The sequence below is a fragment of the Natator depressus genome, chromosome 3 (genome assembly GCF_965152275.1).
Source record: "Natator depressus isolate rNatDep1 chromosome 3, rNatDep2.hap1, whole genome shotgun sequence".
Classification (NCBI taxonomy): Eukaryota; Metazoa; Chordata; order Testudines; family Cheloniidae; genus Natator; species Natator depressus.
The window spans coordinates 154,761,303-154,822,250 of NC_134236.1; the positions used below are offsets into that span (position 1 = coordinate 154,761,303).

General features: G+C 43.6%; 2 protein-coding genes across 2 annotated transcripts; one reads left to right on the top strand and one right to left on the bottom strand.

Moving 5' to 3' along the window:
* Nucleotides 1-6,875: 6,875 nt before the first annotated feature.
* SUPT7L (SPT7 like, STAGA complex subunit gamma) lies at nt 6,876-27,080 on the bottom strand. The gene is made up of 5 exons (XM_074949123.1): nt 26,945-27,080; nt 25,657-26,248; nt 16,962-17,286; nt 14,048-14,285; nt 6,876-7,475 (listed from the first exon to the last, which is right to left on the bottom strand). The coding sequence occupies exons 2-5, from the start codon at nt 26,067-26,069 to the stop codon at nt 7,213-7,215; spliced, it is 1,239 nt and encodes a 412-aa protein (XP_074805224.1). The 5' UTR covers nt 26,070-26,248; nt 26,945-27,080; the 3' UTR covers nt 6,876-7,212.
* A 171-nt stretch (nt 27,081-27,251) lies between these two features.
* SLC4A1AP (solute carrier family 4 member 1 adaptor protein) lies at nt 27,252-48,824 on the top strand. The gene is made up of 14 exons (XM_074949122.1): nt 27,252-27,815; nt 30,805-30,997; nt 31,768-31,890; nt 32,899-32,959; nt 33,861-34,000; nt 34,282-34,442; nt 35,646-35,715; nt 40,446-40,635; nt 41,079-41,190; nt 41,615-41,837; nt 42,719-42,808; nt 44,076-44,146; nt 47,093-47,165; nt 48,373-48,824. The coding sequence occupies exons 1-14, from the start codon at nt 27,267-27,269 to the stop codon at nt 48,420-48,422; spliced, it is 2,106 nt and encodes a 701-aa protein (XP_074805223.1). The 5' UTR covers nt 27,252-27,266; the 3' UTR covers nt 48,423-48,824.
* The last annotated feature ends 12,124 nt before the right edge of the window (nt 48,825-60,948 follow it).

A 60,948-nucleotide genomic window follows, 5' to 3' on the forward strand; every position in this document is an offset into this window, starting at 1 on the left:
GCCCAGCTGTATGCCTGGTGGGATGTGATCTGCAGAGCAGACCAGGAGGGAAGTCGGCAAATGAATGGTAGAAGTTCAAAACTCACCTAAGATACAATCTCCACGTGCCCCTCAGCTGAACATAAGTCATCAGCATTTGATCTACACAGATTTAAATGTAAATTAAAGGGAACAGCCAGACCATCCCCTGGGTGGAAAAAACCCACACTGGGTCCTGAAAACTCCATGAGTTCCCCCCACGAGACACTGCTCCACCCAAAGCCCTCTTATAAGAGGAGTCCCATGTAAAGAAGGGACAAACTGACCCAATGGCACTGATCAAATTCCCCTAAATGAAGTGGGGCAGCACTACCATCGTCATAAACCTTAGCCCGTCTATATGGCGTCTTTCATTCAAGGGTTTCAAAGCACCTCCAAATTTCAGTTGTTTGACATTTAAGAAAAGTTTTTTTAAAATGACATTTTTAAAAATTTGTCCATTTTTTCACTAGAAAAAAAATTGCTTACCAGCCAGGTCTGAGAGAGGAAAAAGGCAGCAGGGTTTAGTGAGACGCTGAATATGGGGGGAAAGAAGAGTCAAACAGGACCCCAAAACTGAGGTGAGAAGGAAAATGGACTTCTAAACAGTGATGAAAAAAGAGGAAACGGAGGAGGACTACAGGAAAGGAGGGGTAGTTCAGGGTTGGAAATGTTGAGCTGAAGGAGGTCGGTCATTCAGGAGGAGAGGGCAGAAAGAGCCAGGGATGTAAGAGAGGTCAAGGGTGGAAAGATAGATTTGAGAATCATTGGCACGGTGGTCGGAGCGAAGGAAGAAAAAGTTGAGGGATAAATGGACAGGCTGAAAACCTAAAGGACACCAACAAAAGGAGAAGGCCCTTTAGAATATCAGATCCTCTCTCTCCCCTCCCCTCCCCCACAGCTGGGCAGGTTCTAGCCCCAGATAGCAGGCATCTTGCTTATTTCACCAACACTGCAACTCTGCAAAAACAATCTATCATCAGCCTTGGCACAGAAGTGACTCAAAGCCAGGCTGCTCCCGCAGATGATTTTGCATCAGAAGAGTGGCTCTGTGAACAGAAGTTGTCTGCAGTCCAGTGAATCTGTGTATCCTCCAAAAAGGAGAGGACTGAGATAAATGAGAACAAAGCGCTTGCACCAAGGGATCATATCACACACAGCTGGGCCCAGAGACTATCAACGCTCAAAGGGGTGACTTTCCAGCAGAGGGTCAGCCCCTTCACCCCAGATCCACCAATACCAGTAACAGGAACACAGCACCGAGCACACCCGAGGAGATTTCATCAGTGTGAATAATAATAAGGTAGTTTTCTTTCTCTTGGGTGTTTCCATAGCAACAAATGGAGGTGATTCTAATCTCCAGTTTAAAACCCCCATTGAAAATGACAGAGTTTTGGTTTTTTTAAACAAATTCCTGCACTGAAATGTGCCTCCTGTCTATAGGCTTGTCCTAATTCACACGTGCAGCCAGTGCCACCATGTGGCCAAAGGGGAAAATTTCACCCCAGCTCCAAAAATGTAAAACTCAAGTGCTTCTAACATGAGGTTTTAGGATCACAGTAAAGAGATGGAGAAGACTTAGGGGAGCATTGAGTCCACACTCCTGCATGGCAGAGTGTAGTCCCACCACAGAGTTCTCATCAGATATTAAATGCCCTACTTTCTAGCAGGTTGAATAGTTGAGGCCACCACATATTCTAAAAGGCAGCAGAATCCTGCACTGCAAGGATCCCAGCCACAGATCTGATGCCAGTTTTAGAATTAAAGCACTTGCCTCTAGGATTCTGACCTAGAGTTGCGTGTAAAGGCCACTATCTTGATGTTAGCCAGGAACTTCATTTACCTTTGGCTCCCTATTACAACCCAAGGCTGGTCCCAGTTCAGCCATTGGTATCCCCAAGGGCAGCATGGGGGGAAACGTTCAGTAGGGGGAAACTGAGATCTCAGCATGTACATAATGGGAATGTCTCTTTGCTCCCACTCCACCATTCCCAGTCAAGCATCCCACAGACATGAGGCCCAAAGTCAAAAGCAAAACTACTATTGACTTCAAAGGGAGCACAACTGGGTCCTTGTTTTCATCCATTTTTCCCCATTGAGAGGGTATTAGGTTTAACCTGAGGGTAGATTGCTATAAATAGCCCAGCATTCAGGGCCTTAGCTGTTGGAGTAGAAGAGAGTTAAATCAGGATATGAGTTAGCTCCTGCTTCGGTGCCACTGCCCAATATAGGGCCTTCATCTGGTCTGGTGATTATTTTCTTCTTCCCAGGACAGGGTGAGGAGATTGCAAGGCTGGCCCATGAGTTGCTGAGTCAATACAGTGCTACAGTCCCAAGTTTAGGCTTGCGCTGACTGCAGGTTTAGCATGATTGACTTGCTTTATGTGTCTGAGGAATGTTTCCCCCCTTGTGGTTGGTCCACAGAGCAGATATGGGACCTATTACTACTGTTAGCTAAAGGAGACTTTCTTTAGGCCAAGTGACAGAGCCCCTCACTTTTGTAACCTCCCTGCTTTGCTCCACATTCTATTTTTAACTGTCTGGTGAGGTCACGAAGTCTGAGCAATAACGCTTCCATCCCTCCATTACTGAGGGATCATCCTCCCCTTCAGTCACTGCAATCCAAGCACTACTTACCCCACGATGGGAACAGAACGTGCTCTCTTCTCTCTCTCAACAGGCAGCACTAGCAGGCTAGCACGTGAGACAGGTGGCAGCCATGCCTGTCTAAGGCTCCTTGGTGCTAATACAATAAAGAATAATAATGCTTCTGAGGCATTGAATTGCTTCTGCTGCAGAAGCAACAGAGCCCCAGTACAACATCTTGGGCTCACAGGGACTAATTCTTCTGGCACTAATGTAAATTGGCTGGTACCCCATGGAAATACTCTGGAGTAACATTCCCAGCCCTCACTCCCTTTTCCTATGGTGTTTCTAATGCCCACAGCGCCTGGGTAACCTACTCAGCTCTCAAACAGACAAGTGCTACAAACCACTGGGGTGCTCTCTGTGCTACAGCACTAGTACTACAGCTTGCCCAAGTTCAAAATCTGGAGGGACGCTTACAGGGAAGCTTTCATTTTAACCCAATCCTCATTTCACACACACCCCATTCTGAAAATTTCACCTTTGGGACTGAAATTTCCAGAGATGGAATTTTTATTTTCTTGGGAACTCCCTTCAATAGAGTAAAAAGAAAAGGATTTGCATTGCAAGCCACCTTTTGCTCCCAGGTAACACAGCCTGCGTTGCATATTTCACTTTTATACATTTTTAAAAAAAACAAACATTTTAACTACACTACCCTTCATCACCCACTAGACACATGCCTTAAGCCTCAGCAGTGAGCCTCTAATCAGATTGGCCCCTCCTACCTCTCAGTTTTGTTACCCATTCTCTTTGCAACTTTTAAGTTCTTCCAGGTGGGGAAATCTCGATCTTTCTGTAAAGCATCAGGCACATCTAAGGCAGCAAGTCTGGTCTTGAAATTAAGGCTCAAGCTACAGAGGGATTCTGAGCTGCATGCAAAGGCTCCTGTGTAGGTTTGCAGGGAACCTTATATTGCAAACCCCCGTCTGACATTGGTATCCAGATGGGAGGATAGGGAGAGCTTTCAAGAGAGAGAAGATTTGAGACCTCAACATTATATATAAAGGGACCCCACCTGAACTGCCCTTCCTCCACCCCTAATCAAAACACCCTACAAATATAGTATGGAGCAGGCTTGCCATTGACTCAGACAGCGGGGCAGATCCTGCCGAGACCAGAGCTTTGTCAATATTCTGCACTTTGACTGGCCATCCACACTATCACTCGCAGCCAGAAACAAGAGAGGAAGAACAGGCAGCCAATGAAACTGAAGGATTCTGAAAAGGCTAGTTCAGCGCAGCTCCTTCCCAAGAGTCGACAAAAATAAACAGTGGGAGAGCTCCTTTTCATGATCAAGCTGTTAATGCACCAATTCTAACTCCTACAATAATCTCTATACCCATGGGTCTATGGACTCCTCAGAGGCAGCGCTAGCTGCTATGAGCCCCAGCAAGCATTAATGCATAGTAAAATCGTGTTTGATACCTCAAAAGAGCACATTGTCCATATTATCATTTGCCAAGTGAGGCTTGAAATGTTACTATTTTGTGCATGATAAATGTCTTTGTAAATCTATGGACTGTTCTAGGGGAATTACTTGCCCAGAATTTAAAGCTTCCATCTGTAAAAGAGAAAGAAGCACCAAGCAGACAAATGTCAGAAGCAACACTTAGTATACATGGGGGAGTGGGGAGGAGAGAGAGAGAAAGTAAAGATTTTACTCTGCCATCATTTTAAAATGTACAAGCTACGCTGGTGCATTTCTAATCTCTGCATAAACAACCCTCAAAAAAGAATCAATAGCACATCTCTGCCACTGCAGCTACACTGCAGAATCAATACAGGGTGAATTTCCACTGTATTTAAATACATATTTGAAGCATGCAGGCCTGGCTTGTTACAGAGTGTATTATGGGGGAAATGGGGGTGGAAGGGAAGCAGTACAAAAACATGATTAAAAATGAGAGAAGCATGTGTACCTGGGCAATCTAAAAAAAGCACTTAAGACTAAGGCTTAAGAGATTCTTCTAAAGCTCCAGAGAGTGGCAGATACACTATTCTTTCATCCTTAGCCAGTTAAAAGTCCTGAAAACGTTCAGTGGCCAGGGCTCTCCTTCCCCATTCCATCCTGCAACAATTCCACCCAGTTATACTAGTTCCCATAGCACGTTTCATCAGAGGATCTCGACATGCTCTATGGATATTAATTAAGCCTCACACCACCACTGGAAGGCAGGTATTACTTGTGATGTTGCACTCCATATTATTTATGGAAATATGCTTATAAATATGATGTAACTGGAATATGCTTTATGCAAAAGGTTTCTTGTAAGGTATGATAAAGGTTATAACCTACTAAATACATTCCTCCTATTTGTATGTATGTATGTATCATTCTTGTATCTGAAGCTAGAAATATGAAATATAACTCTGAGGTCCTATTGTAATTATGCAAAGCGTGGGCCATTAATGGTGCTTTAGAATCTTGATGGCTCCTATTGACTAGGACAAATGGTTGTAAATGGTTTATTTACCTGCAAGCCTTCCCGTGTACCTGTGGGCCAACCCAGGAAGAATGGAGACTAAGGGTCTTACAGTGACATGAGGCCATGTCACATGATACTGGAATCCATCTTAAATCTGGTACTTTTCCATTTAGGAGAGGCGGGAACCCAGAGAGACAAAAGATTCCTGCCTTGTGCCAAAGTTATAAAAGGGGGTGGAGCAGGACAAAGGGGGCTGCCAGTCATGAGAAAGCCCCTGCTTACCACCTGAGATGTCTGCTGGAACTAACAAGGAGTGTACCAGGGGAAAGGATTGGGCCCAGACCAGGAAGGAATCTAGTCTGTGAAAGAAGCTTATTGGAACATCTCTGAGGGTGAGATACTACCTGTAATCAGTCTCTTAATGTATTAGGCTTAGACTTGCGTGTTTTGCTTTACGTGCTTTGTGACTTACTTTGTTCTGTTATTACTTGAAACTTAAATCCTACTTTTTATACTTAATAAAATCACTTTTGTTTATTAATAAACCCAGAGTAAGTGATTAATACCTGGGGGAGCAAACAGCTGTGCATATCTCTCTATCAGTGTTATAGACGGCGGACAATTCGTGAGTTTACCCTGTATAAGCTTTACACAGAGTAAAACATATTTATTTGAGGTTTGGATCCCATTGGGAGCTGAGTGTCTGGGTGCTGGAGATAGGTAACCTGCTGAGCTGTTTTCAGTTAAGTCTGCAGCTTTTGGTGCGTGGACCAGACCCTGGTCTGTGTTGCAGCAGGCTAGTGTGTCTGGCTCAACAAGACAGGGTTCTGGAAGTCCCAAGCTGGCAAGGAAAACAGGCTCAGAGGTAATTTCAGCACATCAGGTGACAGTCCCAAGGGGATCTCTATGACCGAACCCATCACATTACTTTTCCCTTTTTACAAGTAAGGAAACAAAATCAGGAGGGTTGCATCTTTCCTAGGTTACATGAGTCACTGACAGAGCCAGGAACAGAACAAAACAAAGATCTCCCGTTTCCCAAGTCCTCTGTTTAACCAACCATGCTTTAAATATTTGGATAGTTCTTTAACCACTAGACAGTACCTTTAACACTGAGACAACAGTTTTTAACACTGATGTCCATGAAACCCTATTGCCACTGAGTCTTATTAGACACGCAGGAGAGTTTTATTTGTTTGGCTTCTATTTCTGTACAATGAACATGAAATACAATCAAGAAAGAGAATTAGGACCATAACTGTTATATGAACAAACAAAAACAATGTGCCTGGAGCTTGTTCTTTCAGAAGATTAATGTGCAACTGTAAGGACAAATATGAGGCTCAGTAAACCTCCCTTGAACCTCCCAATGGGTTATAGCTATAGAGCTGGTTTAAGCCATTGTTCCTACTTGACTCATGATCATTCCAGCTTTCGTTAAGAGAGACACTTAATGAATCAAATTAAAGGCTCGGAGTTGAACATCATCTGTGGATCCACAATACAAAAATAATTATTGCCATCAATCAGCTACGCCATTTTAAAAAAAACAGGAACCAAAACAGAAGCTATTTCAAATTGTCAAGATAGCAGCTTCAAACAGGGCAACTCAGCTGGGTTGAAATTGCCACATACAATCCAACAAAATAAAGGAAGCTGTTTATTACCAGGGCCAGCGCTAGGTAAGGCTAATTGCTCCTGGTTCCACTTTGAGAAGCTCACTGTCAAGATGCAGCCTTGACCCCCGCCCCCCCGGCTCAGTGAGTATAAACAGCCGCTGTCAACAAGACTACTAGCCTGCTTTCTCCCCCGCACTCCCATCCCGCCAGAGATCTGGTGACACTGCCATGTCTGTAGGATGGGGATGGGTCCCATTTTGAGTTCTCCTGCAATCTCGTGGATGGGGATACAGAGCAGAGCCCAAGGAAGAGGAGTCATGGGCAGAATGAAGATGGGTGGGTTGACGTGCACTGCAGATCGAACCTCACATGATAATTTCACAGACTGTCCCCCAAAACTCAGGGCCGGCCCTGTTTATTATAGTCCACGTGGTACCAAGGGCCTGTTGGCTCATTTCAAGCCATGAGCAGGATTCGAAAAAAAAAAGCCCTCTTCCCTTTCACATCTTCTTCATCTTCTTCTTGCAGCGTTGGTTGAAGACAGGTGAGGATCCCATCAGGCTATCAGGGGAATGAGAACCATAACTGCTCTCGGAGCCATGGGGGCTCTGTGGCATCCCAGCTTCGCTCATGCCTGACATGGGCTCCTCAAAGACGTCACTGCCTAGGACCCCATGCCCATGAACATTGCTCTCCTCACTTTCCTGAGGCTCCATTTTCACCTGAGCCAAGTTCCAGAGAGGGGAAGCATTGACCTCGGCACCTGGAGAGAGAGAGAGAGTACTCATTAGTCACCTAGTAAAGAGTGCATGGGAACAGATGTACGGGTGCAAAGGACAGCCCGATCAGTGGAGAAAGAGCAAGAGCAGGCTAACCCCTAAGGCTGGGCTCACGAGGCTGGAGATAGAACAGCTGTGAAACAAAAAGACAAAGCATATAAAAGCAGTATTTACTTTGATCACCTTCCGCATAGAGCAGGGGCTGACTAAGCCCCTTGCCTCTTTTTCAGTGCAGCCATCCGTGGAATTTCTGAAGAGAATGAAGAAAAGGAGTACTTGTGGCATCTTAGAGACTAAGAAATGTATTTGAGCCTAAGCTTTCGTGAGCTACAGCCCACTTCATCGGATGCATGCAGTGGAAAATACAGTGGGGAGATTTATATACACAGAGAACATGAAACAATGGGTGTTACCATACACACTGTAACGAGAGTGATCAGGTAAGGTGAGCTATTACCAGCAGGAGAGAAAACAAACCTTTTGTAGTAATAATCAAGGTGGGCCATTTCCAGCAGCTGACAAGAATGTGTGAGGAACAGTGGGAGTGGGGGGAATAAACACAGGGAAATAGTTTTACTTTGTGTAATGACACATCCACTCCCAGTCTTTACTCAAGCCTAAGTTAATTGTATCCAGTTTGCAAATTAATTCCAATTCAGCAGTCTCTCGTTGGAGTCTGTTTCTGAAGTTTTTTTGTTGAAGAATTGCCACTTTTAGGTCTGTAATCGAGTGACCAAAGAGACTGAAGTGTTCTCCGACTGGTTATTGAATGTTATAATTCTTGATGTCTGATTTGTGTCCATTTATTCTTTTACGTAGAGACTGTCCAGTTTGGCCAATGTACATGGCAGAGGGGCATTGCTTGCACGTGATGGCATATAACACATTGGTAGATGTGCAGGTGAACGAGCCTCTGATAGTGTGGCTATTGAATGAGTCAGTTTTAGAAGGGCCAGGCATCCTCCAAGAACTCAGCAGCATCAGCTAGTGCCAGGAGCACAGGGCTCTACCCAAGATGCCCAGGCCCTCCATGGAGCCTGGCCTTGGAGGACACAGCAGTATCACCATGGGGTGATGCCTTGATGGCCTCAGGAGGCCCGAAAGTGCCAGCAGTGCCGGACTCCAAGCTGTTCTGTGAAGAGATGGGAAATGGGGGAATCCTCGACTCAGTGATTCCCTGAGGCCTGCTGAGCAGATGCTCTATGGTGGGAGGCACTGTTTGAGGGAGCTGTGGGTATAGTTTGTATTTATTTTAAAGGAACTGATCATTCTAGGTAGGTGCCAATTAGGGATAGTCTGTTTAGAAAGAAAAACAAACAAACTAGGCAGCGAGCCCTAAGATGACGTAGGAAGGAGGAAGAACAGTTGTTAAGGAGACCAGGAGTTCATAAGGAATTTTAAGAGTGATTGGTTTAAATAAATGTTATAAACATTCTTCATTATTATTGGTCATGCACATTGTTCACCCATGCCACTGTCTGATGTTCTTAAAGTCACCTTCATCTTCTCTCCCACCCTTCCCTCTTATTGTTTGTTACACTCATTTTCTTGCATCTTCTCTTCAGTTACACTGAGTGCTTCAGGTTAGGGACCGTGACGTCCTAGGTGTTTGTATAGCACCTAGCACAATGGGGTCCAGAGTCTACTTGGGACTCTTGGGCGTTACCACAATGCAAAATAAAAAGGTGGTAATAATTTCTTCCCAAAACTTCAACCAAGAAGTCCTTTAGGAGGTCAGTGAAAGCTGGGTTAATGGACCACCAAACCTTTGCCCATTTTTCATTTTTATGATGGCCTTTTGTGTAAGATTATATCCAAGTTGGGTTTTTTTCCAACACAGTGATGGGTGGATTTTGTTTTATTTTAATTTTGTCCTTAAGAGGGATAATTATAGATTTTGTTATTTCTGCAAATTTATTTTGAAAGGAAAAAAAGACAAAATCCCCACTACCGCAACTGATACTAATTGGGCCCTTTGTTGAGAGTCTTAGCATAACAACCAAGGACTGAAGGGAGACTGAAATCCTGTCTCGCTCCTCACATGTGGTCCCTGGAGGTCAGGGTTAAATTCACATGAAAAATAAAATGTAGATGCAAACTAAGAAGCCAGCTTGGGATATTTCCAAACCTAGTTTGCAGACTCAAAAGGCTTACCTCAAGTTTGAATAAGCATCTAAGCTTCTGGGTGCTGAGCCAAACATTTTGAACTTCCCCTGTTACTAGCAGTTATACAAAGAGAATCCTTCCATTAACATCACAATGGTGTTTGCATTGTAAACCTTCCACAACTGCTTAGCCCAAACCAGGGCTGAGGGAGACCCTATGTGGTGGGCAGCAGGCAGCACAGGTTGTGCTGGTCTAGGACAGGGGTGGCCAACCTGAGCCTGAGAAGGAGACAGAATTTACCAATGTACATTGCCAAAGAGCCACAGTAATAAGTCAGCAGCTCCCCAGCCCCGCTCCTAGCCCCTCCCGCACACTGGCAGCCCTGCTGATCAGCACCTCCCCCTCCTTCCCCACACCTCCCAATCAGCTGTTTTGTGGCATGCAGGAGGCTCTGGGGGGAGGAGCGAGGGCATGGCAGGCTCAGGGGTAGAGTGGGGGCAGAGCCTGTGGCAGAGCCAGGGACTGAGCAGTGAGCACCCCCCGGCACATTGGAAAGTTGGTGCCTGTAGCTCCAGCTCCGGAGTCGGTGCCTATACAAGGAGCCACATATTCACTTCTGAAGAGCCACATGTGGCTCCGGAGCCACAGGTTGGCCACCCCTGGTCTATGAGCTAGACAGCCAGGAAGAACTACAGGGCCTATTGGTGTCCAGAAGCTTCACTAAAAATCCCCATTATGTTCATTTCAAGTGAATCTACCCTCTTCTCAACCACGAGGATACATCATTAACATGCTCTCAGGTTTAAGGCTACAGTTCCAGTCTAAGCAATAATCGGCGGGTTTCCTTCTTTCACCAATGTTGATTCACCATTAAGGCCTATTCCCTTTAGCTCCCTTTGTCACTGAGTGTTGTCACCAATGAGTAAAACTACTTAACGTTTACACAGGACATTTCATCTTCAGAGCACTTTAACATCAAAGCACATAACAAATTAACGGATTAATCCTCACAACACTCTCACAACATGACAAGGAAATAGTATTCCAATGTTTGTCTCCATTCCCCCATCTGCAAAGAGATGAAGTGATTTGCCCATGACCACAACAAAGGGCATACTCAGAGGCAGGATTAGAACTCAGGAGCCTCCGGCTCCTAGTTTTGTGCTCAAACCACTGGACATTGCTGCCTTCCTAATAAGCTCATTCCCATTTTGAAGATGCCGATATCCTAATTCCAGTAGTTTCCTTTCCCTCCATCTGATGTTATGCACTCAACATTGCCCAGCTCCACAGTGGGACTCCTTTAGAGAGATGTGGTTTCCAGCACACAGAGGCCCTTGTGCAGTGAACAGGGATTTTCAGAAAGGAATAGAACACTTATATTCATAATTAGAGAACATCAATCTGATATCAGAGGAGCACAGGGCATTTAATATACAGCTAGTATGTTATCCTCTGGGTCTCAAGTGGTAGATGCTAATACCGAGCTTTTCAGATGAATCAGTCATAATCCATTACGGCACCAGAGTAGTTCACCATTCCCTCTCACACAAAATAAGAGCACTTCACATTTCAGAGGCACTGCAGAAAACAATACAAGTTCCCAGCAAAACATCTGAGGGATTTATGTTTTTTAAAACTCAACAGTGTGTTATTCTTTAAACAACCAGTAGACTCTGACGTCTCCCCTCAGTGCACACGTAACTTGGATTAAGGTTAATAGAAGAGACCTCATCACTTTTATCTGGGTTTCTGAGTGTAACACTTATTTCTGCGGGGAATGGCTGAGTTCAGGTGGTTGTATATACAAATCAAAACACAGGTTCTTTGAGTGTGGGGGTTCTTCAGAATTTTCCAGAGAACGCAGAGTCGGTGCATGGTGCTGGACTGACAGCCATAGAGACTGAAACTTGTATGTAGATTCCGAACAGGTACAAACACAGGCTGAAGTGGTACAAGATTCTCCCACACGGCCAATCAACGTGCCTCAATTCTGACCTGGAGCGATGACTTCTAGGAGCAAGAGGGGAGTTCAGTCTCCATGGCCCCATCAGGCCTCGCTATCATTGCTGAAGCTGCTAACTGTAGTGGTGGTTTTGTGATGTGAACACTCATCTACTAGAATGGAACAGAGTGCTGCCAGCCCATTTCACGTAAATGATCAAATGTGGACACAAGAACAAATGGATATAAACCGGCCATCGGGAAGTTTAGACTTGAAATTAGACGAAGATTTCTAATCATCAGAGGAGTGAAGTTCTGGAATAGCCTTCCAAGGGAAGCAGCGGGGGCAAAAGACCTATCTGGCTTTAAAATTAAACTCAGTAAGTTTATGGACGAGATGTTATGATGGGATAACATGATTTTGACAATTAATTGATCTTTAAATATGGATGGTAAATAGGCCCAATGGCCTGTGATGGGATGTTAGATGGGGTGGGATCTGAGTTACTACAGAGAATTCTTTCCTGGGTACCTGGTTGGTGAATCTTGCCCATTTGCTCAGGGTTCAGCTGATCGCCATATTTGGGGTCAGGAAGGAATTTTCCTCCAGGGCAGATTGGAAGAGGCCCTGGGGGTTTTTCGCCTTCCTCTGTAGCATGGGGCACAGGTCACTTGCTGGAGGATTCTCTGCACCTTGAAGTCTTTAAACCATGATTTGAGTACTTCAATAGCTCAGACATAGGTGAGAGGTTTATCGCAGGAGTGGGTGGGTGAGATTCTGTGGCCTGCATTGTGCAGGAGGTCAGACTAGATGATCATAATGGTCCCTTCTGACCTTAATATCTATGAATCTAAACAGCAGTCAGAAGGTGATGATCAATCACTACCAACTTGGGACAAATGAGCTGTAAGTCCCATTAACAATTTTTGACTCAACCAGTCCCCCCTTCCCTCATTATTTGTGTTCTTGTTCTTATTCCTGGATCAAAGAATGTGAACCACAATTTTCTGATAACATGAAGTTCTGGCCTTGAGTCATGAGCTACCTGGCAAGTTTGATTAGTGTGTTCAGTACTGTAAAACTTCACAGAATACTAATAAAGTAGAAGCTCCCCACAGCAGTCAGCTGGCAGAACTAAACAAGCCCCAAATAATCCAGCAACAGGCATCCTCAGGCAAGCTCCTCATTGCAAGTGAAACTATTCCTGTGCTGTTCGTTTCAGGAAGTAGTAAACTCCTGGCACCACCTCAGAAAAGGAAAATCAACTGAATCCTTTTTGTAACTGTTTATTCATTAGGAATTAGAATAAAAAGCAGCTTTTTTTTTGTTGCTTCATATGCAAAAGGGAAGTCTGTTGGCCCTCCTCTTATACACATTTTACAAGTGTTCAAAAGTATTTTCCCTTCGTTATACTGGATTGGCAGAAGGTTACCCTTATTCAAACATATACTACCATAATTCTACGATAGTAGCAGCAAACACTTGAGTAATATCATTGTAAGTTGCAGTGCTTGAACCATTACTGTAGAACAGGGGTGAGCAAACTACGGCCTGTGGGCTGCATCCAGCCCATCAGACCTTTTAATCCAGCCCTCGAGCTCCAGGTGGGGAGCAGGGTTAGGGGCTTGCCTGGCTCTGCGCGGCTCCCGGAAGCAGTGGTATGTCCCTCCTCCAGCTCCTACATGTAGGGGCAGCCAGGGGGCTCCACATCCTGCCCCCACCCCAAGTGCTGGCTCTGCAGCTCCCATTGGCCAGGAACTGTGGCCAATGGAAGCTGCCGAGCCAGCACCTGCAGATGGGGCAGCACGCAGAGCCGCCTGGCCGGCGCCACGCCTCCACGTAGGAGCCAGAGTGGGGACATGCCGCTGCTTCCGGGAGCTGCTTGAAGTAAGCGCCACCCTGAGCCTGAACCCCTAACCACCTCCTGTGCCCCAATCCGGAGCCCCCTCCTGCACCCTGAACTCCTCATTTCTTGCCCAATCCAAGAGCCCACACCCCCTCCTGCACCCCAACCCCCAATTTCATGAGCATTCATGGCCCATCATACAATTTTCATACCCAGATGTGGGCCTCAGGCCAAAAAGTTTGCCCACCCCTCCTGTAGAATATAACACCATAAGGGCTCACATGCTTCCATTGACTGTAGCCATTGCTGTAGAATATTTTCTACTGTATACTTTTTATGCTGGAACAATGGCTGCTATCATTAGAGTAACATTAGTGCAAACTCTGCATCTTGCAGTATTACTGCAGAATACTCCTATCTATTTTTGTGGGGTAAATCTCTAGCACTTCATTAACTACATTACATTTTGCTCCCTGTTTTGTACCTTGTATTTGTGCAAGGTTTTAAACAAATCTCACTGCTGCTTTTTAATTTAAAACGGAACCCTCCTCCCACATGACCAAAAACAACTCCCATCAGCTGTAGCTTTGCTGAAGTAAAATACATGAGGCCATTTGGAAAAGCTGAGGGAGTGTTTACAACAGAAGGCTGCCCCTTACCTGTAGCCTGCGGGGACGCCTCTACTTCCAGATTGGCAGAAAAACGCTCACTCTGAGCTCCAAGGACTCCCACAGGCAAAGACTGGTCGCCAGATGCCAGATCTCCCTCCAGCTCCTCATTTATGGGAAAGGTGATATCACTGACTGGCTCCTCCTTAATCTTCACAGGTTTTGTATCTTCTGCTGCCTTTTCAGGGTTGACAATCTTCTCGTACTCTTCGGAGAGCTGCTTGCTAACCTGCCAGTGATCATTGGAGACACAAAGGCTGGAGTTTTCAGACAAAGCAGTGAAAGCAACTGTGTTACAGTGTTCCCTCTCCCCAAAAGATCGCTGGTTTCTAATCAAAGGAAACAGGTACTCGAGCAGATATAAATTATACACATTAATAATAATTATGATGGTTTGTCCTTTCAGAACTTCTTCCATCTGACGATTTCAAAGGACTTCAACGGGGTTAATTTACTAAGGCTCCAATAAGTTATTCACACCTGTCTGGTGAATAAGTATCAGCAGCCTTATTTCACAGATGGGGAAACGGGGGCCCAGAAATTAACACACACACACACAATCACATAGCAAGTCTGGGACACAACAAGAAATAGAACCCATGTGTGTCCTGAGTCCCACTCCTAAACTTTAACTACTTAACTTCTGAGCTGTCTGTCACCATTTTTAATCACAACCTACAGAACCTGGCTATCTTCTGTTCAATCAACAACAGAAATGCAATGAACATTTTCTCCCGCCATTTCAGTGAAATGAATATAGGGATGAAATTCAGCAGCAACCCTTCACCTCTAGAAACTTAGGTTTTTATCAACCATACACCATCAATTAAGTGAATTTTGCAGTCTAAGTCTAGCTACTACTAGTACTTGTCTGTATCACACATTTCTGTAATGTTCAACAGCCTTTTGCTCCAGATAGGCCCAGGTTGGAATTACGGTGACTGTTACAGGTCTACACTGAGGTGCAGTGGTACTGCTGTTTTAAAACAAAACCTACTTCCTCATCTACACACACCCTGAAGTAGCAGAGGTTACTGCAAGTCAAGAGTGAGATGTAGTGAATCATAGAATCTCAGGGTTGGAAGGGACCTCAGGAGGTCATCTAGTCCAACCCCCTGCTCAAAGCAGGACCAATCCCTAATTTTTGCCCCAGATCCCTAAATGGCCCCCTCAAGGATTGAACTCACAACCCCAGGTTTAGCAGGCCAATGCTCAAACCACTGAGCTATCCCTTCCCCCCTCCCTGGGTTACAGCTATGCAGGAAACCCAAACCTCAAAACAGCAGGGAGTGCTGTAGGTGGGGACTGATATTACTAGCTAAAGTCCATCTGTTTTATAAACATTTACATTGAACTAAAAGGTATTCATAATGCAAAAAGAGTCTTTTAACAAATACAATCAGCATTTTTGAATCAAAAAAATCTTTTAGTGAAGAGGAATCCAGATGATGTAGCTTTTTTGATAAACATCAGAACCACTAACAATTTATATGCCACTGACATTTGCAGGTCTCTGATTTATGCAAACTCTGCGCAAGTCACAGGGTGCCATGCAGGAAGAGTGTGGGAGTGCAACTGAGCTGCTCCAGAAGTCTCTCAAATACCAAGGTAGGGAGCACAGAATAAATCCCTAGGAAGCTCAGACCAGGCAGATTTTGCCTCAGGTCATGTACTCTACAGAGGGTACAATTCTCCTCTCAATGATCCTCAATATTATTCTCCTTCACATTCATAGCATTTACATGAGTTCATGAAGGGGAGAATATCTTTATGTCTATGTCACTAAAACAATATGCCAGCGTTTAACTCTGGAAAAACTAGTTCAAAAGAAACCAGCTCCCTGCAGGGGTAACAGAAATTTATATTGCATTTTTCACTCCAGAGAGCTTTAGTCACCGAAAAATGCAGCCACTGCTGGGAATAGGAGGCAGCAGATGTTTAACAGCTCACAGAAAAACTACATGGCAGCGTATTCTCAGCATATGAACTTTCTGTACAGTTTCAACAAACCACCTCATTTCACGAGCTATACGTTAAAATGAGGTTGGTTTGTGTGCTCACTGCTTTACATTACTAAAATACAGCTAAACATCCCATTGACCCACAGAAATAGAAATCAAGTTGATAAATCAGTACTGACTTTTTTCTTCTTCTGAATTTTGTTTTCCTTACATGGAAACTGTTTCATGTCAAGCTGAACACTGTTTAATGCACTCCGTCATTCTGATAAATACCAGGGGCTTTCTAGTACTATGCATATCTCCTCACTCACTGCATGATTACCATTCTATTCAACTAGACTCTAGAGAACCTGAGGAAATCAAAGTATCCTGTTTCTGTTGTTGGATGGTTTACACAAATCCATGGAAGATCAGATAAATTATGGATCCAGTATTTGATGTAATTTAATCACAAATTCTCTTGAATAGGCTCTCTCTGTAGAAGAATTTACTTGTTTGATCATCTATTTTCAAACAATAGATCTCTTCAATATTAAACAAGTTGTGGGAGCTTCTGGTGGAGAAAAGAAGATGGGGAAGATCCCAACAATTTTCCTTCCTTATCTCCTTCATTGAGCTGACTCACTTTTCTGAAACACAGCTTCCTCCCAGGCCAACTACCCGCATACTTCTAGATCAGCAAAAGGGTGGACAACTAAGCGGCTTCCTCCCTTAGAGGGCAGGCATGCTACTACCACAACGCTCCTAGCCCCCTAGCAGCCCACGTGGGGAGGTTATTGCCTTCTGGTTGTTTACTAAAACCCTCCCTGACCCCCCCCCCCCCCCAAAGTAAGAGATCTAGTTGGACGTTAACTCACTGATCCAGACAGTTCTCTATATAGCAACAAGAGATTGCACTGGGAGTGTCTTTCATTAAGCAGCATTTTTTACATCTCTATCCTCACCTGCAGCATGTAGCTGTGATAATCCTTAATGCGATGCTGCCAGAACTTCTGCAGAGAGAGCACGCTGCCAATGCCCACTTCGTGGAACACCTGTTCCATTACGTCCGGGAAAGGCGTCTGCCCAAGCCGAGCTTCTCGGTCCACAGTGAAGCGCAGCAGCTTGGTGAACTTCAAGCAGTACTCATGAGCAATGTCTGTCAGGGTCTCCAGGACGCTCTCATTGGCACACTCGAACCCCGCATGGGCCAGGATGGTGGCCATGGACTGGTAGAGAAGCTGCCGGCAGGAGGTCCAACTCAGCTCAGTTACTGGTTCCCCTTTCCCTCTAAAAGCAGAGAGGACAACATGAGCAGGCCTTCGCCCACCTCAGGAAAATGGGGAAGAGGAAAAAACTGTTGACTGTTAAAAGGTCTGTGCCATTAATTTAGCAGAGGTGACCTGACCTGCAAAGGAAATGCAGTTGGGTTTGGGTCCTTTATGGCATCTTATGTATGGAGGAGGCCTGGAAGGTTTATGGCTGCTTTTTTTTTTCCTTACAAATATCAAAAATGTCAAGTCTCATCTTTCTTTTTTATGCTAGAAGACTCCTTGGGTGACTCAAATGCGGACTGAGCTTTCTCAGCCCTTAATTAAACCAAGAGCTTTTATCCCAGAGGTCTGAATTAAACAGGTGCTAAACACACAAAAAAGGAGTTTTAACAACATGAATGCAAATCTCTTCCCCTCTTAATCAGGTTTCACTTCTTTGTTATCTCTAATGTCACAGGCCTATTAGCTCTCCAGTCATCCACAGAGGCTTCCAAGACAGACAAGATGTAAATTTGTAATGTACAAAAACCAAGCAGAGCACACACACTTTGTTAAATCAAAGTATACACAAAAAGGTACAAGCCCATTTTTTCCATGTCACCTCTAAGCAATGCACTTGGTGCTATGGAAGAAGCAGGAAGAGAGAGACAGTACAATTTGCAATGTAACACAAAGCATGCTGGAAGATCCAGAGGAAGGTGCTGTCTTAAAACAAGGGTTCACAGCTTGGGGGTTGTGACCACTCTGCCCTTCCTCATATTGTTAAATGGGAGAGCGGGGTCCTGGCTACATCCCAGCTAGATGGGAGGCAGAAGGTAGGAGAGGTCCCAGTATGGGAGAGGCTGAGAACCACTAGCTTACAACATTTACAATATTCTTGTAATCAGTGGGTGAGAATTTTTTACTGAGGTGGGTTAGTATTTGAGAGTTTCACAGGGGAAAGAAAAGCTTTGAAGAATTTGAAAGACAAAAGAGCATGTGTCTGGCCTAACAGACTTTAAAATTCATAGTTTCTGTTCACTTGGTATGGTTTTTGTTTGCTTTTTAATACTTCACTCAGTTCCAGTGGTTAAAGTAGACCAGTCAATTTCACGTTTAGTTTCTGATCAGTTTCCTTTTCTGATCTCCTTACAAACCCAACTTCCTAATTCCTCACCTCCTCCACAAACACTTGCACCACCCAGCGTTTCCAATGACTTGCCACCAGTTGATACCTTACAGATATCATCTGCTAACTGCTTAGTGGCTTACTTAAGATGAGAGATTGGTCTCACTGCAGTGCCTAGCACGCAGGTGTCTACACCATAGAACATCCATCACAACTGGCACCTTTCAGTCTCAGAAAAAACGCATGGACCTCAGAGCTTCAGCTCCCCTCTGATCCTTAAAAAGGGCCCCTGCAAAACAGGGCTGAGCCATGGTATGTGTGTGTCAGGTAGTGAGAGGGAAGCTTGCACTATTGCTATCAGTACCAAAACCCTTCTGTGGATAACTAGAGGGCTTCATCATTTGCCAGGTTCACAACTCCACATTTTTCACTAGTATGAAATGCTTTTAAATAATGAAGTTAAAGAAAACAATTAATAGTACAGGAAAAGCCTCAGTTCAAGGTATTACCTAGGGAATAAGAATAGCTGTGTGGACCTCAGGTCATTAACTCCTAGTTATTAATCTCTGTGAAGTGACTCATCTGAATTTTTATTTAATTATGTCATTTGCCTTAGAATGGAGAAAGCAGACCCTCTGATACACCAACTGAAAGATCATCTAGTTTCTCTGTAGCCCAAACATCATCCATGCTGTTTTGTACCCTTTTTGTATTGCCATACTCTTCAGTAGCTCACGGAGAGCCCTAGGCCTCTTACAACATCAACACAGGGGCCTAGTTCTCCATTTTCTTCCACAGCGGGAGAGAACCACTGTCAAAGCCAGGGACTGGTCCTTTCTTTTTAGGTGGGTAGAGGGGTATGGTTAAATATAATTACTAGCTGTCAAATGAGGCACTTTGCAAGCTTAAACTAATACACTAGAGACATAATTCAGTTAGCCCATTTGGGATACACCACCACCACCTCCAGCTACTGTTTAACAATGCACAGCAATATTTAGCAACAAAGAAGAATGCTGGAAAAGAACCTAGTTATCCAATTAGTATGTGGCCAGAACACTGAGGTCAAAGAATACAGTCAATCTAAAATCTAACCCATTTAGAGAGAGAGAAAGAGACAGAAACAGACAGTTTCCGGGTACTGTGCCTCTCTCTGTGTATCCATCCCAATTTTTGTAGTTTTATGAACACAGTTTCCTGGTTGCATTTTTTGTTTGTTTTTGTTTTGGTGGGTTTTCTCCCTCACAGGAACAACAGGAGAAGATGATTAATGAATTAGTTATACAGGGGAAACAGTGAAACTTCCTATAAACAAAGTGCTGTCCAATGTAAACAGACTGGGGGGCTGGGGGCGGGGAGAGAGAAAATTCCCCCACTCAACTCCTTTGAGTTATACTCATATTTGACCATGCTTGTATCAACAGGAAAACATTTTCAGGCAGAAGAGCGAGTTTTAAATTGAACATGTCCCTGTACCAACAAACCTCTGCAAAAAAGGCCGTAAGATTTTTTATTTTATTTTTTCACATGGCCATAACTAGTAAGAACCTTGGCTTTACACCTCATTCAAAGTTTGGCATCTCCAGAAACACAGCACTCCTAAACACTTATCTCTACTGACTTTGACAGCAGAATGCCACTTCCTACAGCTTCTAATGTTTTCTAAGAAGTCTCCCATCCAGCTACCAACCAAACCTGAGCCTGCTTAACACTTAATCAGTGTCACATAGCTGTGAATAAACGGAAGAATCTTTACCCCTAAGATTTAGTCACTGTGGGTTGGCAAGTACCAGACTTGCAAGTGTGCAATTGGAAAGCTTAGAATGTGATCATCTCTGCAGAAGAGGATCTAGGCTATTTTCAGTTACTATAAATACTATGAGATACTGGCCCATTTGACAATAATAAATCCTCACTTACATCAGAGATCTACATAAAGATCTAGGAACACCTCTACGTTTTTATGGACCACCACTGCAGGAGACAATACGGAGGAAAAACCATCTACCCAAACCAAGAATATATAAACTGAAGTGCTGTTTTTTCCCCATCCCCGTCAATGGGCCCGTAATGTACAGAATATCACTTTAGAGCAGATTGACAAATCTGCCAACTCAGATCAATCAAACTTAACTTTCAGAGTGAATGAGGTTGCCAGCCTCATAAAATGACACATTTTCTGTGGCAGTCTCTTAACATGACAGCATGCCATCTACTGCCCCCAAATGAAGTAATCAGAAGCATTCTTGTGTCCAAGCCACTCTCTAGCAAGGCCATTTCCTTTAAAGGAAGGAAAATCTGGTGGGCCCTTTCCTGTTTAACTAGCGTGTTAAAGTGAAAGTAATTGGGCCAATTCAATATGTGGAGCAACAACTGAGGTTTACTCATGTAAAATAATGGAAGGAAGTCATAGGCTGTCAAAGGTGAGCACTGAGCTAGCAGCAGGTCTAGGGAAAGAAAAGACTGCTTTCTCATGAGCACTTCAATTTTATGAAACATTACACTGCTAAGCTGATTTCTACCAAATGACGTGCAAAAATTCCCATCACTTGAGAACCATTTTCCCCCCATGCAAAAGAGCAAAAGATGATGCTGGAAAAACAAGGTTAAATTAGTTACAAAGTGTGCTGGAGCAGTGGTTCACAACCAGGGGTACATATATCCTTGGGGGTACAAAGAGGTTTTCAAGGGGGGTTCATCAGCTTATCTAAATATTTGCCTAATTTTACACCAGGCTACATAAAAAGCACTAGCAAAGTCAGTACAAACTAAAATTTCATATGACTTGTTTATACTGCTCTATATACTATACGCTGAAATGGGAGTACAATATTTATATTCCAATTGATTTATTTTATAATTTTATGGTAAAAATGAAAAAGTAAGCAATTTTCAGTAATAGTGTGCTGTGACACTTTTGTATTTTTAATGTCTGATTCTGTAAGCAAGTAGTTTTTAAATGAGGTGAAACTTGGGGGTACACAAAACAAATCAGATGCCGGAAAAGGGTACAGTAGTCTGGAAAGGTTGAGAGCCTGTGTGCTGGAGAACAATGATTACAATAAGGAGAGCTTTGCTGGGGTAGGGGACTCTTTTCCCTTTCTGAATACACCTCTTTTTTAGTGTCTCCATTGTCTTTCACCTGCCTGCGCCCAGTTGTCTAGGGATATCCAGCAACTGGTATAATTAGTGCTGATTTCACCCTTGGAAAACTGACTAGTTCCCAGGTGGGTTATATACCTAAACTCGCTAGGTTTTGGGGATAAACTGGGGTACTAGTCCAGAGAAAGAGGGCTGATCTGCTCTGCATCCCCCAGTCGCTACTATCAGAAATCCTAATCCTCAGCACATTCTCCCCATTGAAGTTGCCACCCCATTGTAAAAAAATCAATTCCTAACCATTAGTGGATACTTCCTGCCTGCTGCCACTCCCCAACCCGCAAGGGGTGTGGAGCCTGCACCTCAACCAGAAGGTCAGGGAGGCAACTAACAGAGTCAGAGAGAACAGCAACAGAGGCCAGCTAAGAAACCATCTACTGACAAGTGAGAAAAGGCATCTGAGATGCTTTGTGGGGAGAGGGTGAGGGAGTAGGTTGTGTCTCTTTTGAAGATGGTTCCATGGCAGTTGGAGGCAGACAGAGAGAAAACTAGCAGTCATGTTATGGTAGAAGTCTCCAGCTCAGACAGTAATTATAAGTCTGCTTGTGGTGGGGCAGCAGCCCCACCCCTATGAGAGATTGGGCTAGAGCAGGCCAGAGCAGCTGTGCAGACTGGCAGCCAATCAGGGAGGGCCTCTGGGAGAGCCAATCAGGGCTGAGCAGGAGGTGGCCAACCAGGGCCAGGGCTCAGCCCTATATAAAGGCTGCCCAGGAGAGGTCTAGGCAGTCTCTCCCAGACCTTTAAGGGAGAAGGTCTGTCTCCTTAGGAAAGAAGACCTGGACAGTGCAACGTAGGCTTGGGGGAGCTGAGGAGAGCTCCAGCCCAATACCTGCCAGGTTGCAGGCCCTGACTGGAAGGGCCTAGAGGGTGCGAAGGGAATTAGCTCAGGGAGGATAGATGAGCAAGAGACAAGAAGGAGGGCAGGAGGCTGCTGCTAGAGGGTCCCTGGTCCAGGACCCAGAGTAGCGGGCGGGCCTGGGTCTCCCCCCAACCCCTTTCCCCTCACATTGTGTGCACCTGGCTGACTGCAATGTGCCCCACACATTAGAGGCTAGACTTTGGGTTGTGGTTGGCCAATGCAGCAGGAGCGAGCAGAAAGACTGTTGTTAAAAGCCCCCCACCCCTGGAAGGGTGTGAGGATGGACTAAGGGGCACTGTCGGAGGGCAGTGACCAGAAGCGGACATTGCTGAGCAAGAAGCAATGCAGGTCCGGATACCAATAGGAGAGCAAATGATGGATGGGATACCACCAGCAGAGGGCACCCTGCAGAGGACAGAGCTAATTCCCAGATGTGCCAGCGGGAGGCGCTGTGGTGGTGAGTCCCAACCCTGTCACACTGCTATACATTAAACTTTCAATGCTGAGAACTTAACCCTCTGTTTTCAGTTCCTACACCAATGAAAACCTTCTAGTCTTTCTTTTTGTAAGTGTATATACACACTCCGTTTCCTCTAGAATGAGTGTTCCAGTGGATAAAGGAACTGGAATAGTTCAGTCAACCGATTAGTCTGATACTACGTCTCTGGCAGTGGAACACAATGGATGTTTCAGAGGAAAACATAAAAGCCAATTGTATCATAAGGAGGAAAAGACTTCCCTCTCTGTTTATGATCATCTTACACATTGAAGAGGAATGAGGGCTGACACCCTTTGTACTTTTATTCTAGCTAGTGTAACTGCAGCTGCTATTTTTATTCACATAAAATGTCTATACAACAGATTTTCTCTGTTCTAGCCTAGAACAGAATAAAAGCATACACTACATGGACCTTCAAGTTCCTGTTCTGCAAGAGTTTAAAACAGTTTAATCTGTGAGGCACACAATTAAACCATGTTTTGCATTAAACTCCAAATTCACCGCATCCCATTAAAAACTCCCTCTTTATAATCCACAAAACATGTCACTCCCAAGTTGCACTGCACCAATTTTTCACAATTCTGTCCTTAAGCTTTCCCAGGTGTCTAACTGCTATAAATATTGTTTCCCTCTACCATGCTCAATGACTGTAGTAGACAAGGACAGGGTTGGGGTTCTGTTTTTATCAATAACTATCTTAATTACTCTAAACATGAAAGGGATTTACATTTGTCTAAACCAAAGTGAAATCTGATCAAAAATATTTTGAACCTTTACAATGAAAGCTCAACTAAAAAAAAAAAGCTTAACTCATCTGTGAAATGAAACAAGTTAGAATGAGTTAGCTATGCAAACTGCATGCAAAATCAAACAAGATCCAAGTAAGCCTCCCTTGACTTCTCATCTTAGGTACCTGAGGAGCTCTGAAAAAGGAAGTCAGTAGGGCAAATGCATTAATTGCATCTAATGGTTAAACTACGAGTCATGATCTAGGCTCTGTTGAGAACATGAGGTTTTTTTGAGTGACCTTGGACAAGCCACTTCACCCATATGCCTCTGTTCCCCATTTGTAAAACAGGGATGATGCCTGTTTTTGCAAGAGTACTGCAAGACTTGATTCACTGATATTTATAAACTACGAGGACATAAGGCACCATACTGAGTACACATTACTATTACTATTTTTTTAACTTGATATAAACAACTAAACTATTTTCTGATGTAGTTCGCTTTCCCAGTCTTATCTTTATTCAGCTGACCTTTTCTTTACAAGATCATCATCTTTCAAAGCAATTACTGAAACAGTGCCCCAACGTAGTGTATGGGGGGCACTGCATTACTACAGCTAGGACTTTCCAGTTCACTGGCAATTTTAAAAAATTGTTTTGGGTTGAACCAAAAATTGTTTAATTTTCAGCAAATCCAAACAAACATCTGTTAGGAGCCAAATTGTTTAGTTTCAGCAAAATCAAAATATTTTGTTTTGATTTAGACCATTTAACATTTGACTTTTTAATTGTTTCAAATAAAAAAACACAATATTGTTCCGAAGATGTCAAAACATTGATTTTTTTTCTCATTTTTTGTTTTTTTTTAAACCAAACAATTTGGCAAAATCTATACAAATTGGAAAAATATTTTGGTGTTGTTAAATCTGCATTTCTCACTGGAAAAAAGTTTTGGCTGAAAATTGTCACCCAGCTCCACTTTCAAGTAAGACAAAGTAGAATTCTTAGCCATTTGTGGTCATTAAAGATCCCACAGCAGGAGTAGGAAGGGTGTTAAACCTGGGGTCCTATCTGAACCCAATTGGTTAATCACTTTCTGTTGACCTAAACTTCCCCTATTTCAATAGAAGTTGTTGTTCTCTCCTACAACATGTATGGAGTGGCTGCTAACTTATTCCACCTAAGAACATACTGTATTATAATGGTGAGAGAGTGATCTCTGTAAATAAAACTCTACAGTCTGTAAAGCATCTCAGCATCCTGTAGAAAAAGCACTTTCTCTTGTTAATGTAGTGCTGGCAAAATAAAGATTGCTGTTGGGAAAACCCCAGAGATTGGACCCCTGTTATTTACCCCAAAAGAACAGGTAGAGCAGAGGCAATATAAGTTTCCTACAAACTGTCCCACTTTCCCTCTGTTGGAAAAGCCAGTTTTAGGGAGAAGGGAATTCAGTGTCCATGACCATACAATTCTCAACTTCTCTGCTGAGATTATGAAGAACAATGCCAACTGTGGTGCAGGGAAGTTTGTTGTGTAGCCATTAGGAACTGGAGGGATACCATCAACTACTTTCATCATTACAGGCCACTGAACAGCCAAATGCTCACATGTAAGGCTTATAGACTTTCAGCCATTACGAAACTAAACTGGATTTGAATCGGCAACTGGATTTAAATGAGGAATCTAAAGATGAAAGACTATCTCCCGTGACAACCCATAATTGAACTTCTACAGCTCCTTCCATCAGATGTCAAAACACATTTATAAACACTAAGCCGCACCCTGCTGAGACACAAATCAAAGAATTGCTAACCGCATTTTACAGATAGGAAATGAATACACAGACGAGAGTAGAATTCAGGATTTCTGACCTTAGTCTCCTTCTCTAATCACTATACCTTACTCTCCCTCCCTCCTTAATGATCCTCTGAGATAGCCACTCCCCAAAAAGGATCCATCTGACTGACTCTGTACATATAAATTTGCCTGACTTCACTGCAGCAGAGACTTAATCCAATGTGACACCAACACACCTATAAAAGTCGCTCTCTGGGTCACTGTGCCTTAGCTGAAATGGCATTTTGGGGGTTTTGCTATCCAGAGGAAGCAGGTCATCAGGGAGGGGTGGGGAGGCAGGACAGGATGGCAGAGGCTCGCTCTCATCCGTCTTTATGCCCTCCACTTGTTGCTGGTTCTGGGCCTGAGCCATGGCGATGAGGCTGCGCAGCCGTCTGTTGTGCTGGATGAGCTGAATGGTGTGAATGGTGAGGCTACAGGGCTCTGAGGGGATGTCCAGCATGGTGGGTGGCCTGGGCTTGTTTGCAGAGGGCTGATGTAATGGAGGATCCTGGACTTCCACGGTGCGAAACTCTCGCTGAAGCAAATCAAAGGAGCTACGGTTGGCCTGACTGGTTGACACTGGAATCTCACCCCAATATCGCAGCATTTTGTCACAAATAAGGTATAGTACCTAAAGTAACAGACTTTTGAGAAGACAGTGGGCTTTTGATAGAAGAAACAAAGGAGTTAGGAAACTCCAAGCACCCTTCCAGTTATCAACAGTAACAACTTCTCATTCAAGGACATGCTGAGAAGTATGGTCTTCAGAACACTTGCAAGATGGTGCTGTTAAGAAAAAGAGAGACAAATGTAAGGTGGTTTCATATTTATAATGCAGACTTTTTTTTCTCCCTGACCTAAAGGAAGAATTCACAGGAGACCTGACAACCCAATCTGCCCTGTCTAAGGGGAAACTTCAGAAGTTTACAAGTTCAGTGGGTCCCAAATCCACTGTGTGTGTATGGAATTAGCTTCTAGGGTGTTCGGTGATCAGTCATCTGAGCACGCCACATCGATCTTTCTTCGGTACACCAGAGCACTAAGACCTCGGAACAAACCATATGACTTACTGCCTTAGTTTACTCCCCCCCGCCCAGCCGGTGGGGCTGGTCTAACCCCCCCCCCCCCCCCGGGAGACGGAGCCCCAGGCTGGCTGCAGAGGCACGAAGTATTCTTCCCAGCAGCGCCTTGCACTTGTGCAGCGCTTTCGCCCGCAGGCTCCCACGGGCTTTCCAGACCTTAGGGAAATCCGGGCCCCGCACGCGGCTGCACCGTGCTGGGGGCGGCAGCCCCCACTGGCCGAGAGGGGCCGGACCAGGACCGCGCAACGAGTCAGTGGCGAAGCCCGGGAGCAGCCCCCGGAGCTCTGAGCGCTGCGGCCCGGCTGGAGGGGAGCCAGGGAGCGGGGCCCGTAGGTCAGGCTGAGCCCTGCGCGGAGCACAGGGGGAGGGGCCGGGGCAGAGGATCCCGCCCCGCCCTTACCGAGCCCCGGCCCGCAACAGACGCCGGCCGCCTCCCGCTGTGGAGACCTCGCAACCGACCGACTCCGACTTGCCCCTGAGCCGCTGACCCGGATGCAAACGATGTTCCGCTGGCGGAAATGGCCCCCCGGAGTCCCGCGCTGCCCGGAGGGTGGGGGTGTTCGCCGCGCTCTTCCTCCCCCTGCTTGTTTGGTTCCGGGGCTCTGAGCCCTTGCGGCGCTGAGACGCGGGCGCAACCCGAGCTGCCGTGGAGCAGGTTTCCGGGGGGGGCTGGTGTCGGGGGGGGGGACCCGCTCGGCTGGTGGCGGCCGAGCCCAAGAGGGATGGAGCCGGTGGCCGAGGGACCCGACTTCGGGGCCTTCAAGAGACCGGCGGTCCCGCTCCGCGGCAAGGAGGTGGGCGCCGCTCCCCGGGACGCCGAGGGGGAAGCAGCGGGTGAGGAGCCGCCGGCGGAGAGCCCGCCCCAGCCCCGGGAGCAGAGCTCGGCCCCGGGCCCCCTCCCCGCCGCGGCCCCGCGGCCCCGCTACCAGGAGCCGCCGTGGGGCGCCTGCCCCCCGGCCGAGGCCGGCTACGGCCTGGAGACCCTGAAGGGCGGCGTCATCGTGGGCACCTTGCGCTTGGAGGGCAGGAGCTGGTTCCTGGTGGGGCGGCTGCCGGGCTGCGCCCTGGCCCTGGAGCACCCGTCCGTGTCGCGGCACCACGCCGTGCTGCAGTACCGCGGCCAGGCCCAGCCCGGCTTCTACGTCTACGACCTGGACAGCACCCACGGCACCTTCCTCAACAAGGCCCGGCTCCCGCCCCACACCTACTGCCGGGTGCGCGTGGGGCACGCGCTGCGTTTCGGGGGCAGCTCCCGCCTCTTCGTGCTGCAGGTGGGTGCGGAGCGGGGGCGCTGAGAGCCATTGACCCAAACGGGTAAATCCTGTATAGGATGGGAACCACTTCAAGCCAGGGAGTGCAGCGGCGCCTCTAGTTCCAGCACCTGTGGTACGGTGGGGGGGGGGGTTGTCTGTGAGCTGTAAGCCCCCAAAACTGTCCCTAGGCAACACCAAAAATGCCTCTGAAAGTGGGGCTGCACTTGCAGTGATGCGCAGAGTACAGACTGCGTGCCCAGTTAGCACCGGGGTTAATTAACAGCAGCACTGCTTTAGGGAATAGAGCAAAGTTCCATATGTACCTGAACCTAGGTATGTGGCCTGCAGGGCTCTACCCACCCAAACCATGCCCTTCGAGTCTACGCTGCTATTGTTAGCTCTGTAGCATCCTACTGCCACCCTTGTAGCTACACACCATCGGACAAGTATGGCTGGAACCTGCCTTTCCCTGTAGTGGGTACTCATTCATATGGTTCCTGTGCTCTACATGCTGCCCTGAGTGTACAGAGTCTGACTCTCACTCTTTGCAGTTACAGCTGTGTCAAACCCATGTGTTCAGAAATCATGAGTTAAAATTCATGACTCTTGAAAAAATATTTCAGAGTCTCTTTCCTAGTCTTCTGGCTTCTCAGCATTTAGTGTGCACTTGGGTTACATTTTCAGGCTTGGCTTTGCAACCATGAAGGCAAGAAACTCACTTTTTAAAAAAGTTGAGAGTCTCTCACGTTCACGTGATTCCAGGAACTGGAGCATTAAGAATGCACTAGACATTGTAAAAACATAAGAACGGCCTTACTGGGTCAGACCAAAGGTCCATCTAGCCCAGTACCTTTTCTTCCGACAGTGGCCGAGGGAATGAACGGAAAAGGTAATCATCAAGTGATCCATCCCCTGTCGCCCATTCCTAGCTTCTGGCAACAGAGGCTAGGGACACCATCCCTGCCCATCCTGGATAATAATCATTGATGAACCTATCCTCCATGAACTTATCTAGTTCTTATTGGAACCTCATTATAGTCTTGGCCTTCACAACATTCTCTGGCAAAGAATTCACAGGTTGGCTATGCATTGTGTGAAGAAATACTTTTTTGTTTGTTTAAATCTGCTGCCTATTAATTTCATTTGGTGACCTCTAGTTCTTGTGCAGGGGTTCTCAAACTGAGGTTTGTGAGCTGTCAGCCTCCACCCCAAACCCCGCTTTGCATCCAGCATTTATAATGGTGTTATAAATTAAAAATGCTTTTTTATATATTTAAGGGGGGGGTCACATTCAGAAGCTTGCTATGTGAAAGGGGTCACGAGTACACAAGTTTGAGAACTACTGTTCTTGTGTTATGAGAAGGAGTAAATAACACTTCCTTAATTACTGTCTCCACCCAAGTCATGATTTTATAGACCTCTATCATATCCCCCTTAGTCGTCTCTTTTCCAAGCTGAAAAGTCCTAAGCTTATTAATAGCTCCTCATGTAGTAGCTGGGCCATGCCCCTAATTATTTTTGTTGCCCTTTTCTGAATCTTTTCTAATTCTAATATATCCTTTTTTGAGATGGGGTGACCACATCTGCATGCAGTATTCAAGATGTGGGCGTACCAAGGATTTATATAGAGGCAATATAATATTTTCTGTCTTATCTATCCCTTTCTTAATGATTCCCAACATTCTGTTCACTTTTTTGACTGCTGTTGCGCATTGACTGGATGCTTTCAGAGAACTATCCAAGATCTCTTTCTTGAGTGGTAACAACTACGTTAGACCCCATCATTTATATGTATAGTTGGGATTATGTTTTCCAATGTACATTACTTTTCATTTATCACCTTTCAGTTTCATCTACCATTTTGTTGCCGAGTCACCCAGTTTTGTGAGATCCTTTTGTAGCTCTTCACAGTCTGTTTGGGACTTAACTATCTTGAGTAGTTTTGTATTGTCTGCAGATTTTGCCATCTCAGTGTTTACCCCTTGTAAAAGCTATAATAAAGTTGCAAGAATTGGCAACCCTGAAACTGACCAGCTTTCAAACTGACAGCATCCTTTTAAGGACACTATTGCATGTAGCTTAACTTCCTTATTCAGCAGCTTAAGAAAATAGGTTAGACTTGTGGGAAATGGGAAGGAATTTGATTCACCACCTGTAAAAATGCTCTCTAATTGGCTTGGTTGATCATTAACTGGAAAAAAGAATGTACCCATCACTGCTCAGAAACGGAGCATAAACTAGATGGAACATTTTTGTTGTTGTTTTATTATTTTCTCCAAAGTGACAAGTTAGCTATATGGTCCTGTAGTGTAGATTGCATGAGGAGTGCCTTTGTTGTCTTCATTGTATGTTTAGTTCTTGCAGCAAGATATGTAGTGAAAGAATTGGCTGCATATCTTGGAAAGTTGCATTTTTGAAGAAAAGCTTGCATGTGCTGCTTTGGCAAATGCAGACTTTATGAAACTAATCTAAATTAAAAAATCAAATTTAAGAGTTAAAATCTGTTTTTGTTTGGGGGGGGGGGTTGTGTTAAAAGAAAAAGGAACTAAAGCAATCAGTTTCATTTTCTAGTTTAGCAGTATGATATTTCTAGGAGTTAAAACACTAATGCCTAACAGTCCAGGAAAATTTTTATTAAAAGTAGTGATAACAGGCTCTTTTGAGGCCCTCAAAGGGCTTCATAAGCATTAGTTACTTATACTTAAACACACCCTTGTGAATTAAAGGATATGTAGGGGTCACCTGTCCTACCATTAAAATGCAGCCACATCTTGAATCGAACGCTGCATCTGTAATGCTGCTCGTCTGTAGACAGGAAATTAAATCTACTGTGTCCGGTAGCAGGGGATTTAGGGTTGTGGAGTACAATAGGTAAACTGAACTTTTTATTAAAAAAAAAATGTAAAGAGAGATTGACAGTATCCTAGAATAATTTGCTTTTCTGTTACAAAATGGTATCTTTTCCAGATGCACTCTTTAAAGATATTGTCTGTGTCTTGTGCTGCAGGGACCTGAGGAGGATCAGGAGTCTGAGTCCGAACTAACTGTGACTCAGCTGAAGGCTCTGCACAAGCAGCAACAGGCAAAGCTAGAGAAGACAATGTTAGGCGAGGACTCAGATGAAGATGAACAAGAAGAAAAGGAAGAGAAAAGAAATGAGAGCAGTCAGAGTAATGATATGAGTTGCTCATGGGGAATGGGTAAGAGATATTGTACCCCTGAATGAAGTTGCTAAAATAAGAGCTAAAGTCTTTTGAGCAAAAACTAGAGAGATGAAAACTAAGCATTGAATTCCAGCTGCAGTGGTGTATTATTATGAGAGTTTTTTGAAGACAAAAATAATTTCCTTTTTATAAAAAGGATTGTTGGTGTAAGTAAGTTTGTGTGGAAGAGACAGAAGGAGATCTATGCCCAAACAAAAAACACAACTTTAAGGGTCTGACTTCAAACCAAAAAGGCAAGAAACTAAGAATTGAAGTTTATGCTCTGTCCTTAACTTCTGCTATGTTGTGTATATTATTGCAGCAAATGTAATGTATACAATTGCTGGAGACCACTACACAGTGGAGTTAGCCCTAACTGAATTCTTTGCATGTGTGTGTGTGTTTGGCAGTAAGGTTGGGTTTTCTAACTTTTGTGGTTTAATTCTCAAGAAAACCGACCCTCTCAAGTCAGCATATGAGAGCTGACAAAGTGGACCATAATTTTAAATAACTAAAGTTCCAATACTTTAAGTATGTCTTTAAAATGGTAAACTACTATTATATACTTAACTTTTACATTCTTTTGATAAGTTACCCTCACAGATTCACCTGCCTTTTGCTAGTAAGGTTAAGCAAAACTTGTTATACAGGGGTTTTTCTGAATTGCGGCTCATATTTTTCACACTGGTGAATGCTGAATTTTACTTGCATCTCTTTCCAACCTCCTTTCCTATTTCATCTGCACTTCTGTGCATGCTTTCCTCCAGGGGAAGATGCCGAGGAAGATGAAGTTGAAGAAAATCCTATTGCCATAGAGTTTCAGGAGGAGCAAGAAGCCTTTTATTTGAAGGACCCTAGGAAGGCACTGCAGGGTTTCTTTGACAGGGAAGGTATGTGTATTGTGTCTGTCCTTTGTCAGCAGAGCATTTCCCGATAGTGGTGCATGTGGTGATGCCATAAAGTATTTCTTCACACAACGCACAGGCCAAGACTATAACAAGGTTCTAATAAGAACTAGATAAGTTAGTGGAGGATAGGTCCATGAATGGCTATTAGCCGGGATGGGTAAGGATGGTGTTCCTACTTCTGTTTGCCAGGAGCTGGGAATGAGCGACAGGGGATGGATCACTTGATGATTACCTGTTCTGTTCATTTCCTCTGAAGCACCTGGCGTTGGCCACTGTTGGAAGACAGGCTACTGGGCTAGATGGACCTTTGTTCTGACCCAGTATGGCTGTTCTTATATTCTGAGTTCAAACTTTGTTCCTGGCTCCCAGGCTGGGAATTGTGTAAGCACCTTGAATCATTCTTGAGTGACACCCCTTCTACAACCAACTCTCAAAAGTAATGTTTAAGGGATCCAAAGGCTTCATAGTTAGGGGATGGTGGTTGTGATATGAGGCTTTATAGGAAAGTATTATAGAGCAGCAAAAACAGAAGGCAGTGACAACTTGACGTCAATTTAAAATCATTGCTGGTAAAGTATGCAGATGACTCAAATATTGGTGGAGTGTTAAATAATGACAGCTTGCTTCTACAGAGAGATCTGGATCTCATTGTAAGCTTGGCTCCCTTTAACAGCATATGTTTTAATATAAGAAAATGTAAGGTCACAAACGATGAACCAAGAATATGGGTCGCTCTTAGGATGTGGGGGACTGTGTTTGGGAAAGTCATGACTCGGAAAAGAACTTAAGGTCACAGTGGGTAACAAACTGCCCAGGATGTTGTGGTGGCTAAGAGCAAGTCCAATCTGTTGATGTATAAGCAGGGGAGTATCAAGCACAAAAGGGGTTATTTTCCTTTAATCCTCGCTATCGTCCCCTACCACAAGTAATGGTTGCCGGTTTTTACAATGTGGGCAGCTGCATCAACTTTTTTCTTTATTTCCTGTACAGGAGAAGAACTAGAGTATGAATATGACGACCATGGACACAATACCTGGCTCTGCAGGGTTAAGTAGGTATACTATGCATTGACTTTCTGAAATTAGAGGCTTTCCTTTCAGTTTCACAAGCAGAAACGGAGAGAGTCATTTGTTTGATTGGTACATCTGCAGCTGAGACCAAAGTGAAATTAGGCTTAAGCATGGAAATTGAAATAGAAGGATGATGGATGGATGGATCATTACCTAGTTTAGTGTCTGTACTCTTTCCCTAAGTCTTTCTTGCTTACCTATTTTCCATCCCCCAGGAACATCAAATTGTGACAACTCTTTCAATTGTCCCTGCTGTGAGAAACACAACAATTTGAAATATTATGCGAGGAAGAATTTAGCTAGCAGTATCTCACAAACTAATGGAGATAGAAATTCATGCTTTATAGTACTTGAAATCTGATTCCTTTCTTTCAGATGGTATAAAACAGTGGTTTCTAGCTTCAAAGGCTCTTCAGAGAGGCCACTAACTTCTCGTGTTGGTGAGGGGAAAGCAAGATTGTAATTGGAATGATGTGACATTTAAGGTCTGATAGCTTATGACCAAATAGAATAGCTTGGAATGGCTTATACGATTTTGAGAATCTCTGCTCCAGTATGGCATAATGTTAATTTCTAGCATTGGTAATTCACAGGACATGAGTGTTTAAAAGTACTTTGGGGCCTAAATTAGTTCCTTTGGCTTGTCTGTGCTGTTTTGCTATGGCCTGGGATTGGATGTAGGAAGTCCTGTTCCTCAGGCTAGTTAAAGATTTGCCTGAAAGTTTTTTGGAAACTAACTGGTTTGACTAATGTAAAAAATTGTAACATGAAAATATTTACTGAAAAAGAGAATAGCGTGGGATGGAAAGAGTGATGTCCAACATAAAGAACATAGGAGCCTAGTAGTGTCTCAGAGCTGTTCTGTAACTCTGAATTGAATAGGTTGCCTGTGGATGATGCATCAGGGAAGCAGCTGGTGGCAGAGGCTATCCATTCAGGAAAGAAAAAGGAAGCAATGATACAGTGCGCGCTGGAAGCTTGCCGAATACTGGATGCTAGAGGTGTGCTGCGGCAAGAGGCAGGTCGGTAACTGGTCACGTTCTTTGGTAGCTATTTAGAAGATGCTCTCTGAGGGGCAGCGTTTAGTTGCCGAGAAAGCTTGAGCCTGCTGCATATGCCTAGAGTTGATTTAAACAATCTTGCATTCTCCAGTGTGTGTTACATATCTCGTCAATTATGTGGTACTAACTAGACTAGGTAGGCTTAAATCAATGATGTAGATGACTAGCTTCAAACTGTTCTCTTTTTCAAGAGCTTTTAACTTTTTTGCTTCCTTGCCTTCTCCCTCTTCCCCCCCGCCCAGTATCCCGGAAAAGGAAAGCAAAGAACTGGGAAGAGGAGGATTTTTATGACAGTGATGATGACACCTTCCTTGACCGAACTGGGGTTGTTGAAAAGAAACGACTGAACAGAATGAAAAAAGCTGGGAAAATAGAAGAGAAGCCGGAGACTTTTGATTCACTGGTAAGAAGAACGTCAGGTTATTAGCCAGACAGGGCATTGTTAGCTTCAGTCTTGCATACACTGTTGCTGGAAAGAAAGATCAAAGGGATTTTAAATTGCTGTGTGTTAGACAGTGCTTTGATACGATCTCAGGCCTGTAATTACAAATTGATCAGCCTGGAGTGGAGTCAGTAGCGCTCCGTGTCCATAGAGCAAGAGACTTGGAGGGTTGAAGATTGATGTTGGCGTATGCATGGAACCTTTTGACTCCAGCACAGGATGGAAGTGCCAGAAAGCTGCTGCTACCAGCACTTCAGTAGCATGTGGGCACTTATCTGGTGGTCCCAGTCTAACTGAGTGAACACAGAAACTGCCACCACTTTTGGTACAACTTAACTTCTACTAGCAGCCTCAGCAGAAAGGAGGAGGACTGATTGTGCATGGAGAACAAGCTTTCTCATCATAGAACAGCGCCTGCTTAAGTTTGAGGCGTGTAGGGAAGGCAATACTGCAGAAGTTTGCTCTGCTGCTGTCTCTGCTGTGCCTGCTCTGTGGATAGAGTACTTCAGTCCCCGGGCCAGTCAGTCATCTGGCATGAGCCCTAAATTCTCACACACAAACTAGGGGAGGCAAGAGGAATTTGCAACTTCATTGATCAGAGCTGTGAAAATAATAATAAACTCAGCTTAATGAGTTACCAGAAAGTATTGCACACTCTATTCTAGGGAAATGTAGTCTATTGTGCTTGCCTGTGCAGTTTTTCTTCTGCTTGACAGGACAGGGCAGAGAGGTGGGTGAATTGAGTATCAGAACAAAGACACAAACAGTTTCAGGCCATCACAAAATAATTTCCAAGTGTCAAAAGTGCACGTGGTACCTCCCAAAACAAGATGATCTGGTCCCTGCTTCAAAGACCATACAAACTGGATTGAACCTGGCTTGACAAGTTAGGGTCATACTCAGACAAGGAGGGTGAGAAGGAAGGACAAGGGTGACGACAATATAACATGGTTACCCAGGCATGTGCACATCTTGATGTTTCAGGAGGAAAATGAGATGAGAAATGGTTTAGGAGCAGAGTCAGTCCTTTGAGCCAGTAAACCTCCTGGCCAAAGATCAGCAGTGTAAAGACAGGGTAATGTGTAGAATATTGGTTTTAAGAATAACTTATTTTAAAAACATCTTTAAAATGAAAATGTTTTTTAATTGTGTGGCTCTTCGTAGGTTGCAAAGTTAAATGCAGCTGAAAAAGAACTTTCTGAGATAACAGAGAAGCTGAAGGTTTCAGGGAAAGGTAAGGCACCAAGTATCCCTGATTGAAGAGCTTTAGGGAGCACTGTGGAGGAGAGGGCAGAGTCTGTATATATGTTTTACATATAGCTGCTAAATGAAAATGGAGGAGTGGAGTCTAGAAGCAGGCATACTTTCAGGTCATTTTGCTCACTATTGTTTCACACCAGTCCCAAAGAGTACCTAATCCAGTACACAGGATCAGACAGTAGACAATATAGGTGTAGTTACTCATTAATAACAAATGCAGGGTATCTTAACAGTACATAACATCTCAGGTAAGGGGAGGATGGTGTACTAGCTAGATGAGTTTAGCAAGGTAAACTAGTGCTCATCGGTGTTAACCATGTTTGTGAAACCAACCCTATTTGAAGAGAATTCTTTCACAACCTCCAAATCCTTTTGCAGGAAACAAAAGACCAAAGGCTTCTGCAATTGCAGATGGTCTCTATTCAGGTCATCTTTGTCACTGCAGATGTAAAGTTTAAAGCAAAGAAAAACTGAAAAGTGCACAGTGAAAGTACTTGAAGTTTAGGACCCTGTGTCTGTCTGGTGAATTTGCAACTTGTTGCCACGTGAGGTCAGAGTTTGGGTTCCAGCCTTGCTCTTCTGGGGTGGGTGGGGAGCCTCTTCTGGGCTGGGTCTGTGTAGTGTAGGGGAAAGCTACTGTCAGGTGAGATGGTCATATTCCACAACTCGAGTCAGGCCTAACCTTCCTTGAAGAGAGAACTATAAGGCAAAGCTTTTGAGACTCTGTGAGGAATAGGTTAGGGGATCCTAGAGAACTTTAACCAATCCCCTCATTCCCTGCAAACATATTTGGAAACAAAAGGTTCTGTCTTCAGGGTTCCTTGTGGAATGACCCCTGAATATAGGTGTATGTAAACACATTAAATTTGTCTGCCAATAATGTGCTCTTGCATTTCATAGAGGTAGTTAAAAGGATGCTGTCACTCAAAAATCCTACTTCCATCTGCAAATTTTATACCTCCTTTTGTTTTAGTAACTGCTATGGTTACTAGAATGAAAGATCAGAGGGGAAAGCATATTTTTGTCTTTTTTTCAGATTTACTTTGTGCATTTGACGGCACTTATTGAGTAGTCTGTTACACTGCTTTCTAATGGTTAGTTGCTTCACTCTCATGAGATGTAGTTAGGAGGGAGAAAATTATACTCTTCCACAGGCTCTGCAAGCAAGTATTTATTGTTAGCAACAACTGAAGGTGAAGAGGCAGGTGCATTCCCAAGGACATTTTGTGGCATTGCTCTTGGACCCACTCAAAAGACCCTGATAATGCAGCAAGGAAATGCAAACTCTCCTCCCCTCTTTTATCAAAAGGGAATTTAAAAAAAAAATATCTTTAGTGAACAGCCTTTAAATTGTAAGCTGAATTTAAAAAAAAATTCAAATTGACTGTCTCTTTAAACAAAACAAATATTGGGCACATAAAAAGTCCACTAGAAAAAGTTGAGACAAAATGTACTTGTAGACTATGTGTAATGTGGCCAGGTGTTATCTGGGGGAAATGTACTTAGGTGTTTGTTTATACATTTTCTACCAGAAATAGTTTGCATAAACAAAGGATGGGTCTTCCTTGTATGAGTAAGATTTCTCTGAGAATTGTAGAGTCTTCCAGGTGGCAATATATTTCAACTTATGGTAGCTATACTTTTATGTCTGCATGATCCGCTATTTCATTTTGGTAAACCAACCCAATACCAGTGCCAGTTTGGATCAACAATTTTGTTTCTGGTCATTTGTCCAGGACCATTGCTTGGAAAATCTGTCTGAACCTGAAAGCATTTAGTACTGTTAATTCCAGCATGTCATGACTCACTGAGGTGGACATGAATCCTTTATAACCCTGGAACACTGGGAATGCCAGCATTTATTGCTAGACCTGTCAGACTGCGAGGTATCAGACCTTACTTTGAAACAGTACTGGGGCTACTTTGGTACCTCAGTTTAACAATGCTTTCCTGACATTGGGCCAGGATAGACTATAACTAGTCTTAGATCACTGGCCAGTCTATTTTAATCCTTGTGTTGGCTGCGTGTCTTTTTTTCTTTGCAATTTAAATTGGTAGCTCACATTAACCATAGGTGCTGGCCTACAGCTTCTGAGAGCACTTACACTAATGATAGGTGATTTTTATCATTGTATTGGTAGTCTGTCAATACTATTACAGCACATAAGGTTGTGAAACCTTATCAAGGTTTGGCTTTCTCTAAGTCATTACATGTCTGGCCTCTAAGGGCAGCACTCCAGAAAGATGGACGAGTGAGTGACAGGCTGAATTACTGTACCTCTTACCCAGCACTTGTAGAAATTAAGTGGTTGTCAGAGCGACATCAATAGAGGTTTACAGATTGCTTCCTAAACTCATTTTGAATTACCTACTGATGGGGAAGCTTGATAACTCTCTCGTACTTCAGTGCAGCTGAATGAAAATCAAATACACAGAGATTTTCACTTTTATTTTTTGTTAGCAATGATGATGATGTTCTTCACGGACAAGCTGATAGTGAAGTAAATGGCCTTAGAGCTTTTGTCCATATAACATAAAATACAATATCCATGATTAATCCTGCTCCTAGTGATGACTAATTTTCATCTGCCCAGCAATTTTCTGTGCGAAAGCAGATATCGCCTCCTAAGAGAGACTGTGAACTGCATTCCATAGCCTGAGCTTGGGAAATCTGGTCCCTCAAGCAGCAGGGGGGTAGAGATTCCCTTTGTGATGCTGAGGTAATAGATCCTGCTGTGCATTTGCTCATCAGAGGACAGACTGGTTTGTCCAAAGCTGTATTTACCTGGGACACGGCTGTCCTCTGTAGCTGCCACCCAATGCTGAAACTTCCACATCAACTTACACGTTGCAGAGTCTCTATTTTGAAATGGTGGCAGCACTTTAGGCAGAAACAACTAATCCTTTCTGCATTGGGGCAGGGTTGTAGGTATCAATTTTCTGGGCTGGTCCACTGTGCCCAACTTCAGGCCCAATCCTGTGAGGTGCTGAGCACCTAATTCCCATTGACTTCTTCAAGGTTTTTTCCCAGGTCAGGATCTTTTTGAGTCTAGAGCATGCATGTCTATTCACTGGCTTACTTCAAAGTTCAGATACTTAATCTGGTGGTATGCTAAACATCTCTCTAAGAATGCATCATATAGTGCAGAATGTGTGTAAGTTTAGTAGTAAAAGTGCTCTGTGTGTGTGTGTATATACACACCTTTAATTCAAGGTTATTTTGTAGGCATCCTTATGCACATAAGGGTGAATGTTGATATACAGTATCTCTGTATTTTAAAAGGTTCAAACAGTCAGTTCATGGGTAGCTTTTGTCCTGATTCACACTCAGTGTAAAGTTATTAATTATATATGAGAGAAATAGACTTAATGAGAGCTACTTTGGCTGGACTACTTACAATACGTTTTTATTAACGTTGATATATCATCTTCCTAAGGGACATTAGGGCACATAGCATACCAAGCAATAATAATTCCTTGCGTCCTATTAACTAAGTGATCTTTGAGTAATTACTGTTACACGCTGCTACAGCTTTTGTGTGTGTGTTAAATTTGAAACTATATTTTTGTTCTATATCAGAAATACCCAGTTTATGAACTGAGGCCTTTTAAAAATGTTTGCATAACTAGAAGAAATGCTTAATAGTTCCTTACAATCACTTTCAAAAATATACTCATCACAAAAAATTTAAACAAAGTCAAAAAAAAAAATCATCTTTAATTACATTCAACCAATTCTGATTTATAATTAAGGCTGAGTTAATTAGGGCTGAAAGTTAAAATACTTCGGCCTGGCTTATAATTAGGGCAGATATTTAAAAATTTGCAAATTACATAATTGCGTACAGACACACACGTACATATCTACATGCACACATAATCATACAGTTACAAAGATTTAAGTTTGCCTGAATTTTAGCATAGTGTATAATAGTAAAAATAAGGCAGAAGTTCTTACCGAACAACAAGGGCTCAGAAATTCTGACAACACAGAATTAGTTTTCTTCATTGTCTGCCTCTGACATAACTCAGAGGTTGCAAATTCGGTAGCATTGTCAAAATCCAAGAAAAGAACTTTTCTGATCCTTGTTAAGTCATGGGTTAGCAAGAAAAACCTGAGGCTCTAAAGCCTCATGAACCAAAATTTGAGATGCAAAAGAAACAACTTTGTTATTACATATATGGGAGGAATCAGCAATGTCTGCAAAGAGATGGACTCACCTTTGGGAGGAAAAACCCCATACCTTTTATTTTCCCAAATATAAATCAGCCTTCCCAATTGTTACTTTGGCAATGTTTTCTAACAGTATGTAAGGCTGTCTGAACAGGAGTCACAGATGAAGTATTTTTTATGTAAGATAGGAAATACTTACAGACTTCAAGGGGGTGATTACTTGAGTTAACATTCACAAATTCAGAAATGGGTTTACACAGACTAAAATGGATTGAATCAAATTCATCCTTTAGAGAACTCCATTGAATTCTTCCCCAGGGACAAATTTGGCCCATCATTTAGCTGAATGGTGAGAGTTTTTTGCACAGAGGGTGGTGTATTAGCTAGTTATCTGTCTTGGGTACTTATATTGCCCCATGACACACTTTGCAATCTTTAAAGGTTAAATTTGGTGGGTATGAGACTCATCTTTTTTTCTATTCTTCCCCCGCCTACCGCCACCTTGTATATTTTGCAATCCTCTTGCCCAGCCCAATCCCAGCCGGCTTCTCAGGATTCTTTGGATGAGTTCATGACTGAAATAAAATCAGGCTGCTCCTTAGACAGCGTAATGAGGAAGAAGCTTCACTTGCGGTCCTTTGAATTGAGGCAAGAACAGCGGAGACTGAAAGGGTTAATAAAGATTGTTAAACCTGCAGAGCTGCCGGAGTTGAAGCCACAGTGAGTCTACATCAATAATCATTGTATATTGTCCATATGAAATTGTGCTGTCCTGGCAAGTGAAATGCTTCCAAAATGTAGAAAGAGCAAAATATACAATGGGTACCACCTCCTGTGGTACATCTGAGATGTCACTTTGGCATGTCAGTGTGCCACTGACCCATAGCCATGTCAAAGGCATGCTGCAGAGAGATACAGCAACAGTGGAGTTAAAGCAGTAAGATCAACACCTGCTGTGTGTGTGCACATGCGCGCGCACACAGTGGTGTTTCTTAATAACATGTCTTGCAGAAGCATCACTCAGCACAGGTTTGAGTTCTGTTTCATAGCATCACCTTTGTTCCGCAAATGTTTCTGTTCTTAAATAGAAGAGATTGATGCTTAGGTATTTACTGTAGACTGTGCATTTGCTAATCACTTTTCTTTGTATCTAATTTTGTTAGGACTGGGAGTCATGGTGTGGAAATGGAGAACAAGCCTAAAAAGCTAACACTGCCTCTCTTTGGTGCAATGAAAGGGGGAAGAAAATTCAAACTGAAAACTGGAAACCTAGGGGTAAGTTGGATGAAGAGGCCAGTTTTCAGGTATTTGTTGCTTTCGTTTCCTTAGGTCGTTGACTTTCCCTTCACTTTCTTTTCTATTCTTCTTGGCCTTTTAGTTAAATTCAGATGCATTATTGGTTTAATTCCCAATATGACTATCCAAAAAACTATGACCCGCTCTTCTGGGCACAATGACTGTATCTCTTTTCCTTCTTCTTTTTCACCTGCACTGATACCTTTCCTTAGGACAAAATAGCTCGTCATCCATTTGGCACTTCTTTCCTAGTTCTTCCTGCGTGTGGAACACACATGCTTTGTCCTGTCTTGTCTGTCTGTGGCCATTCTGTATCAACCTGTCTATATATCTCAGGGTTTTTTATAGCACTCGTCATCAGATTACCTAAACACTGCTACATCAGTTTGCTTTTACGCCACAGAAGTTGCCTCTCAGACGTCCAGTTATCCCTGAAAGCTTGTTAAAAATGAAAGATGATGGGCCTGAAGTGGAGGAAGAAGAAGAGGATGAAGATAAGGAGCAGGAAATCAAAGCAGCAAATATCAGGACACAAAAAGCAGAGATGAAAATGGCAGGAGAAGAAGCAGAACAAGAGACTAGTCTTCCTGCCAGTTCTCCTAGCAAGAATGTGGAACCCACCCATGGTAAACAGTGACCGCTTTTTCCCTTTTCTCTGCATTAGGTTATGTGAGTATAAACTACTGGATTTTTCAGAGTTGCCCAAAGCTCTGGAGGTTTGCTTCACAGATGTTCATGTGACACTTTGCAGATTTCCTTTTCACAGCTTTGTGCCTATGAGTTCAGCATTCTGGGCACAAACAGATCCAGGAACCAAAGAGTTTCACCTGGTTTTGTATTAAAGCTCTGCACAACAGCAAATTTCCCATAGTTTTGGGATTAAAAAAAAAAGACAAGAAAAGAAATCTTTCTGTATTGTGACGGGCCATATTGATAAACCAGTGTGTGCAGCACTTGAGTGTCTTACAGTAACAAACTAGTACATGGCATTGTTGTAAAGGAACATAATTAAAAAGAAAACAGATTTCAGAGTAAGAATACATTTGAAGGTTTATAAACTGAAGAGGTAAAATATTTTAAGTCATAATGGCAGGATCTTGACACTGTCTGTGACACTGTATATCCAAATTCAAACCCTTTTGCATTCACCAACTCTGTGCATGTGAAAACTCAGCCATAACATTGCAGTAAGTTATTTTGTTCCCTCATATCTGCAACTCTACCTCCTTGCTTTAATGTATGGTATCATGTGCGATATGGCCAAGTTGTTAGTTTAAACTGGCTCTGTGGGTTAATTAAACTCCCTTCCCAATGTTGCATTGAAATAGTCTTTCTATGTTTAAACTCTTTAGGTGTTTAGAGAGAATTGTCCCTTTATTTGAATGTCAGTGCTGAAATGAATGCAGCTAAGTTTACTCTAGTATATTGTGTTTCAGTGATACTAGTGCTCTACTTCTTAGGATGCCTGATAAGTGTATTCTGTTGACTTTTTGGCTGTTTTCCCCAGAGATTGGTTTTCAGTCTCAGCCCGTCAGCAATCGGTTAAAGACACCAGATAATGAATATCAGATGGACCTATCACAAGAGAAGTCTCAAGGTGAGCAATGCAATGTGGGGCTCAGCAATTGTGCGGGAGATTATAGACTTAAAAATGTATTCAAAGGAGCTATTGTCTGTGCAAATTAGCAAAAGGAAACCGCATTGTCTAGTTTCTGAAGCAGGGAACTAGGAATCCAGGGGGTGTAAGGGCTGTTTTCAACTCTGCCACAGTCTAAATATGTGACATCTGGGCAAGTCACTTCATCTCTGTATTTCAATTCTCCTCGCCCCTCCAAATCTGTAAGGCGCTTTGAGTTCCTTGGATGAAAGACACTATATAAATACAACATTATTTTAATGCAGTAGCGTGACAGCAGGATCTTGTGAGGAAGAACCAAGTATAAAAAATGATGCACCCTTTTTCTCCTCCTTGTCTTGTCTTAAGAGTTGGTCAGAGGGGAAGTGCATGTGAAGATCTGTGCCAATACAAATCTCAAGTACCATATGGCAGTAGCATGCACTCTGAGCTGACCAAATGTCACCGTGCATTTTACAAAAGTCCATCTGATCCTCAAGATCAAAGCCTGACTTGGCATGCAAAACATTTGGAAGAGATCTGTATGAATTCTTTTACTCTGCTCTCCCACCTGACAGTCTATGGCAGCCTAAGATTCCTCAGGGAGACTGTCCTCTTCTCTTATAGGGGTGAATTTTGATGTCTGATGAGATTGAGATCTTGAGTCACTTAGGTTAAATGGCAGGAGAGTCAAGGCTATTCATCTTACATGCTCCCTCACTATTCTCTTCCACTAACTGATATTCCTGTACCCAGAGAAGTGGCATTTTCGTATGTTGGTTCCATGTATTTCCTAAAGTAGCTTTCGGTCTTCATGGCCCAGAGTACAAACCCTTGATGGCCGAAGTCCAGGGCACTTCCATGCTCCAGCTTCAGTATTATATCCTCTTGTAATCTGCAGGGAGAAGATTGCGTGACTATTAAAATTTATCATTATAGTAACTGCAGATAGAAAATACCTATTAGATCCTAACCCCTTACAGGTGGATATATGGAGTGCCAGATAGAGGATCGAATATGTTACATTAAGTGACAACTGTAGTTTGTTTAATCTCAATAAATTTATAACAGTAGGATCCTGTTCAACAGATAAAAGAACTGAATTTTGGTTCAACAAGGTTAATGTACCATTTCCTTTGACAGGTCTGTTTTTAAGTGGGCCTTTTGCAAACTTATTTCTGATAGAGCTGCTGGTTTGTGATGTAGGAGCAATACCGTGTGCTATAAAACAGATCTTGTTTCTTCCCAGCGTCTGAGAGCGCGTGCAGGACATTTGAAGAGAGCCCCAAGAAAAAGACGAAAGTTTATGGCCCAAGCAGGGTAAGTAATGGTACCTGAAGCTCTCTCACTCATAGGAAGACAGTCCCTGCCCCAAGAAGTCAACAGTCTAATTTAAAAGATTCCCTCTGAGCGAAATGGGCTGGTGACATGGTTGGAGTACAGCTTTGTGACAGTGATGTGTCTTCCATGGTGTGTGAGACTAGTCTTCTAATACACTACTGCTGCAGCAGGCATAGAGAGCTATTACAAGTCACCGAGGAGTGTGCCTGCTGAGAAGCTATGATCTAGCATTTCAGGATTGACAGAGCTCCGTAAAAACTACAGTCAAAATAGACCACCAGTCCATTCATCAAAGCTTCCTTTCCAACTGTATTGCTAACACTTTGTGCTGTGTCACAGTGATGTGATCTCTCATTTGCTTGTATGTGCTCCAACTTGCCATAAAAATTGGCATGCTCCAAGGCCCAGTCCTGTGTCTGCAGAGCTTTCTTGTGGATTAGCGTGGGATGTTGCACACACTGGCTTACACTGCAAAGGTCTTAGTCTGGAAAACTGATACTGTTGGACAAAAACCTGGGGGCCACCTCTGTAGTCCACGTGTCTTGCCTTTAATATAACTTCATCCTTTTGGGAGTTGTGGAAAGGGGCCATTGTTAGTGCTGTGGAATTTATTGTAACTGGGAGCCAAGGTGTAAGTGGCCTTCAGTGCATTCACAAGGAGGATAGAGTTGTTTCTAGGATAAAAATCTGTAAGGGATATGAACCCTCCATGTTTTGGGGCATAAAGATAACCACTTCTGCTGGGGGTTAGAAAGAACCTTTTCCTGGGGGCATATTACTGCATAATTTAGCATCATGGGGGCTTGTACCTTTCTGTAAACCATCTGGTACTGACCATTGTTGGAGACTGGGTACTGGACTAGATGGTCTACAAGTTTATCCAGTGTGGCAATTTCTACGTAGCACATTCTGGTTGTAGGTTTTGTAATTGATAGAATGCTATGCAAATACACTGCATCATGTAGCAAAGAGATGTACTGCCCATCAGCCACTAGCAGGATCCGCTAATCCAAAATAATACTTCCATTGGCGTTAATTGATTCCATTGTTAGCAATCCCAGCAAAGAGGCCAAGGACTGAATGGGAACATCCTTCAGAGGAGGTCCCTCCGTAGCTAGGTTGAAGCATATTAGTGAGGGAAGTGTCAATACATTTGCACTGCTACAATCCATGCTGTACCCCTTCTGTGGATAACCAGAAGGTATCAGTCTCCAGGGCTGTCAGACCCAGCACCTCTAACCAGCACTAATTCACTCCAAGCATTCTAATGTTATAGTATTCTCATAATATTAAATACCTTAGGTTATCTTCACATTCCCATTACAAATCACTTTTTTTGCACATGCGATCTTCTGCACACACTCTCCTTTTGCTTGATATTTTCCATAGTGGGTTTCAGCCCAAAGGTAACTTTTTTTTAAAAAAAAGTTTGAGGAAAAAATCTTTTTATGCACTTCTGAGTCATGCAAAACTGGAAAAAGTCTTTTTCTCCTTCTGAAAAGATTTTAACTTTTTTGTGCACAAGAATAAAAAGAGCTGAATTTTACATGCTGACACTTTCCAGGAGGCTAGATCTTCCAGAGGTCTCTAATCCAGGTTAATTTTAGAAAATTAAACAGATTTGATGGACTGAAACATTGCTTTGATCATACTGATAGATCTGTATTAAGGTTTTAGGTAATAACCAGTACATAAATTCAATGCTTAGTAAATATAGACTCATAGACTTTAAGGTCAGAAGGGACCATCATGATCATCTAGTCTGACCTCCTGCACACTGCAGGCCCTCACCCACCACTCCTCTAATAGACCCCTAACCTCTGGCTGAGTTATTGAAGCAATGTATGCTCTGTGTAGATTTAAAGACTTAAATATAGGTGGGTTGGGGTTTTTTTTGTTTTTCAGTGTTTCACTATGGAGTTGTTAGATTTTGACTACATAATTGTGGAAGTAAAAGATGAAAGCAGTTAAAAGATTACTGCTTCGGCCCTAAATTTTCAACCTGACTTTAACTTGCTATCTCCATATTTAGGCCTCGATGAAAATAGCCTGATTTTTGAGCAGCACTTAGCAGTCACAAATGCCACTGAAATTAATGGGAGCTGGAAGCATGTATCTTCTTGGAAAACGAGGCCACTCTTATTTTAACAGCTTAACTTCAGGCATTCAAGTTTGAAACTGTTGGCCTTAATATGATTTTTTTTTTTTTCCCCAGTGTGAATTGTGCTCCTAAATCACTTAAATACTCTTAAGTCTCACCTTCCCCTTTTTCCTTTAAACAGGGACATTCATTGTAAAATTGACACCAATGTAACATTAAGCTTACAAATTTAAACCCTCGAGAGTCAGCAAATACAAAAATTAACATTTTCATTGTAACCTCTATTTGCATACACCATGGACACAATCCTGTGTTTTGTATTATCTGTAATGCTGTCAAGTGCAACAAACAGTTCTGCCCTCGTTAGTACACTCAACTCCTACTGACTTCATTAGGAATTTCATGGCTATATCGGAGGGTGGAGTTGTCCTTCAATCTATACTCTGAGGCCTGGTCTATGCTGGGCGGGTGGGGATTGATCTAAATTACGCAACTTCAGCTACATGAATAACATATCTGAAGTTGATTTACTGAGATCTACTTATCGCGATGTCTTCACTGTGGTCAGTTGACAGCTGACGCTGCCCGTCGATGCCGAGGGTAATGTAGACATGCCCTGACAGACCGGCTCTGTTACCAGCCCACTGCACTCCTGTTGTGTTTCCTCATTGACCCTTCACAGTAGGGAAACTGCTTCCACCTCTCGGTAGCTTTTTTTTTTTTTTTTTTTTCCAGCTTAAAACTGACTATTTGAAACACTTGGAAACTTTATGCTAGGAATGCTGTATCTTTAAAAATGTCTGCTCAATTTTTATTTTTTGCAGCTCCAGCAAGCGCTTTCCTCCTCGCAGTACCCAGAAGATGACCCAGACTACTGTGTGTGGATGCCTCCTGCAGGTACCAAGCAATTTCCTCTAACTTCTTACTCCAATGAATCAGGAATCCATTTGCAAAATAGTCCTGAGGTCCCTGAAGTGTGGCCCCCCCCCCAAAAAAATCAACCAGTATGGATATTTCACACATACACCCATCCCAAATACCACACGTAACAACCATGTACTTTTCACGCTGCTATATGTGCTACTATTAGTTCCTGCAGTTCTATATCCGCTTCATTACGCCAAGTATGGTGGTGGTTTTATTATTTGAAAGGAAGATCAAAGCCTGTGAGGTTTTGAGCAGCCTCAACTTTCACTGAAGTCATTGGGACATTCCGCAACCTGTGGGATTGGTCCTCTAAAACTTTTGTGAAGACTTTTTGGCCAAAACTTTGAAACACAAATCTTCCTACAACTCGTATCACATGTTTTGGAGAGACAAGCCTTATTAACTTATTGTGGCAGAGATATGGAATGACTTTTAATAGGGGCACAAATCCAATTTGTGTGGAGGGTGAAAGGTAAAGATTAACTTTTCTAATTAACCTTCAAATCGTTTTGATTTAACCTTCTGTGGTTATTTTTAATGATGCAATGAATTTTCAATTATACTCTTTTAATGAGAGCATGGCTTATGCATATAGCTTTTCATATTAAGTGCATAGATTAGATTTCATATGGTTTCATGGTAGTCTTTGTCAAAATTACAGATAATTAGGGGTTTAAAACATTGCTGGGCCTCACAGGGAGGGAGGAGACGGGGAAGGAACTTCACTGAGGAGAGCTCTATCCCAGAGCTAAGTGAACAGAAGGACTGCACTCCATTAGCACTAGTAAAAACTAGAGCAAAATTCCTGGCTCAGCTGACCAGAAGAGGTGCTGAACTGGGTGTGTCTAGCCAGCTTCCTTTTTTGAGGGAGCTCTCTTTTCCTGTCTCCAGCTGCTAATGGGCGGATTTGTCTCCTGTCTGAGCTGGCATAATGGGGACACTGGAGGAACCAAATAAACAGGAAAGATATTATGTAGTCTTGTAAAGGCATATAACTCCCAGCTGTCAGGAATTATGTATCAAAAGGAGACTAGTATTGTAGTATCCATTGTGTGAGTTGGTATACTTTTTTTTCTGCCTGTCGAATGTATGCTCTGTGCAGACAGTTTCATTCTTTGCTCTGAGTTGATCTTGGAAGAGAAAATATATATATATATTTTTGTCTCTTGTCAATCAGGTCAAAGCGGTGATGGCAAGACTCATCTGAATGAAAAATATGGCTATTAAGCTTCACAGGCCCCAGGCAGGGGCTCTGAGGTCTAAGGGACCGTGCTACTTTGGACAGCTTCCTGCACAGAGTTGAGTGAGGGGTAAAAGAGTTAGCTTCTCAGATGTTGTTGAAGACTGAATGGCATCAGCACCAATTCAGACAGTTATCTCAAGCATTGAATTTGTTCTTTGTTTTTAAAACACTTCTAAGGATTCCTGAGCCTTGCACATAAATTTTTCCACCTCTTCCTTCTGCAGTTGGCCTGGTCGTTGTATTCAGCATAGGAATGTTAGACTTGTAAGGACTTTGTTTATAAGCTTGATGAGGTGAGACCAAGCTGGTTTCATCCAATAAAAATGAGAACACTAGTGTTTTTGCCTCCAAATTATACTTAAAATGACATTTTATTTCAAAAAAATATATTTTTAACCCCCCCCCCCCCCCCAAGAAAAATCCTTTTTAACTTTTGGAACTCAAGCATTTCTGCACTGAATAGTGCAAGAAAACCAGAGCATGAAACTGGCTGGAAACACTGAGAAAAATGCAATAATTAGAGGCATGGAAAAACTCTCATATGAAGACAAGCAATCCAAATATTTTCAATTTCTCTTTCAAAAGAGACAAATTTGAGGGGACATGATGATAAAAGCCCCCAAAATAGTGAATGCTCTAGAAAAGGGAGACAGGAATTTCTGTTCTCCTTGTGTTATAACACAAGAACATTGGGACATTTGATAAATTTGAAAAATGATACATTCAAAATTGATAAAAGATAATTCTCTCAGTGCATAATTAGACTGTGGAACTCATTGCCACAGAATGTTGTTGGAGCCAAGAATTTAGTGAGGACTAAAGAGGGATTTGACCATTCTATGGATAACAAGAATATCCAGAACTATAAAAATTCATGCTGAAAAAGAGTATTGGAAAGAATCTAATACCTCATTTATCTATAATATGAAACTTGCGGCTTAAAATAATTCCAAATGTTAAGAGATTAGGAAGAGACCTTGATGGGAGCAGATTACCCTCCATCTGCCTTCTGTGCAGTTTCTTGCACCTTCTTCTAAAGCAGTGGTGGGCAACCTGTAGCCCAGGAACCAGCGTCTGGGAACCCGGCAAACCACAGCCACCGGGAACTGCGAGGGCCATGCCTGCGGATTGTCATCAGCAAAATGTCTCGCGGCCCGCAATGGGATTACCCTGATGGGCCACATGCGGGCCACAGATGCCCACCACTGTTCTAAAGCATTGATGCTGGCCACTGTCAAGAGACAAGATATTGGATTAAATTGACCATAGGTCTGAGGCAGTCCAACATTTCCTATGTAAAGTAGCTCTATAAAATGCTACGGTAGTGGTTGTATTATACATAAGGAAATGCTTCTTTTAAAAATATGAATTTTATCCTGACCATGTCTCTTCACCTTCCTCTTTTCATCAGACGTGTTTCTAGGATGGTCATAATAGTTCAGGCTTTTCTATCTTTTCAGCATTGTGTGTTTGGGCAGATGCCTTTTGTATTCCCCTATTCAAGCCCCTGCTTGGTTGAAAGTATTTCTCCCTGGTAACCAAAGTCCACTCACATCAATGTCCTCTTACCAGTTCTTTCAAAATCCATAATTAAAGAGGAAATACCTGCAGATGGAGCTAGTGAAGCACAAACCATGCTGTGTCATAGGTCTCTTCCATCTATGAGCTGTATTATGTCCAATTCCTTTCCTCTGGACCTCTGAAGTGTTCCCTTCGTAATTAACTCTCCCCCCCCCCCCCCCATAAAGCTGAAAATTCACCCACACTTACGCCACTGGCTTTAAAATCAAACCCTGGTGTAGAAGAGTGATTTCACACCCGCCCATTCAGTCGCCCAGCTGTTGAGACTGGTCTTTGTTTCTGCAGTAAGCTACAGCATCCACACACTTGTTCTCGCTGCTTGTGCCAACATGTGGCCAGGATACAGTGCTTTCTCCAGCATTCAAGGACCAATTGTCTAAAGCTGCCATTTCCCGTGCAGAGGACATGATTATTGTATTCTCTGCCACATGTTTACCTCATTATCGTAATTACTTTCCCTTGCTACAAACCTTCCTTTTATGTATTCACCTGATAAATACATTTTAATTTATAAGGCATACCCAAAGCCCTTTAAGCACTTAATATCTGGCCAGCTGCCTTCAAAATATTTTGGTTTGGAGCTCTGTGCGTGAAGCAGTTGGTTTGATAATTTGCATAACACATTCTGCTGTTTCACGTCAAACAATTACACATTTAATATAGTTATATAAATGCCATAGGTTTTTACAAGCTTTTACATTCTGATTTAAGTGTGACATTTAGCGTTAGATGCTCTCAGCATCATGATAGAAATTAAGTGCAATGAAATGTCAAAAGCTCTTTTTCTGATACCCCAGTGTGTGTGCCTATATGTATATACATGTGTATGTATACTTTCCAACATGAATATATTGCATTGTTTCTGGGTTCTGATGACCTGTTAAACCTAGGTTCAGTCTCATATTTTCACTAGACATAATAAAAATGCAGCCTAATTGTAGTTCAGCGGACTAGTCTTTCACTTGGAGCCTGGCTTCAAATCTAGTCTTTGATCGCAAGTGAAAATAAGATTGTTCTCCCAAACTATCATACACTTTGACTCTCTCTGGCACACAACTGCTCACGAATGTCCTAGACTAGAATAGTGGAACTGCAGGTCACAACTGATCTGCACTGGCAGAATTGTATGGAGGGAGCCTGAGACTTCAGCAGTTGTGAAATTCCAGATCAGGAGAAATGTGCATAGTGCTTATCTGCACTAATCTGACTAGCCCCTCACTTTCATAGGTACCAGGTTCACACTCCTAGAGACAGGTGTAACCCTTAACGGTATAGGGGGTGTTATTGATATTATTGTATAAATATAGTACAGATGGTTTCTGAAGAGAGAACATTGTGTGAGCTGTCTTTATTACATCTTTATGTAGAGAGAAGATAGTCTGGCCTTTACCCTGCAATATAGAGTGCTTCTAGGCACTCTAATTGAAAATAGCTTCTCCTGATTTCCTTTGACTCTGCATCCCATGCTCCCTACCAACTCCAGTTTACACAGAGCACTGCTACTAGCTTCCTCTCCCTGATCTTCCCTATCACACCACCACTCCCTTGTCTTTAGATCAAGTTCAAGCTTCTCATCCTCCCCTCTGAGGCACAGCACAATTTTATCTTACCAGTATCTTTGTGTTCAGTTCCTCCTGCAGTTTAAACTCCTGAGGTTTCCTACAAACCACTCCTATACCCTTCTCCTACTTCCCCTTTGCATATTCTTTTCATATCACCCCTTTTCTTTTAGTATATCCTCCCCTTCACTCAAATTATCTTCGGAATGCACTTTCACAAAGCCTTTCATCAGTGATCCTTCAAAGATGCCCACCGTACTTTGTGATGGTGACCTATCAGCTGATCTATAGTGTCTGTCTGGTTTAGGGCCTGGTCCTGGAGCGAATTCTGTGTGGGAAGAGCTCTGCAGCTGCCTGGAGTCAGCTGCAGGACTGGAGTCTCCGTGCAAGCTCCTTATAGGAGGGGCCATGTCTGCCTTTGTACAGAGCTGTGCACGCTGCTCTATAAATAAAATTGTAGTAATGTGAAGTGAAACAATACAAGAAAGTATGGTGATCTACTAGCGAAATATTTCCCTTTTAGAATGGCCCTGCATCTGTTCTGTTTTGGAAGCAGCAGCATATTGTCCATGGGAATTTCCTCAGAAAGTAGTTGGCAGTGCTATAAGCCCATGATAGGAAGTGAGTGATGTTTCTCTGATGTCAGAACAAAACGGTACTATAAATCTGTAAGTCTTGTAACTTGCTTATCAACCTTTTTATCCCCTTACCATAAATAACCTTCCCAACAGTCTTTAAGAAACATCAACCAAGGCAGATTCATAACAGCAAGCCAATAACACTCTAGCAGCTCTTACAGGCTATTGTATGTAATTCTGCTGGGGTCTGTGTTGAAATGCTGATTTATTTTCCAGTGTTGAAAGCACAGCTGTAAGCCCCGCAGATCATTTTGTTCTTGCTTCTAAAGCAGCTCCCTTAGCTTCAGGTGTTTCTCACCACAAAGCGGATACAGCCGTTTTCTTTCTAAAAATTAGTGCACTGCCTGCAAACTCTGTTTTCTGGCTTCTGTTTTTGAGAAGCAGTCACACAAGGAAATGTACTGTGATGTGTTGATAGTTGATAAGCTGCAGTATCTCTTCTGTCTCTCTAATCATTCAGATAAGTGGTAAGTGTGAGCCAGTGGCTTAAGCTCAGGCCTGGGTATTAGTAACTCCTATATTCTGAACTTGACTCCTATTCGCTCTCTGACTTCAGGCATGGGAGTCAAGATCAGAATGCAGGCATTTTGAATGCCTAGTTAATGGGAGTTTTGCCACTGATGTCCAGGGGTCAAAGTTCTATCTGTTAAGTCTCTCAACATCTCTGCAAGAAGTTACTTATCTCCATTTTAATCACTGCACCTCTATTTCCCCATTTGTTGTAAAAGGGAGATAATTAACTTATCTCAGAGACGTTAAGAAACTAAGGCTATGTCTACACTACAGTTTGTGTCGGAATAACTTCTGTCACTCTGGAGGGGTGAATAAATCACACGTGCGCGCGCACACACACACACACACACACCCCCGAGTGACATAAGATACATGAAAAGAAAAGGAGTACTTGTGGCACCTTAGAGACTAACCAATTTATCTGAGCATGAGCTTTCGTGAGCTACAGCTCACTTCATCGGATGCATGGACATAAGTACAGGTGTGCACAGCACTATGTTGGCAGGAGTGCTTCTCTGCTGACAGAGCTGCTTCTGCTAGCAGGGGCTGGAGTAGTTAAGCCAATGGGAAAAGCTTTCTCCCATCAGCTTAGAGCAGCTTCAGTAGAGAACGTACAGTGGTGCAGCTGCATTGGTGTAGCTGCACTGCTGTAAACTCTCTAGTGTACCCATGTCCTTATCGGGTGAAATCTTGACCCCTGTGACATCCATGACAAAACTCCCCTTAACTTCAGTGGGGCCACGATTTCATCTTATGCTTGGAAAGTGCTTTAGCATCCTGGGCTGAAAGGTGTTATTTAAAATGTATTATTAGAGCAGCAGAGGAGGGTAAGTATGGTTGAAGGGCAAATGGATCTCTGTTGCTTAGAAGGAGGAGGAGTGTGAACAGCAGCTGATGCTACTGTCAGAAACCAGTACTGAGGATTGGGATGAGATCATAAAAAGGAAGCCGCATGAGGACCACTGTGGCAGCTGGAGAGCATGGAGATGCTGGGAAGGATAGAGCAAGAAAGAAGAGAAACCTGAATGCATTATTATTATTTAGGGGTCTGAAGTCAAAGGATGAGTAGGAGGCCTAGCACCTTGTGGTCACACCTGAAATCTGCATATATTGTTAGAAGTGATATGAACACCCATGAAAACAGGGAACTAATCCAATGAGAGCTAAAGCATTTACTTAGACAAATGCAAGTTGGGCCACTTAAGGGAAGACATATGCAGGCTAGCAAAGGGGGAGCAGATGGGTGGAAAGCAGTGACGGGCCGGTGGTGGACAGCAAATGGGTTGGGTGACACGTTCTAAGGTTCAACTCAGACCAGTGAGAGACCATATCACCGCCTGCCCTGTAACCCTGGGTGCCTTAAATGCTCTGCTGCTGTGGCTCATAGTCTGGAAACAGCAAGCAGGCAAGCATACAGTTCCCTGAATGTCCGTGTGCTGCACAGCCCTGGTTCAGCACTCGGACCCCAGCAGCCTGCCTATAATGCAACTGCCCCATCCTGGTCTCCCCCAGCCTTGGTTACTACTTGCAGGGTGATCCCAATGCATCCCCAGTCCCTAATTTCCCCAAAACCATCTGCCCTGAAACATCCAGCCCTCTCCTGGAAGATTTGGAGGAGTAATAAGGTCCATTGCTCCTTAAAGAGACAAAAGCACAGCAGCTTGTTGCTTTAACTGGAGTTAACAATCCCTTCAATTTAAACACAGCACTGGGTTGGTTTGGATTAAAAGTAAAACAAGTTTATTAACAAAAAGAGAGGTTTTAAGTGAGTTTCAGCACAAGAGGAAAATACAAAATGGTTACAAGCAAAAGTAAAATATGCTTTCTAGTGTCTTAGCCCCGGTCTACACTAGGACTTTAGGTCGAATTTAGCAGCGTTAAATCGATGTAAACCTGCACCCATCCACACGATGAAGCCCTATTTTTTGACTTAAAGGGCTCTTAAAATCGATTTCCTTACTCCACACCTGACAAGTGGATTAGCGCTTAAATTGGCCTTGCCGGGTCGAATTTGGGGTACTGTGGACACAATTCGACGGTATTGGCCTCTGGGAGCTATCCCAGAGTGCTCTGTTGTGACCGCTCTGGACAGCACTCTCAATTCAGATGCACTGGCCAGGTAGACAGGAAAAGAACCGTGAACTTTTGAATCTCATTTCCGGAGACTGCGGGAACTGTGGGATAGCTACCCACAGTGCAACACTCCGGAAGTCGACGCTTGCCTCGGTACTGTGGAAGCACTCCGCCGAGTTAATGCACTTAGAGCATTTTCTGTGGGGACACACACACTCGAATATATAAAACCGATTTCTAAAAAACTGACTTCTATAAATTCAACCTAATTTCGTAGTGTAGACATACCCTAAGACTTAATCAGCTGCAGCCTTGGTTCAAGGCAGATTTCTTCCCAACCTTTCTTCTTTGCAGCCATGTCCGACTTTCTCTGAGTCAAGACCTTCCACATAAGTAGAAAGTGCTGGTTCTCTTTGTCATCTTAGGTGAGAGATCTTTGCAGGTTTCTCACCTATATTCAGTTCCCAGAGGCTTCAATCCCCCTGCCTGAAGGACCCATCTTTCTCAGTTTGCAAGAGTTGTGGTCCCTTGTGTCTGTCCAGTGATGGATGCCAAGATGACTGCTTCTCTCTCTTTATATCTTCCCAAACTCAGTCTTTCGTCGCCAGACTCAGGCTGACTTCATGCTCTTCTTCCCTTCCTGTGGACTGCCCATCCATCCCCTGTTGATTTGTATGTAGATAGGGTTTCCATTGTTTTTGGTCACACCTAGCTTAATTTCATTGGAGATAGGTGAATAGCCTCCTTCCCTCCTGTCTGGGAGGAAACCTGTTTATCCCTTTGGTCATAGACTTTGAAGCATAATGTCAGTGAGTATTCATAGTTCCTGATACAGTGTTAAGATGTGCATTTTACTATGATATTAATCACCAGTGTGTCATTAGCTCTCATATAAGAGAGCTACTGATATTAGCTCTCATATTACCTGATACACTTTTATAATAGAGTACTATTATATAAATCAGCTGATTCAATTAATTATCATTTGGTTTACTCTCTTTATAGTGCAGTAAACCATTGAAATGTAGTCTCAGATAACGATCCTTTTCTCCATCTGGGAAGAGACGCCATGTGGTTGGGTGAAGACTTCCTTCCCGGCTGGTGACAGATGAGTCGTTCCCTCCTCCCCTTGTTAGCTTGATGTCTTTGTTTACCTTTTATGTAAGTGCACCTTCATTGTCTCTGCCTGAAAACCAGCTGCTCAGCCAAGCAGATACACATTCTAGGGCAGACTGGGCTTATGCATTGCTTGCCAAACACATTTTAAGAACAGGTTTCAGAGTAGCAGCCGTGTTAGTCTGTATCCGCAAAAAGAAAAGGAGTACTTGTGGCACCTTAGAGACTAACAAATTTATTTGAGCATAAGCTTTCGTGAGCTTATGAAGTGAGTGTAGCTCACGAAAGCTTATGCTCAAATAAATTGGTTAGTCTCTAAGGTGCCACAAGTACATTTTAAGAACATAATTCTAGCACACGTCCATAACTATTTGAACACACCTCGTACACACGTCATGCAAGGCATCAGTTATTAATTGTCCAGTGATCTGTTACATGCCACCTTTTGGGTATATACCAGTTTGTTAGGTATAGTGAGTATGTCCAACCTGACAAGAGTTGCTGACACAGAGTAGTGAATCACAAATGGGCGTCTCTGTCACAATGGGGTTGCAGTATCAGTGTGCCAAAAACACCTGCCACAAGTATCCTGTCTAAAGGTAACAAGCAGCATGGTAATGGAGTTCCCTGACAACAAATATAGAGGTTGTCTTTTGGGGATCAGAAGTAAATTCTAGAGACTGCAGTTCTGATTGATACGTATGTTCATCTTTTAAAATGCAGTACAGCTGAATCCAAAGAAATCTCTCTATCAGAGAAATGGATATTCAGCCCATTACCTGCACGTGGAAGAAATGCCTCCAGCATTATAACCACCACCAAAACCAGCCATCACATGTATGAACTCCATCCACCTGGTATTCTCTAATCTTCCATTCACAAGCTGGGGTCACGTGAACCAGCGTCAATCAGTGAACTGAGACAGTCCAAAATCAAGAATGATACCTTTCTCGTTAAGAGATCAGAGTGACAAACTACAGATTTTCCAGTTTCTGTCCCAGCTCAGGAAAGAGCAGGAGGTTTCATTCCACTTGGGGACCTAGTACCAAATCCATCCAAACAAGAACACACACAGCTTTATCTAATGTATTTTATGCCGCCATGTTCTGATATCTTGTCATTGCCATTGGCCACATCTGCAATGTTTGCAGAAGGTGACCACTATGTAATTAGGATTATAAACAGTTTTGCAATCTCATTTGAATAAAAAAATTTCATGCTCTAGGGCATAAGCCAATCTCTGACTGATGGGGGTTAGGAAGAAACCTATGGCAGCTCTACGCTTTAACCAGGAGTAGCCAACACGTTTTAATCATGACTTGCCTCGGTCTGTGTTAGGTGCTAAAATGTGCTTAACGTTGTGTTAGTGAACATGTTTTCCAAGACAATCCCTGTATAGACCAAGCCTGAGTAGACTAGAGAGGGTTTTAACTGTGAATGTTTGTTTAGTTTTTTTTATATCTGTAGGGTTTAAAGGAAAATAAGTGTCCGTGTGTTCAGAGCCATGAAGGGGTGTGTTTTAGATCAATCTAAACAAAGAATACAAAGGAATTGAGGGTCTGTGCAACACTGGAAAGAGGCAAACACCACAGTCACTCATACACAGCAAGGCAGACTCTATAGACCAGGGTTCCTCAACCTGTGGATCAGGACCCAAAATTGGGTTGCCAGAACATTTTGAAGAGTCGCGTGGCAGCTCCTGTCTCACGGGGCTGTCTGGGCTCGCCTCCCTGCTACAGGGCACTGCAACCTCTGGGGCCCCAGTGCCACTCAGGTTTGGCCCAGCCATCATGATGACAGGAGTCAGGGTAGGCCAAATTTGAGTGAGTGGCACTGCAACCCAAGGAGGCAGGTCACAACTCCACTCGCACAAATCTGATCCAGTTAGGGGGCAGGGCCCAGAGCGGAGAGCCAAGCCCAGCCAGCCCCAAAGCGCAGGAGTTGCCACTGTGGGGTGAGTGCCAGGCAGGACCCAACTCCCCCGGGGGGGCAGGACCCGTGGAAACCACCCCTGGACCCCCACCCCAAGACTTATTTACTGGGTTGCGATAGGCTATAAACATTTACAAAGGGGTCCTGAGCCCAGAAAGATTGAGAACCTCTGCTATAGAAAGTTGGACTGTTTCCTCAGGGAGATGGTGGAATCCCCATTGGTCCTGATCCTGTAACATGCATGTTAGGTAGTATTACTCATGCAAATAGTCCCACTGAATGCAATGGGGCCACTCCTGCGAGTAATGCTACTCATTTGTGTGTTTGAAAGATCTGGCTCATAGCTAGTCATATAACAGCAGACTGCGAAAGCAGTGGAGAATATCCTGTAGGAAGCTATCCTGTCCTGGCAGGAGTGGATGGACAAACTAATCTTCCATTGTGATTCTATCATTCGGTGCAATCTTCTGGCTAGATGTGATGCAGTGGGAATGTTCTGAATGTTTTTCTAAATACTGTGTGTATGCCTCAGTTTCCCTTATGTGTTACTCAAGTATCTAGGTGGTGGGACAAGGGTGTGTGATCGTTGCAGAGACCCCAAGAGGGCAGGTATGACTGCCGTCTGGCTGCCTAGGCACAGACAAGGGCCAACACTGTATCCTGGCAGCTGATGTCTCGGGCCCACCCTCTGCAAGAATCAGCTGGAGGTGTTGGAGGTGCAGGCCAGGTGACCTATTTGCCCAGGAAAGAGACAAAGGATGGAGGCGGGGCAGAGGGTCTTGACTGAGTCTGGGCTGCTGGAAGCTGATCAGTCTCCTGGTCTGGGACTCAGGGGCAGAGCTCTGGGCTCTGGATTCCCCCTTTCCTCCAAGATGGACTTTGCTGTAACTTCCTACTTTCTGTACTAACGAGATCTGTTCTGCGTTGTGTTCCCAACGACTAATAAACCATTCTGTTTTACAGTGCTGGCTGAGAGTCACTGCAGACTGCGAAGTTGGGGTGCAGGGCCCATGTAATGCTTCCCCAGGTGTCCCATTCAGGTGGACTCCCTGCGGGAAGCTGACGGTGTGACCGGGGTGCTGAACGCTCCGAGGTCAGACCCAGGGGGCACTGATGCTGAGGAGGCTTCTTGCCCTCGTGAGAGTGTGCCCTGAGGGGAGACATACTACACTCAAGTCCTGTCTGACTCCGTTCAGAGCAGTTCCAGAGCACTGAGACTGTGACTCCGTGACACCAGTAGATGGTTATTACGGTTTAATTAAATGATCAGCTCTCTGAACCAATTAAATGATTCTCTTTTGTCAATAAAAGAGTGTTAGAAATTAGCACTGTATGAGGAAGATGCCCATTTAACTCCCTTTTCATGAGATCCTGGATTGGGCCTTATTTTTCCTTTAGCTCCTGTCACCTTTTGCACAGAAACTTAGGGCATTTCTGAATTCCCTTCAGCCTGAAATAATGTCTCTGCATTTATAGCACTGGTTCTTCCCCTTGTGAGTGGGTGGGAAGCTCTTATTTCAGAAGCCTGTAAATAACCAGAGTAAATGCGAACTCCAACACACACACATCCTTTCTGAACAGGCAAATATTTTCCCTAAGAATAATTCCTAGGTTAACCTTTTGTCAGGAAAACATGAAGGGTGTATCATGATTGAAAACACTGCTCTCGTATTGACGAAAAGGAAAAGGCAGTGCTTTCGAATGGGTTTGGAAATGTCAAGTGGGAGACTGCACAGCATGAATTATAAAAGCCAGTGGAAGGCAGAGAAACAATGGGTGAACAATTATTACGCTGAAATAGCTGGTAATTCCTTGTGTACATCACAAATCCCTCTGTCAAGCTGCGAAATGATCTTTAGCTTCATTTAATTGTGCAGTCAATAGTTTTCTATGCAATGGGTCGAAATCTGATGGGGCGACCTCATTTGGTCAGCGGGAGATTCCAGCTGTGAACGTGGCTTGCAGCCATATTTTCTCTGATTTTGAGCTTATATCGGTGATTTGCACTAGCTCTGCCTTCAGTAGATTTTGCCATGTTCTGGGGAATTTTAGGATTCTCTTATTCAAAGAATTGGATTGTTAGGGAAACCAGTATTTGTGGTCCCATGGACTGGGGAGCAGTTCCCAAGATGAGGATCCCTAGCTATTGGCTTCCTTTAACAGCGAAATCCAGTGCCAGTCTAAGGTTAGTAGCAAGGTGGTAGCATTTGTCTGAAACGCCCCACCCTGTTAGCAGGGATTAATCCTGCTGGGAAAGAGTTAAATAGGATCTGCTGACTGAGTGAGGTAGGTGGTGTGGGTTGAACAATCCTATGGTAGGAACCCTAGGAGCAGCCAAGTTTGAGCAGAAGGCATGAGCTGAGCTTTATCCCACTGTTGTGGTCAAACCCCAGACAGGCAGTGTGTTTTCACTTTACACGGGGTGGGCTGTGATACAGTGGACCCAGACACCTCCAGGCCAACTACTACCCAAACAAATAGTGCCAGTAAACCAAGGCAAAGAATTTTCTACAAGCTGAGAAACAGCTTTCCTTTGAGACTCCAGATTCAGTATCGAAGTGAGACAGTCCCTAGGTAAACGGGCAGCACCACCTGTGAACCAGCGCATGGGGGATTCCGCACTAGAAGGTTGCATGGGGAACACGAACTATCTTCAGCATGTGGTCCTGCTCTTGCTCCCATTGGCATCCATTGGAGTAGGATTGGGCTCCTTGTGAGTCTTATCTGGGGAACCCTAGTCCTAATCTGCGCGAATTCCAGCCCTTCAGCACCATTGAGCTATGACCCAATACAGATTTCCAAATGGTGTCGTGATAAGCCCCCTGTTCCGTAGGTGATGGTGCCTGACAAGGGAACCAGGAAAGAAATTAGCTATCACTCCAGAACAAAAGAAGCTCCTTCTTGTGGGAATTGGAGCCAGACATTTGCTGACAAAGCAATTCCTCACCAATCAGCAACACTAGGAGACTCCGGGTCAACAATGACAAACCTGCAGAGAGCCTGGCTTTAGAGCATGAATTTCCAGATGGAGGAAGAGGGATTTATTCTCTAGCCAAAGACTTGGTATTAAGGGAGCACCTGTAGTTGTGGGCCTTTTA

Excerpts from the sequence above, each read along its gene's own strand:
- SLC4A1AP (XM_074949122.1), top strand. The coding sequence starts at position 27,267 with ATGGAGCCGGTGGCCGAGGGACCCGACTTCGGGGCCTTCAAGAGACCG. Across the intron at positions 34,443-35,645 it reads CGGAGACTTTTGATTCACTG|GTTGCAAAGTTAAATGCAGC; the intron begins GTAAGAAGAACG and ends GGCTCTTCGTAG. Across the intron at positions 41,838-42,718 it reads GAATGTGGAACCCACCCATG|AGATTGGTTTTCAGTCTCAG; the intron begins GTAAACAGTGAC and ends TGTTTTCCCCAG.
- SUPT7L (XM_074949123.1), bottom strand. The coding sequence starts at position 26,069 with ATGCTGCGATATTGGGGTGAGATTCCAGTGTCAACCAGTCAGGCCAAC. Across the intron at positions 17,287-25,656 it reads CCAGAGAGCGACTTTTATAG|AGGGAAAGGGGAACCAGTAA; the intron begins GTGTGTTGGTGT and ends CTCTGCTTTTAG. Across the intron at positions 7,476-14,047 it reads GGCGTCCCCGCAGGCTACAG|GTGCCGAGGTCAATGCTTCC; the intron begins GTAAGGGGCAGC and ends CTCTCTCTCCAG.